The sequence below is a fragment of the Lissotriton helveticus genome, chromosome 6 (genome assembly GCF_964261635.1).
Source record: "Lissotriton helveticus chromosome 6, aLisHel1.1, whole genome shotgun sequence".
Classification (NCBI taxonomy): domain Eukaryota; kingdom Metazoa; phylum Chordata; class Amphibia; order Caudata; family Salamandridae; genus Lissotriton; species Lissotriton helveticus.
Genome location: NC_136067.1, coordinates 2,081,951,591 through 2,082,023,679, shown reverse-complemented (window position 1 = coordinate 2,082,023,679; position 72,089 = coordinate 2,081,951,591).

Here is a 72,089-nt window from a genome sequence, read left to right as displayed (position 1 = left end):
ATTTTTAGAGATATTCGGGGTCAACTAGCGACGTTGGAGGGGCCACTGAGGGACTTGGAGGTCCAATATGAACACGATCCCACTCTGGCAACGCTAGCTCAGCTCCGTGAGATGACAGAGGAATACAACACGCTGGCAAAAACGGAAATTAAATATCTGTCTAAACGCCATGTTCGCTCGCTTATGGAGAGGGCGGGAGACCAAGTAGGAATTTAGCTGATAGATTGCAACGTAGATCAGCGAATCCCCCTATTGATCACAGTGTGGATAACACCGGTATGTCACACCACACACATGATGCAATCATAGAGCATTTCCGACAGATCTATGCCTCAGTGTACTCCACTAGGGGAGATATGACTGAGGAGGCCATATCAGACTACCTCGAGGACACGTGGCTCTCTGATATCCACTGGAAATATCTGGGGTTGCCCATAGATGACAAGGACATTAGGGAGGCCATACTTTCTCTACCTAACAATAAGGCTCCGGGGCCTGATGGTCTAACCGCAGAATTCTATAAACACTTTGTGGATCTTCTCATCCCCCATCTGTTAGAGATGTATGCTGAAGCCCATGACACTGCCCATCTTTCCCCTTCCCTCAGACAGGCCCTCATAATTACTCTGTTGAAGAAAGGCAAGTTCCAGACGTGTTGTGACTCATACCGCCCCTCTCAATAATAAATTTGGACACAAAAATGTTGGCGAAAGTGTTGGCCACCCGATTGCAGCCCCTCATGCCCCTCTTAATACTCCCTGACCAGTTCGGTTTTATTCCTGAGCGCTCCACTTCCCTTAACCTCCGTACTATATTTGCTATGCTTCATGTGTTAAATCCTGATTTGCCTGCTGTTGCTGTATTACTGGATGCTGCAAAGGCATTTGATTCTGTGGAATGGTGGTGCCTTTTCGTCATGCTTCGTCGTATGGGCGTCCCCTCGGTCTTTATCAGATGGGTACAAGTCCTTTATACTGATATAACAGCTAGGGTGCGGGTTGGTGGGATCACTTCAGAACCATTTCCTGTGGAGACAGGTACTCGACAGGGCTGTCCCTTATCCCCTCTTCTCTTTGCCCTCATTGTAGAACCCCTAGCATGCAGAATTCGTCAGGGCATAGAGTAGCCGCACTGAACTTTCAGAATCGGCCTGTGGGCATTTCTCTCTATGAAGACGACATGGTGGTCTACGTTCGCAAGCCCCACACTTGCCTCTCCCCAGTGATATGGGAATATATAAATTTTGGCCTCTTCTCGGGGCTCCAAATTAATTGGGAAAAATCTATAATAATTCCCCTGACGCAAATCTCTACTCCGCCACAGTTAGAATATACGCTTGTATGGTCGGCAGACCCAGTGAAATACCTTGGGGTGTGGATCCATCGGGATCCGGAAGTGGTGGTTAGGGAAAATTATGGCCAGGCCTATACCGCACTGACAGAACAGATTGATAGATGGGTGGAAATGCCTTTTTCTTTGTCAGATCGCATCGCAATGATTAAGATATGCATCCTCCCGAAATGTTTATATTTATTCTGTGATGTTCCTATCTGCCTAACAAAACATTTCTTTAAACAACTCCAGTCTCAGTTGTTGCGACTAGTATGAGGGAATAAGCAGCCCAGGATCAGTTGACATACCCTTATGCAGATATTTGACAGAGGGGGTTTTCAAGCTCCGGATTTTTATGCCTATTATTTACGTAGCCAGGCACAATATGCTTATTTTTGGTTCAAACCGCATGATTTTCTGCCCCATGTGGCAGTGGAAGAGGATGAGGCATACCCAGTGCCACTAAGCGGTGTCCTCACTCATGTTAAGTGTCATACGCCCAAAAACGAGATCAACACTATCGACGTCACGGTGAGGGCGTGGTAAGAAATCGAGAGAAGGACTAACAGGCTTCCACGGTATGCACCTGCTCTGCTGCTAAAGGGGCATGCAGCCCTCTCGGTAGCTCAGGAACAAGGTCCAATGATGACACTGCGAGAGGTGGGAATAACTTGTGTGGGTGACCTCTACAGGGAGGGGACATATGTCACTGATTACAATTTAGGTTACATACAACATCCCACACCACTCTTTCAATTCACTTGCTTTCGGCTGCGTCAAGCAATGAAAGCCCATTACCCCCAGGTCCCTTATGTCCTCGGCCCATTCAGAACTTATGGAGATAACCATCTCCTGACAGAAAATAAAACAAGAGGAATGCTGGGATATCCCTACTGCCCCTCCCCCCGGGAGTACAAAGGTAGGATCTACCCAGCAGCCCTCCTGTTCTTTTTTTCTGTCTTCGACAGAATGGCTGATGGATGGATGCTGTTGGTGTTGGGGGCTGCACCGGCTCCTGCTGGGCTTGAGTGGCGTGCAGTCCTCTTCTGGCTCCTCCTGCCCGGCTGCCTGGCTTCTCGGGCAGGGGTGTGGTTCCTGTGTGTCTCCCCCCCGGCCTGCCGGGCTTGCTGGGGGGGATTGACTTCTTTGCGGCCGTTGTTCCGGTTTTCCGGCCCTTTGCGGCTGGTGCGCCGCCTCCCGGTTACTTCCGGGTCGCTGTGCGCGTCTCCCCGAGCCTGGCCGGGTGGGAGACGCGCTGCGCTGGATGGTCGATCCCGGATCCGGCTGTTGGTGTGTGGGGGCCTTGCTGTTGCTGCTCAGGCCCCCGCTCCGGGTAAGTCCCGCTTTTGCGGTGTTTTTGCTCCCTCTGTCAGTGTTGTGCTGTTTGTTCCGGAGCGTTGACTTCCTGGAGCGCTTGTGTTTGCACTCCTGCCTCGGATATCTCGAGGCTGCCGCTGCTGCTGAGCCTGAACCTGGGAGCATGGTGCTCGGTCTCCGGCTGCTGTTCCCTGGCTTCCCCCGGAGGGTGCTCGGATGCGGCATGGCTTGTTCCGGTGTGTTCCTTGTTGTGCCAGTGCAACATGGTTACGGCGGGTGCTGCCGGCTTGGGGCTGGTGTCCCATGTTCGGTCCTCGGCATTGGTTCTGCAGCCTGTGCTTTACTGTTTGCGATTTGATGTATTTTCCCTCCGTCATGCGTTTTGCATTTTTGACAGGGTTGAATGTTGAGCCACTCTTCCCGACGTCAGTGTGAAGGGGCCTGTGGTTTTTTGTCAGGGGTGCGCACTGTACATATGTCATGCTTTGCGCTGGCTGTCTTGTGTGGCTATTCACTGTTGGGAGCGTGTTTGCTGCAGATGTTGCGTGTCAGCTGGGCCGCTGCTCTGTCCCTTCCTCTCATGGACCCGGGTCTGGGGGGGGGGGGGTGCTACCTGCCTCTGTGGTGGGGCTGCTCTGTCCCTGACGCTCTGCCTGTCATGCCTTTCCGACTTGGACGGACGACTTAGCGGTGGGTGGTCCTGGTTCTAGTCTCGGCGGGGGCGCTCTTCCTCCGGTGTTTCTCGGCGGATCTCCTTTTCTCGCGGTTCCTTCCGACTTGGCAGGGTTTCTCGGTGTCTGGGAGTGGTTGTGTTCTGTAGGCTGCCTCTGCCGTCTTTGGTGCTGCCACCCTTGGTTCGTGCCTCCTGTCGACTCGCCACGCTTCTGAGTACAGCGCTGGGCTTTGGGTCTCGGTGTCTGGGCGCTGCGGCTGGGTGCCTTTCTCCTTGATGTGGGCTCCTCGCTGCCGTGCTGCTGCTCGTCCGCCTCCTGGGTTGCATTGGCTGGCACTTCCTTTTGCTGTGTTGGTTGGCTGGCGCTTTGCCCTCTGTCGGTCCTCCGGTCCCCTGTGCGGCGTTTGGTTGGCCTCCGCTCTGCGGTTTTGCGCCTCTGTTTGGTGTCGGGGCTTGCTTGTGGGCTCTGTGCTGCCTTCCCTTTTGGGGGTTTCCTGCTGCTGCTGTTTCTGGGGTCCGCGCTGCCTTCGGCTGGCCCCGGTTCTCCGGTGGTGGACGTTCCGTGGGTCTGTTCCCTTGGTTCTATTCTTCGGGGGTGCCCCTGCTCTTGGCGCCTCTGGGGTTGTTTGCCCTTTCTGTTTCTGGCTTGGGTTCCGGTCGCCTCTGTGGTGGCTGGTTCTTTTTGCTGCTCCTGCCTTTGCTTGCTCGTGGGTTCCCTGTGTGATTGGGGTTTCCCTGCCTGCTGGGTTGCACCGTGCCCTCTGGTGCTCTGGTGTCCGTGTCGCTTCTTTTCCTGCTTCGGCGGCCTGTTTGGGTTGCCTTCTGCTTCCGGCTCTCTGCACCGTCTGGTGGTGGGTCGTTGTTCCTGCTTCTTGGGCCGCTGCGCGGTGGATCCTTGGGCTCCCCTCGTTCAGGTTGGCCTGCCGTCCTGTTCTTCCTCGGTGGTCTTGCCTCCTCTGCGGGCTGGCTGTTGTGGCCTCTACCCTGCTTGGGGATCCTGGTTCTTCCCTTCCGGGTTCCTGGTTCTTTCCCTCCTTTGCAATGGCTGCGCCTGGTTCCTCTCGTGGGTGCCGATGGTTCTTTGGGGTGCTCTCTCCCCTCTGCCTCTGCTTGGGTGGCATATGCTGCCTTGGGTCCGGCTTTTCTGTTCCTCCCGGCCTGCGCCTGTTTTCGGGCATGGTGCGTGGAGGGGGCCTGCTTGAGTCCTTCTGGTGCTGTGGCCTTCCCTTTGCTGGGTTCTGCTGTTTCCTGGCATCCCCTCCTGTGTCTGCTGTGTGGTATGCCTGGGGCCTCCTGGCGGCTGCCGGGTCCTGTCTTGCCTCCTTTTCTCGGGGTTGGTGTGTTGTTCCCACGCCCCGCTGTCTGCTCGGTAGCTTGGTCTGGCCTGGTTGGTTTCTGCCTGGCCGCCTGGAGCTGCGGGGTGCGATTGGCTTCTTCCTTTGGTTTTCTTCCCTGCCTCTTCTGGTTTTGGTGGTGGTGCGGGGTGGCCGTTGTTGTTGCCTCTCCTGGGCCTGTGGGTTTTTGTCTCCACGGATGTCTGCTGGGTCTGCCTCCCGGCCTGCCGGGCTTGCTGGGCTGCGTGGCTTCCTCCTGGCCGGTGTTCCGGCTTCTCGGCCCTTTGGGGCGGGGGCGCCGCCTCCCCGTTTCTTCCGGGTCGCTCTGCGCGTCTCCCCGTTGCTTGGCCGTGTGGGTGGAGCGCTGCGCTGGTTGCTGTGGCCTACGTTTGCTTCTGCTTGGCTTCGGCCGTGGCTTTCTGTGGTGGCCTGTTGCCTTGGGCTTCCTCCCTGTTGGCTCCTGTTCTGGGCTGGTCTGCCTTCTGTTTGTGCGTCCTGCTCTGGGTTGCCTGGTTGTGCTCTTGCTGCGGTCCTGGGCTGCCTGGTTGAGTCTCTTCTGGGAGTTTCTTGGGTGGCTTGGCGCTTCTTTGCGGGTGCCCTGTCTGCCTTTGGGGTGGCTGGTCCCTGTGTCATGGGGTTCCGGTTGCTTGTGGGTGTGCTGTGTTCCGGTCTTCTTCTTGTTTCTGACCGTCACGCTGTTGCCTTCTTGTTTTCCCTTCTTGCCTCTTCTGGGGTTCGTTGGGGCGTCGGCGGGGCTGTTGGCTCTCGGGCCTGTGCTCTGTTGGGGTCTTTCCTTCTTTGTCCTTCCCTTGTTTTGGGTTGGTTCTGCGGGTTGCCTTTGGCTTCGGCTTTGGCTTCCTGTCTGTGTCCTAGGTTGCGGCTTCGCCGTACGGGGTTCGTCCCCTGTGCGTGCCCTGCCTTGGGTTTTGCCGGGCTGTGGGGTGTGGTTTGCTTGTGCTTTCCTCCCTGGCTGCGGTTGGTTCTGTGAGGTCCTCTGGGTTGGTTTTGCCTCGGTCTCTCTGGCCTCTGGGTTTCTGCCCCGGTCCTTTGCTTGGGCTGTTTGGGGTCTTTGTGCCTGGCCTGTCTCTGGTTTGGCTTGGCTGTGGTTGTTGTGTCCTTCACGGTTCCCTTGCTGTCGTCTTGGGTCCTCCGGGTGCTTGGCCCTTCCGGTTGCTCTCCTGCTTTGGTGTTCGGGTTTGCCTTCCTCGGGCTGGGGCTTCCTGCTCCTGTTCCTCCGCTTTGGCTGGTGTTCTGTTTCGGGGTTCCTGGGGTTCCTTCGGTCCCCTTTTTTTCTCTTTTCCGGGTCTCTTTGTCCTGGTTGGTTGCCCTTGTTGGTTGTTCCTGCTCGGGTTTCCTGGAGGTGCTGATTCCCTTTGCCTTGTGTCCTCGTCTTGCGGGACCTGGTGGCTTGGCTTCCTGGGGTTTGCTCTTCGTTCCCTGGTGTCTGGGGTTTCTCTCTTTCCCTGGCCTGGGGCTCAGTCTTGCCTTTCGGGTTGAGTTCTGGTGGGCTTCCGCTGTTCTTCTTTGTTGGGCCTTTGGTTCCTCTGGTCCGCTTGTCTCCTGCCTGTTCTTGCCTGGGTTGTCTTCTTCTGCCCGCTTCTGGCTTGTTGGCCTGGTGGATCTTGGCCTTTCTCTTGTTTGGCCTCTCTTCTGCGGTTTGTCCTCTTGCCTGTGGTGGCTTGGGTGTCTGTGCTCCCCCTGTCGCTGGTTGGCTGTGGGGTGTTCCTGCGGTGGTCTGGTTGGCCTCTCTGGTGGCCGGTCTGGTCTTCTGGCTGTGCGCCCTTGCTCTTGTTGGGTGTGTGCTGGTCTGGTGGGGTTCCTCTTGTCGGGGGCTCTGCCTGGGGTTTCCCCGGTTCTTCCTTTTTCCTTCTGCGGTTGCTGCCTTGGTGTGGTTTCCTGGGTTGGCTTCTGTTGGGTTGGGAAGGCCGGCTTTTTCTGCTTTGGTATTTCTCCATAAGTTCTGAATGGGCCGAGGACATTAGGGACCTGGGGGTAATGCTCTATTACTTACCGGTAATCTTCATTACTCCTGGTCCCGTTGTCCTCGGCCCATTCATACGCCCCTCCCTCCCTCCCGGGTGGCCGGCCTTCCTGTCTGGGCTTGTTTGTACAGGAGGGCTGCTGGGTAGATCCTACCTTTGTACTCCCGGGGGGAGGGGCAGTAGGGATATCCCAGCATTCCTCTTGTTTTATTTTCTGTCAGGAGATGGTTATCTCCATAAGTTCTGAATGGGCCGAGGACAACGGGACCAGGAGTAATGAAGATTACCGGTAAGTAATAGAGCATTACACTACCTTCCCTGACGAACCACCAGTGTCTCAGGCCTTACAGACGGTGATAGTCGACCCTAGCCGGAAAAAGCTGATAACGAAGCTCTATAAAGCATTACAAGGGGACATGGCTAAAGGGCATGACAAGAGCTTGGCCCATTTGAATTCAATACTGCTACCCCCCATTACAGATGCAGTGTGGGAACAAGTCTGCACACTGACGGGACGGCTAACGTCGAATAATAATTTACGCATCATACACCTTAAATTCATACATCAGGTTTACTACTCCCCCAGAAAGTTGCACAAACTGGGACTGCGCGATTCGGCTTGCTGTAGGAGATGTGGCCATGCTGAGGCCGACTTTCTGCATCTGGCATGGCAGTGTGTTGCGGTATTCAAGTACTGGGAGCACGTCATTGCGCTGCTACACAAGATGACGGGCCAGTTGCTATCCTGTACCCCTTTAGAGTGCTTGTTAAACTACATTCCTCAATGCAGATCGCTAGTGGGTCGCTTTGTGCGAGTGGCTCTGCTGCTCGCCAAAAGGCGCATACTGTTCACGTGGGATAGTAGACTGAAACCAAATGTGAGTCTATGGCTTAAAGATATGGCCTATTGCCAGCAACAGCTCGACTTATATGCAGAAGAATTTCCGACATCATCCAGACCCAAGGATATCTGGGTCCCCTTCAGGGAATACTTGTGGGCTCAAACGGAGCAATCCTCGAAATGACTTTCTGTCTTGTTCATGCTCCTGCCCTTTTGTATAAATCTCGGACTTGCTTACTATGCGACTACCTGAGAAGACAGAACTCATTTGTGTGGTACTGTAACCAATCACTGAATTCCTGGGTTTATATGCGGCTAAAGTTTGTTAAGTTGAGCAGACGGGTTATAGTTTATACCTCAAGCAAAACCATTGTTCTGTACTGATGTACTGTGATTATATTATATATTTTGTGCTCCATGTGCGCTGCTTCAATAAATAAAGTTAAAAAAAATAGAGGGCCTAAGGATTTTGGAAGATGGTTTCATGGTGTATGTTTAATTTTTCTTAACATTTTAGGGCTCTTATGGTCTTGCCCTTAGAGAGGCGTTTATGAATAGAATGGGAAGCACAACTTCCCTGTCACACATCCTTATTTTGTGAGAGTCACACCTGGTCACTCAGGAATGAATTCACATTGTCACAAGATGTTTTTTAAGACACAAGGTAGTGACATAACTGTGCATGTCTTTTATTGCCTTTGTTGTGTTTTCCTTTCTGTAATGGAAACTCATCATGTCAACTATGTATGGATGTTTGGACAAAATTGCCGATTTAGGGTTTCCACGTTAAGGTGACAGTCACTCATTTCAAAGCACTTAGCTTACTTAAGCGTATAAACTGGCACTGTCTTCCAAGGTTGAGAGTATTGTTTGTATCTTTCCCAGCCCTGAGGAAGTCGCGGGATAACTCCCATTGGCGATGAAACACATGTCGGCTGGTTTTCGTGTGCTGCTTTGAATAAACAACAAGAATATACTGGAGATTGAACTTTGAGACTTTTGTTTTTGGAACCTCTTATAACTTTCATTTGATTGATACCATGTTCACGTGTGCTCGGGGCATACTTGCTAATAACTTAACAAGGTGAAGGCATGTAGATATCGCCCCATGTCCCCAAAGAAAAGCCTCTAAATTTGGAACCTTATAAAAAGAAGAAACCCGCTACTATGAGTAGCACCACCCACCCACCCTTCCCAACAGTAGTGGCTGGCCAGCTGGAGAGGTGTGGGGGCTAGCCTCCAGCACCCTAACCAGGTACCTGCCTCTTTAGGGCAATCTTCAGTCTGTGTAGTAAAACTTCTGTGTATATATGTCCTCTATTTCTTCCTCCTGCCGCCACCTAGCATTTTAGTTCTTACCAACTATCTCAAATTTTCAGTCACCGCTGCTTTTGTCAATGTGTATCTCGATCCTCCGCCACATGCCACTGTTAGTTGTCCGTATCCTCGCTAGGATTACTGTTCATGAGTCATTCTGGTGATGTAGCCCTTGAGGCTGGCAGAACATCTGACACGTGTAGCGTTCCATCTAGACAGACCCAGATTCGACTAGGTCTCCGGTTTCTGTTGCTGTCCTGTGAAGGAGGTTGCTGGCTTTGATCTCTCGGTTGCCTGCCTGATCCCGCTTTCCAGGGCGTCACTGTGGAGGGCACCAAGCAAGCACCCGGGGAGCCTTTAGCATCAAGCCGGTCTCTTGCTTCTGCTGCTGAAAGGAAAAATAATGCTTTCCTTTGCTTCGACCCTCAATTTTGCCAGAAAGAGGAGACTATACTTAAGGTTTAGGTCTTGCATGAGCCTTTTTACTGCCAGAAAGATCAGCGTTGTTCCTGCACTTGCTGTGTGTAATCCAGGTAGATGGGAATCTGGTGGCCCTAATATGTCAGTGGGCCCCAGTTTTGGGTAAGTTGCAGGATGGCATCACAGTGGCGGAAATTAAGAAATCGAGAAATGAGAGCCCTGGGCGGAATCCCCGGTCTTGGAGGGGGGACCAAAGCTCTGTGTACTCTTTCTACTGTAAAAAAACGTGGGTTTTTTAGGCGCCAACACATCGACCAGCTAGTTTTCCAAAAAGAGGTCAGAAGCTGATCCTTCTGCTTTTTCAGGGAAGCCAACAAAACAATGGTTATTCCTACGTGACCTTCCTCCTGCGTCTTCTGTGTGGTCATTGAGGCATACAACCCACTTCTGAAGGGCAGTGACTGTCTCCCATAGGCTGTGTTGCTCCGTCTACTAAATGTCCACTCTGTGTTCAGTTGCGGTCATCCTATCTGAGACCTTCCTTAGATCAGATCGGAGCAGATTAACATCAATGGCAACATAGTCAATTTTATGAATTGTCTCTTCTCTCTTGGCATAAAAAGCAGTCAGGACATCTGCTATGGAGGGGGCCTAAACGTCAGTCACGTCATCTCATCCTCGCATGTGGTCAGGGCTGCTGCCTGTGCCCCCCTGGTCCAGTGGGAGTGGGAGCGCGTTGTTGGAGATTTTATTTGCCTGAGCAGCCCTGCCACCTTTCACTTTCACCATTCTTGTTCCATGGCCCTCCTGCGTCTTCTCTATAGCTTCCGTCACATCACCAGGCAGGAGCTCGGACCCAGTTACCACATGATGGGATTACTTTGCCACTTCCTTTGGGCCCAGGCAAGACCTCCCCTCCCGGCTTCAAATCACCAAAGTAGCCATCAGTTCTGTGCATCCCTGCAGTTCTCCCAGTCCTCCTGCCCCAGGCCAGGAATACAAGGCGAGGTCAGATCCACTATAGGGTACGGGATGCTTGTGCTGCTCTGTTAGTGCATGTATCACTGCACTGGCCTCTTCCAGAAGTTCACACGTTCACTTGCAGTGTTTCCCTCACCCTGCCAGATGTCCTCGCACCAGGGCTCAAATTATATACTCCTACTCCTTGTGGCCTTTACTCTGCAGTAGCCTTTACTTGTCTCTGCTTTGCAGTAGCTGTCCTGTTGCGGTGAGCCATTTCAACCATAGGGTGGTCTGCTTATGATGGCTGCCTACAAGGCCTTCACTCCCACATGCCGGTACTTTCAATTCAGGCACAGAACACCAGCAGTTTCAATTCCCATACTGGCGCACCACTTGCTTATATTCTGGCTACGTGGGGTGAGTTATGCTTACACAGGCACAGGGGGCCATGCCTGTCCATGCCGCACACTTCCGTTACCCTCGGACTCCTCACCTATATAACGTGGGAATCAGGCCGCCTCTGCCTACAGAGCGGCCAGGAAGAGTCTTCTTCTGTGTGCAGCTGGCCACCGTTTGTCGATCGACCCCGTCTCCATTCATTGGTGCAGTCACACTCCAGGTTGAACTGCCCTCTCCTTTACAAGCGGGTCTCATTCCGCGATGATAAGATGGCCACCCAACCTTGCAGGCCGTGCGCTCATTGTACCTTGTTTTTGCATGTTTTTGCATTTTTTTTTGCATTGTAACTTGTGGCGGTTCTACGGGTGGCTGGGATCATGCACCTTCTGCATATAGCTGGCTACCTTTCTTCAACTTGCCTTCCTTCACTTGTGCGGTCGCTCTCTGGATCAATCCATTATCTACCTCGCATGCCTTACTCAATGCCAGCAATATGCCTGTCCGTCCCGGTCAGCCGCCCCTCGCTTCTCTAGACAGACAATGCCTCAAAGCAGCAGTGCTTGGTTACTGGATGGTGTAAAGGGAGGTGAGGGACTCCCAGTGCCTTTGTTGTGCCTTAAGTCGTGGTTTTACACACTCAGGATGATTCCGGATCATGAGCTGGCGGGAACTCTAAGAAAGCACGTCTACTTCTCCATCTTACTTGGTCACGCTCCCTTCTGTGTAGTACAGTTGGCGATCACCAGGCTGACAAACATTTCCTACCACCCAGCATTCAACTAGTCTCCTGACAAAAATGGTATCTCACTTGTGTGCATGGGCCAAGTACCCACGACAGGCAAGAGCACAAAACATATTTTGTAAACATCAAAACTATATTACAAATGTACCTGGTTTTGCAAGAGGAGCACCTACAATTTTGGTCTCTGGCTAGGCGGCCATCTAGGAAAACCTACCAAACCAAGACATTTCTCAAAAGTAGACACCTGGGGAAATTCAGGGACGTGTAGATTGCGTCAATCCCCCAACAATTTTTTACCAAGAATCCTATGCAAACATCAAATCTAGTTAAAAATCACATTTTCCTTACATTTCTGTCTGGGATCACTGCACCAGCACAAATTTCTAACACCAAGTATTCCCCTTTGTCGCCGAATAAAATTGATACCTCTTGTTTGGGTGTCCAATGCAGAATGGCCCACCCACACAAATGAGGTATAATTTTACTCGAGAGATCAAGGGGAAACCTGGGTGGTAGCAAATTTGTGCTGGTGCAATGATCCCAGACAGAAATTAAAAGAAATAAAAGCGGGACAAAAGCAGCCAAAATGTATTCACAAACAATGGGATCAACCCTTGCTTAAGGGGCCACTCCCTGACATGCCCATAAACATATCTCTGGGGCCATTTTTTGGGGAGGGGTGGAGGTTTTATTGTGCCATTGGGTGACCCCCACACCTAAGTACTAAAAATATAAGCTCTTGTGTCTAGTAGGCTTTCTACCCCTGGGGGGCAGATCAGGGGTAATAAACTCCATCTGCCTCCCAGTGGGGCAGAAACCGTTTCCATATTTTGTTGGGAGTGGGGGCATTGGCAAGCTCATTGTGGGAAGCCCCCACATCTCTTATATAAAAAATCCTTGAAAGACTGTCCCATTTGTGTTGAGAGTGGGGGCTTTCTATGCCTATTGTGGTCAGCGACCACCTAGGAGACTTTCTACCCGGGGGGCAGATTGGGGGCTATTGCCTCATCTGCATCCCAGGGTAGTGAATGACTGAATATGGCCATAAAGTAATAGGAGGATCAAAGGCCCTTGCCGAAGGAGACACTCCCCAGTTCCTGATGTCTATTTGTGGATCCTAAATGAGAATTGTCCTCCTGCGGCAATTCCCAAACAGGGATCCACTAGGGAAGGTTATCATTGGAAAGGAGAGATTCCCCCCTTTCCAGTGTTAGTAGCACGACTGAGTTACTCTAATGCCTTGCGTTAGTTTTATTGCCTTACCAAACGTTGGGCGCCATGTAGTGTAGTTCCTATTATCCCAATAGGCTCTGCGCATTGGAATAATATCTTCAATAGTATAGACGTAGGACAGAGGTTAACTAGGTCTTCTACTGACGATATTAGACTTAAGTTTTGTGTGCCAGCTAGCTCAGAGTTCACTAGAAACTTTCTCGAATAGGCGAGGAGGAGTTTAACCTCCCTGGATAGACAAGAAGGGATATCGTTTCTGACAACCATAGAACATGACAACTTTGCTCTCCCTGATCAAGAGTATATCTCCAGAGTCGTGTGAAAACAAAAGACAACTATTTTACTCAGTCAGTACGTGCATACTTAGTTCCACCAGTTTGTAGAGAAAGAAGAGATGGGCGTGTTCAATAAAAGGTGTTATTTATTGATCAGTCTCTTTTTCTCATACAAGAGAAATGAATCGCTATAGTTGCAATACTTAATGTTAAGTAAAGTGCATACAGTAAAAGCAGGATTATAAAATAATACTGTAAAAGCATTGATATGGTTTCTTAGCCATATGATACTTTAAAATGGATAAAAGATATACATACATATATACATTGACTAATCGTACTCAACTGGTGCTACTAACTACGCCTACCCCGGTGTACCTGACCTAAGCCTAATACTTGGGAGGGAGTAAGTAAGTAGCAGTTTAAGTTAAGTTTGTTTGGCCAAGAATCTGACTCAAGAATTCTCTGTAAGGGGTTAGTCAGTTCAGTACCTGGGATTTAGAAGGCAGGAGGGCTGGTATCTCTCTCTCAGGACTCGATATTCCAGTCACCCGCGAAGGTGGGTTGGAAACGCTGGAAGCTGGATTTCTCGGCCGGAGAAAAGGCAGCGTCTCTCTCAGCGCGTCAAAAAAGGGAGGGGCAGCGTCCGTGGGCTTCCTGCATCAGCTGGGCTCTCCGGCAAGTAGTCACTGCTCCAAGCTCATCACCACCGTGTCCTTTCTTAGGGCAACGTCGGTATATTTATACCTGAAAGGTGCCGGGTTTGACGTAAGGATGGACATAATACGTCAGTCAGGATGTCATAAAAACTGGTCGTTCTTGCATTCTTTACTGGAGTTATCGAACAAAATCAAAACAATAGCTACGGGGGATTTCCCAGGTCTGCTGGAGGTTTGGTTTGTTTTGAGAACTCTGTGTGCTTTCTAGGGGGCTGGAGGAATAGGGCTTGCTTAATGTGACAGCATGTGCTATGACTTAATCTGAAAACGGGATTCTGTGCCATTGTATGGATATTAGTGAATTATAACCGGACAAGGGTCAGAAATAGGAGTATCGATACAGGTCCCTAGATAAACATACTACACCCACTCCACGAATTCATGTCCATATTTACTAACTAAGCAATAGTAAACATAACTAATAGTGCATGTGTATACCGAACCACCCCTAAAATACATTTTTTTGCATTTGAAAATAGGCATATTCGAAATACACGAAAAATGAGTATAGGTACTGTATGCAGTCAAGCAGTGTAATCATTCAAAAAAGGATGCACAATTTATCTCAGCATGAATGATTTGCGAAATTACACATGGAATGGCTCTTAATACAGAAAAAAGGTGCGAGGCCATCTCATCACATATAAATACAATTACTTGTACATAAGCTAGAGGTTGAGGTAACGTATTGTCCATAGAGTTCCTAAGAATAGAAGCTCTGTTCTCTAAGAATAATTCTACTTTAAGCAGAAGATAAGTGCCAAAAGGTAAATATTTTGGGTTTGGGAAAAAGTTTTCGTTTTTCAGTGAAGAAGGAAAAAAATTGTCAGTAGCTTTGTTTTTAAAGCCGAAGGCCAAATTCAGAGTTTAGGGAACGCTGTGTGCAATCTTGCTTAAAGTCATTCTCTCTGTTCTGGTGAAAACATCATTTCAGACAGACTCTCGAAAAAACAGTCTACCGCTTCTGGTGAAAGTTCGACCAAGTTGGAAAATAATCGCTACCATGCAGTCATGCGCATGTTCGCTTTCAGTGATGTTTAGACCAGTACTGCTTACAGAAGGTCGTACCTGGTTGATGCTGCTCTCATCCTGTACTTCACTACCCTTCAATCGTAGTGGTGAAGTCTCCACGAATGCCGTCATCAGGATAGGTAGCCGCTGGGGACAGCACAATGCATGAGCCTTTACTGGACCCAACAAAGTATCTGCATCCAATGGTACTTCTGATTGTAGTGTAAGACAGGTGTCCAACACGCATTCTTCCCCGCATAGCATGCATCTTAATACAGGTAAGACACAATTCTGCCATATGGGTCTGAACGAAAGAAACCAGGTCATATTTAGATCTCTTAGCCGGGCTAATCCAAGGACTTTAGTTATGCGGTCCCGGTAGCGCATAGCTAGGATCGTTTCTTCCATTGTTGCTGGAGTCTTGTCTGTGACATGGTTTGCCATAACGAAGCAAGAATAGCAAAAATAGGATGCCTGCTACGAGACCCAACAGGAGAGGAAGTCCGCCAAAGATGGAATGGACGAAATTTGAAAAAATACCCAGGACTGCTTTGAATGGGGTTAACAGTCCCGAAAAAATGGTCTTTAATACACTCGCGATACCATTTGTATCAGAAATATTTAAGATTTCGTTTAGCATTTCTGCGAAGTGTAGGGGGCAATTTGTTGATAACAAGGCATGTATCGCACCCGTTGTCCTTGCAACTTGGAGATCAACGTTTCTTTTGATGACGTCAAATGGGTTGGTGTCTGTAGGAGCACAGTCTTCATTCTGCTTAAAGTATAAATTCGAATAGAAGAGATATTCAAACTGGGCCAAATTTTTCCCTCCCTGTCTGGAGTGTCATTTGGAAACAATACTCGCTCACAGCAAATGACCATGGAAGTCACGCTTACTAGATAAGGTTTTCCTGGCAGCAAGCCACAACATCTGTGATCCACAATAATAATATAGCTCCCGTTAGAAAGCCGTCTAAAGAATGGTTCTATTCGTGCTGCAGGTGTGCCGAGCTGGTGGCATGAAAGGTTATTTGAAGTCCCCTCGCAGGCCCCATGTAAACTTATGCCCTGACACAGAAGTATACCACTTTGTGATTTTTCACAATTGTTACCACTAAGAAATACACTCTGTCCCTTATCACTGTAACATGTGTGTGTATAAGGTAAGTTCCATGTTGACTTAATGTATCCTTTACCAAACCTTTCATACTGGCCTGTCTGTATATATTTTGACAGTATCGAAATGGGAAAGTTGTTATCGGAATAGTTATTATCCCATGTATAATCCATTCAATGACAGGTCGCTCTGACATTGTCAATGGTAATCTCTCAAGTTTTTCAATGCTCAGAATTGTATACTCTGCACCCTTTTGTGCCAAGCTGATTTGTGTATCAGTAAGGTTAAAGATAGTGAATAGTGACGTTGTGTTGATTAAACGCCAAGGCACGTAGCCTGAACGCAGATTTTGTAACGTCCAGCCAAGCTGTACAATAGAACGCAATTGAGACTGACTGTGTTGTAACATCAGTAAGTCTTGTTCTATTATATCGATTGCAGATGATACAATACTGTCCAGTGAATATATTCTGGAAGACAGAGTCATTAACCCATTGTCCACAACAGAAAGTGATTTTTCCAAAGTAACACAGTCAATTTCCCGTATTTTCTCTGCTGTTTCAATTTGAGTTACTTTCCAAGCTTCATTGTAAGCTGCATATATAGAGGCCGCTATGAAACTTTTTTGAAGCTGTTTGCGTGGTCCCATAATGAAATCAAGCAAGTCAGCACCTTCTTTAAGTAAAGTCAAGTGTTGCTTAATTTCTGCCAGTGTGGATGTTTGTAGCCATTCGAGGCAGAGTTTCCCTACACGGTAAGTAGTTACAATCCCTGGATGTTGTCTCTGGGAGTATCTAGGGTCTGGCCTGGTAAATGTGAACCCCTGTTTTTTTTTTCAGGAATCTATCTTGACAGTTATTTGTGTCTGTGGGCCAGATCAACCATTTCTTTCAATCAGGATGTGTTCTGTTTTGGTTTAAAATATGTGATATGTCTATCTCAACATCTGTAGTGCTATTACTGTCGGGTGTTGGTTTTGCAATAGACGGTTTGTTTAAGTCTTTAATTTTGGCTAGGCCAAGACAGGTTGTCTGTTGAATTGTATCATTCAAAAATATAATTTGTTCTGGGATCATGCAGGCTCTAAATAATAATTCTATACCTTGCACTTGCCAATCTTTTGTACCCCAGATCGTTTTTGTTTCAATATTATTGTTCCAGAAATCAAAACCAAATGTTTTCATTTTTTCAAAAAATTTCTCTGAATAGATTAATTTTGTGTTTGTAAGCATGTTTTTCATTCCTGTCTTATTTAACAGTCTAAAATAAAACGTTTCTGCATCACTTGTGTTAAACCCTGAGAAGTATGAACATTTTTCATAAAATGTTTTTGAACTACCTTTTGGTGGAATTGCACAAAGTTCCCATTGGTTATAATTCAAAACATTTCTAGGTTGAGCTGATTTATGTAAATAATGGTTACCATAGTGGTTATATCAATACATCTGGTCATAATTAGATGAACCTTGTAAATAATCATGTCCTGTAATTTAGCTGACATCACTAGATCTGACATGATATCATTAATACTTTCAAAGTCCCAATCATCAGTGAATGTGCTTGGTTTTACAAAGTCACTCAATGAAATGTTGAATTGATGAGGATACTTCAGGAGCTCGACCGGACCATAGATTTCGTAATCAGTTTTGTCCCATGCTACCCCACCGGGTATAGGATTGGCTGTGAAGTTTACTGAAGAAAGTTCTCTTTTCTCGATGTGTGAAGACGTGTGTGGTTTCAGGACCAAGTTGATATTCTGACTTGCTGTGTCCATTGTAACATATTTTCCCTCAATGAAATGTCCCAAGCATAGTACCATGATGAGCCAAAGTATGAGGATGAATACTCCTAGTGCCACCCAAAGTTCAATCCATGGAGAAATCAGATAGGTTTCTTTTAGTTGATGAAAGAGTTCCTTTGTTTTGTTTTTAAAGGTTTTTGTTGTTGGTTCTTCCTCAGGTTCACTGGGATCCTCAGAAAAATCATCGAAGTTGATGAAGTAGCCTGATGCTGTTCTGTCAATTGTTTCAATTGCTTCTGTATATTTTTTTGCTTTTTGAATTTTCTTTGTTCCATTAGCATAGTCTGTGGTTACATCATTGTAGACTGGTGTTTCTTGATGTAAGTTTTGATTTGGGTTTCAAGAGGTTTAAGTTCCATGGCTTTGTTGCATAGTCCTTGTTGATTCACTGTAGGTTTATCAATTGTGATTAGTTCTCAGTTTGAACCTCTGTATTTGTAGCAAACTTTGGTGTTCTACTACTTCTTGGGAGTCCACTTGGCCTACTACTTGTTATCGGCCACATGATTGTGGTTTAACCAGGTCGATGGATACAACTCGGTTCTCCTTTTTACAAGCAAGGGGCGGTAATACTACTGATCTTGTCCCGTTGACAGACAAGACAGGTACTGCTTTTCTGTAAGAAGGCCCAAATTCCTTCTTTACCGCGATCTTTTCTCTGACCAGATCCCTGATTTTTGGAATCCAGACAGGCCTTGCTGGGACAGGTGTTTCTCTTCAGTGGCTGTTGGCTGTTGCTTCAACTTTATATTGCTCAGGTCTTTTCTCTTTTCGTTTAAGTCCTGTAAAATAGCCAAACGATCTTTGATATCAAAGCATTTTTCTTTAACCACTGAAGTTTGACTGTCGAGGTCCTGGATTAACATTCTAGTCCCAAACAATAGTTCGTACGGACTGAGACCTTTCAGAGAATTTCTTGGTAGATTGTTAAGACTACGTTGGACACTTATTAAATGTTTGACCCACCCAGCTCCCGAACCTAATACCTTTGCCGTTATAGATTGGTTTATGTCGCGGTTTTTTCTTTCCACAATTCCGTTTCCCTCAGGATGAAAGGGACAAGAGTACCGCAATGCCATGCCCATGCTGTTCATGGCCTCTTTGTAAGCTCGAGAGCTAAACGGAAGACCCTGGTCAGAATGTAGCATGCCAATTGCGTATGTGCCGATAAAGACTCGCAAATCTTTTATAACAGTTCTGGCGTCAGCCGAGCGCTGGGGCCACATCCAAATGAATCTCGTGCATGAATCCACTGCGACCATGATATATTTATAGTTACCGTCCCTTTGTAAGGGACCGCAGTGGTCCAGGTAAACACAGGCTAATGGTTTATCTGAGATTAGAAGGGGCGTCGGTGCTGGTCGTTTCACTGTTGATACTTTCATTTTTTGACATATTTCACATTCTAGAACATAGTTCCTAGTTTGTCTTCTCATTTGAGGCCACCAGTATCTCTGTTTTAATAACGATACTGTGGCTGAAACGCCAGCATGTACAGAAGCAAGCACTTTGTGTGCCGCTATAATCAGTCCTAACCTATATTCCATGTTTGGAATTGCCCTATCCCCCACTCCAGGGATTCGAGCAAATGGAACATTATTCGCATCAGTTATGTATGAGTACTTTACTGGAAAGCCTTTCGGGAGTGTTTTTATTGCATTTTTTCTGTAGCGCTGACAGCCTGCAATATTTTGCTGTCTATTTTTGTTTTTGACCGGGTGATGGCAGCTACGGAAGCCGTTAGGACAGCTGACTTTGCTGCCTCATCAGCCAATGAATTCCCTACAACGTGAACGCCATCACGTTGATGACTCAGTGTATGTATCATGTGAGTCTTTTGTAGTTCCTTTTGTGAAAGAACTACTTGTTCCCAAAGCGTTTTATGCTTGATTGTGCCACCTTTTGCATCTTTAAAACCGTTTTGAACCCAGATCTGCAAGTATTCATTGTAAGACTGAACGCAATAATATGAATCGCACACTATGAGTGTGGGGAATTCGCGATCCGTATTTTCAAGCGCCATCTTAAATGCTAGTAGATCAGCTCACTGAGCTGTACTGTCTCCTAGTGATTGCGTTTTAGTGACCAGTGGTTTAAATTTTCCTTCGTGCCAGCGACCTTTAACAATCGCGCACGCAGCACTGTAAGCTTGTTTACCCCCAACTGCGGGTTGTGCTGATCCGTCCGTATATATTATACAGCCGTAATGTTCTAGAGGCAGGATTTCTGTCGGCGTACATTCAAATTCATATTGGAGAAATTCTTGTGTTTTTAAATTAGGATCAAATTTGTATACCACATCTGTTGCAGCTAGAGAATTAACCCACTGTATCCATCTCGGATGTAATGCTTTAGCATTTGGAATGCTTGCCTTTGTTACCGCCTCTAGGGCTGGTATTGGTGTAACAATGATTATTCGTTTACCTTGTGCTAGGGATCTTTCTTTCGCTACAGCAGTCTGTACCGCGGTTAGAATTTTTTCCGTTGGGCTAAGTTTTATTTCAGATTTTGTGTACAAATGTGATTTGTAAGCTATTGGTACCGTTTCTCCCTCATTAGAGGTTAGGTATGTGAATCCGCATCTTCCTGGGATGACCCGAATCACAAGGTTGCGTGTGTTATCGCGTGTTTGTAGTTTTATTTTAACTAACATGTCTGTTTGTAAAGATCTCAAAAGAGTTCTGTGTGCTTTTGAGTCCAATTGATTCTTTTAAAATCTGGTCTTATTAAGTCATAGAGAGGTTTAACCCTCTCCGCGTAATTTATAATGTAAGTTCTTCTGAAATTCAGGAAACCTAGAATTGATTGTAAGTTTTTCAGCGTTCTTGGTGCTTGGATTACAGCACATTTCTCCAGGAAATTGTCAGCCAGGCTTTTGCCTTCACTTGATAATTCATACCCCAAAAATAGGACAGTCAGATGGGCAATTCTTGATTTTTTGAAGTTGAATTTGTAACCCTCTGCTGCGAACCCAAGTATTATGGTGTTCACTCTTTTCAAGTGAGTATCCAAGTCATCATCTGTTAGATAGATGTCATCGACATAAGATAATGCCTCATCATCATATTTTTGTAGTAACTCTGTTACTCTCACTGAGAATAATCCTGGGCTGTTCTTAAACCCCTGGGGCAAACTACAGAAATTTTTCTGTGAGCCATTTATTGAGAAAGTGGTCAAATATCTGCTTTCAGGTGCTATATTTTGACAAAAGAATCCATTAGAGATGTCTAATGTTGTTTTGTATTTTTTGCGCACTATGCTATTCATTAGTGCTGCACTGTGTGAGTTTTGTACTGCAAAGGTTTTGCAGCATGAGTTAAGGTGTCTGTAGTCCAAAACTAGACAATATGAATCATCTGGTTTGGAGACAGGAAACAAAGGATTGTTCATTTGTGAGGTGCATGTTTCAATCACCCCCTGGTATTCAAGTTGATCTAATATCTCCCCGACCTGTTTTTTAGCTTCTTGCTTAATTGGGTACTGCCTTTGTGCAGTTGGTTGAGATTTTAACTGGATTTTGTGAGGAGGTGAGTCCTCATCCCATCCTACGTGGTTTTTATATAATGCAGGAGCTTGGGCTACCGCCCACTTTCTTGCAAGTGTATATTTTCTATGTATTGGAATGTGATTTGAGAAGGCAGGCATAATCATTTCTTCGCCATGAGGGCACTCCCTGACAAACTCTGGTGGCCAGTCTTTTTCAGCTAAAAGGATGTCATAGCCTTTGGAGAGATTATCCCAAAATAGACCCCTTATTTTCCTAGTCTTATCTCCCTCTATACGTAATGTTATTTCATATATTTTATGAGGTTTGCTAACTCTGGTGTCTGCAGTTTCCACCTGAATGTACTCATTCGTGTCCACTGTCTCCAGATGATTCATCAGGATCTTGCGAGCTATGCTCACTTCTGCTGCGCTGTCTAGCATTGTCTGAGCCCACTCTCCGTTTTTCAGCTGTGTCCTCAGGATCCTCGGCATGTTTGATTACTTTAATACTGGCTACCTTCTTCTTTGGAAATTGGAAATTTTTATTTTGATGAGCAGGTTCCTTGTCTTTGGACTTGACGTTCTCTTCCCTGTGTGCTGACCGTCCTCTTCTTTCCGATTTCTGCGAGGAAGTCTGAAAAGATCGAGATGGACGTGTATCAATATCTTGATATCCATCAGGTTTCTTCAAATTATCCCTATTTCTAAGGTTGTATTTTTTCTCAGAGGGCTCCCTCTGGGGAGATTTGTGTCCTTGGTCTGGAGATCTTTCTCTCCGCCGAGGAGACCTTCCTCTGGACTGGAATTTCTTCTCTTTGGGAGTGGATTGTTTATTTCCATCCCAGCTCTTTTTTGGAGTGTTTAGATTATTTTTAATAAGTACCTTTTCAGTATTTTCAGTTAGTTGGGGTTTCACTGGTTTTCCACCCAAACTATCTCTTCCTAGTTCTTCATAGGATTTTTCTATGATTCTGGCAAGTTCAAATGGTTGTTCTGCTATATCTGTTTCTTTCAGTCTTTGGCGGATCGCCACAGTTGCTGCTTCCCCTTTTATGTTGGCTAGTAATATTGCCGAGACCTGCTTGAAGTCTTTCAGTAATTTCATACCCAGGGTTAAAGCAGGTTCTGGACCGTATTCATTTTGAATCTGTTTTAGCACCTCTGGTATTACCGCCATGGACAGAACACCATGTGTTTTTGTGTAAATGGAAGCAAAGACTGTACCCCAAGTGTCACAGTCCTCCACATGTGGTGCGATCCCCATTGGAAGACAGATAGTCAGAATTCTGTGTTTTCTCAGTAGGGGTAGTATCCAGAAATACTGCCTCTATTTGAGTGATTTTTTGTGCTAACCAGAATGGAATTTGTTCCCTTTTAATGGGTACTTTACCTAGACAGGACTGTATGTTCTGTGGTGTGATTTTATTTGTGTTCCCCTGATGAGGGGTCAGCTGTGGAATTTTAATAGCTGTTTGGACTGTTGAAGTCCGCATTACATGTTGGACTAATTGTCTGTGTATTTTAATCAGTTGTTTTAACTGTGCTAAAAGTTCTGGTACTGACATTTTTTCAATGTCTGGATGTGGTGTGTAGCTGGCTGGAACGTTGCTCCTGGTCTACCTAGTGGACCGAGCCTGGTGATGTGATCATTATGTTTTAGGGCGCCTTTAAACCAGAGCAGGTGCTCTTGGTATTTTAATGGGATTTCCACCTCCTCGAAAGGAGTGTACTCATCCGGTGGTTCCTCTATTTTGTCATAGTGGAACTCCTTTGTTACAGCATTTGCTGCTGGAAAGTTTATCCATGAATAGAATACCTCTGTCTGCCGATATTCATGTGCCTCAATTACAAATATGACTGTACCACCTCTTGATGTCAGTCCATTTTCTATAAGTTTTAAAGTTATAGTTTTTCTTATGCTGACCGGGATGAGTATTGCATCCGGGTCTTGCTGTAGGAGACTTGTGTCATCCGCTAGGAGTTGAGCTGCTATTCTAGCTGTCTCTCTTTCTTCTTCAGTTTCTGACATTTTTCCTGACAGAAAGGTTTTTGTTGCAGATCAGGTTTTCACGGAAACAAAGATTAGATGCACAATGTTTTGGAACAGTGTATCCTTCAACGTTGAAAATAAACCAAAAACAATACATAGGAGTCTCCTCCTACTAAGTTTGGCGGATTTAACCTTTGACCCACTCCAGACGTCTTTGGAGTTTTATGGGAGAAAGGGTCTGTGTGGAAAAGCACGACTGAGTTACTCTAATGCCTTGCGTTAGTTTTATTGCCTTACCAAACGTTGGGCGCCATGTAGTGTAGTTCCTATTATCCCAATAGGCTCTGCGCATTGGAATAATATCTTCAATAGTATAGACGTAGGACAGAGGTTAACTAGGTCTTCTACTGACGATATTAGACTTAAGTTTTGTGTGCCAGCTAGCTCAGAGTTCACTAGAAACTTTCTCGAATAGGCGAGGAGGAGTTTAACCTACCTGGACAGACAAGAAGGGATTTAGTTTCTGACAACCATAGAACATGACAACTTTGCTCTCCCTGATCAAGAGTATATCTCCAGAGTCGTGTGAAAACAAAAGACAACTATTTTACTCAGTCAGTACGTGCATACTTAGTTCCACCAGTTTGTAGAGAAAGAAGAGATGGGCGTGTTCAATAAAAGGTGTTATTTATTGATCAGTCTCTTTTTCTCATACAAGAGAAATGAATCGCTACAGTTGCAATACTTAAGGTTAAGTAAAGTGCATACAGTAAAAGCAGGATTATAAAATAATACTGTATAAGCATTGATATGGTTTCTTAGCCATATGATACTTTAAAACGGATAAAGGATATACATACATATATAGATTGAATAATCGTACTCAGCTGGTGCTTCTAACTACGCCTACCCCGGTGTACCTGACCTAAGCCTAATACGTGGGAGGGAGTAAGTAAGTAGCAGTTTAAGTTAAGTTTGTTTGGCCAAGAATCTGACTCAAGAATTCTCTGTAAGGGGTTAGTCAGTTCAGTACCTGGGATTTAGAAGGCAGGAGGGCTGGTATCTCTCTCTCAGGACTCGATATCCCAGTCACCCGCGAAGGTGGGCTGGAAACGCTGGAAGCTGGATTTCTCGGCAGGAGAAAAGGCAGCATCTCTCTCAGCGCGTCAAAAAAGGAGGGGCAGCGTCCGTGGGCTTCCTGCATCAGCTGGGCTCTCCGGCAAGTAGTCACTGCTCCAAGCTCATCACCACCGTGTCCTTGCTTAGGGCAACGTCGGTATATTTATACCTGAAAGGTGCCGGGTTTGACGTAAGGATGGACATAATACGTCAGTAAGGATGTCATAAGAACTTTTCGTTCTTGCATTCTTTACAGGAGTTCTCGAACAAAATCAAAACAATAGCTACGGGGGATTTCCCAGGTCTGCTGGAGGTTTGGTTTGTTTTGAGAACTCGGTGTGCTTTCTAGGGGGCTGGAGAAATAGGGCTTGCTTAATGTGACAGCATGCGCTATGACTTAATCTGAAAACGGGATTCTGTGCCGTTGTATGGATATTAGTGAATTATAACCGGACAAGGGTCAGAAATAGGAGTATCGATACAGGTCCCTAGATAAACATACTACAGAACTTTATTGCCCCCTTAGATAAAGAAAGCATTTCACGCATTATGGCAAGAAAGCAGGCCAAAGTTACTATGAGCGTAAAGTTAAAGATGGGTTAGAGTCATTTCCGGGTTTGATTTATCCTGAAATGTGCCCACTTTATATATTACATTCTGGTCAGGAAGATTCCCAACCAGTCTGTATCTGATGAAGTGTGGTAGTCTTGTAGAATGAAATGAACATTGCACAGAGAACACCAGTCAAAGCCTTTCAAAGGGAAATCTTTTTAGCGCTAAAACTACATTTATTAGTTAGGCCTGGGTTTAAAGAAGATTTAGTTGTATTAAATATGTAATTATCTTGCCTGTGTTCATATATATCCCATATGCCACTCTATTAATGACTGCTCCAATAATTCTACATTTGTAATAAATTAACCTGAATTCAAATAAAGGCTTTCATTGGAAATGTTTCTTGTGTGTGCTTTATTAGAGAAAGAAAAGTCAACTTAAAAGCACCTCTCTCTGGCACTAATACTGAACTTGCTCTTTGTAGCTTGAGTAGAGTCTTGTGACTGCCTGGATATTCTCCCTACCTAAGTAGATATGATTGCATGCCTGGGCCTGCCTCAGATCCAAGGAAGATCCTCTAGGGCTGGTCAGGATTGATGGCAGGCCTTTTGATGTTCTGTGGTGGTCAGTTGGAGGATGGGCTATTGATAAATGAGTAACGATGGTGGAGACTGCTGAGGCTCTGCCTTCAGCAGCCTGCATTTTACAGTTCTATACATGTGGTAGAGGAAGGTTGATGTATTGCCGAGTATGACATAAACATAAACAAATGCTGAGCTAAGCACATACAAAATATCTGTTCTGCATTTATTCCCAAATTGATACTCATTTTTTTCTTCTTTTATTTGAAAGGGTGCTCTATAGTTCCATTGTGTGTGGCACAATTGCAAATCATCCAGTCCAAAATGAGAGCCATACTTAAGTATGCCTACAGAATATTATTGACTTCATATCTTATCTTTATTAAAATGCAAAACTCCTTGTGATTTTCTGCAGAGCCATTTTCACATCCTTGTTTCTTAATCCATAGACTATGGGGTTCAGCACTGGTTGGATCACAGTATAAAACCAGAAATATATTTCTCATTAGCATCTGAATTATTGGATACTGATTGCAGGCACATCAGGCTACCTGAACAACACATATGGTAACAGCAATCAGTTATGATCAGTTGTGAGGCACAAGTGGAAAATGCTTTGTATGGCCTTCAGATAAGTGGATTCCAATTACAGTAATGTCAATACGAGTGTAGGAGAAGAAAAACATGATTAGTTGGACTAGGTCAGCATAAACTGCAGCATAGAAAATGACCACCTGCATTATAATAGTGTCTCCACACGATATCTTTATAAATGTACTGGGGTCACAAGAAAATGGTTAATGTCCCTGTGACTACAAAATGACAGCTGTAGAGTAAAAACATCTTCCAGAACTGCTGACAAACTGCTACTTAACCAGCAAAAAGTCACCATTGTGATGCAAACAGTCTTGCTCAAGATGACATTTTAACGTAAGGCAAGTGGCAATGATATGCCACGACTGCTAGTAGGAAACGTTCTGTATTTACTAAGAGGACACAAGAGTAGAGTTGAACTGCTCATTCTCTTCTGCTCAGTGAGTTGTGCCAGCATGTTAGGGACAACAAGTGTACCTAACATGAAGGAGAGGTTAGCCAGGACACAGTACATCAGACTATCAAGGCGAGGGTCACATGCCTTGGCTGTGAGATGTAAAATGTTGCTAAAGATGGTGAACAGGTATATTACTGAGAGAAAAAAAAGAGAAGCTTCTGCACTGTGGGGTTCTCAGACAGACCCTAACGCTGGCACTCTATTACAGTTCTTCCATTCCTCTGCTCCATTAACTCCTTTTGTTTTTCGTACAAGAAAGTGAGGGAAAACAGTAGTTAATGTAAAAAACTAGGGGCACATGAGAAATGTGTTGTGCCTGATAGAATTACTGAATGCACACTAGACAACTATGTGCACATCCGAGTCTCAGGCGGGGCCTATTAAGGCTGCCCAGAAATGTGAAATTTCCATCAACCAATAGCTGTTGTACAGGGCAGCTAACCTAGTTAGTTTACTCATGTATGTCCTCTTTCTCATGCTTGTTCTAGCACTACCTCATAATAACTCAAAAGTATTATGGCTATCGTTTTAGGGCATGTTCCATTACCCTCACTCACTTATTATATGTGAGAAGAAGAGGACAGATTGTAGTTTGTCCAAGGTTACAAAAGTGTCCGCATTAGTGCATATTTGAGTGCATTGGGTGGGTGTTTCCTCCCTGTTCCTCCACACTGGCACTAATTTCTATAGGTGTAAGCTTCTGTTCTGGCACTTGTTATTTGTCTGGCAAATCAGTTTCTTGTAAACTAAGGGTCTTATCTTGATTGTGTAGTGTAAAAATATCTGTTATGCAGCTGATGGAACGAGGTGAAGAAACAAAATGTTGCATACCCCTCGTGAATTCATTTCCTCATAACTGTAACCTTTATTAATTGCGTGGGTTTGGTAAACTAATCAATGTAGTATAAAATGCACACACAAATATCCATGGGAATATTAATCTGCTTGCATGGAAAACTATAACTGACTAATTTATTAATGTCGTCATAGTGTTTATTAATGCAAAGCTTTAAATTAATAATAATCAGCATAAATGTGCTTTCTGTTTATGTATTTTGTGGCAAAAACATGGAGTTAGGTGCATATATTATGCATATGTGTTGCTTATTTGCTAGGTAACAACTAACAGGGAAAACCTTAGTATGGGGGAGGTAAACAGAAGGGTTATATTTCAATACTTAACATTTATTTGTGTTTGTTTCTATGATAGTTCCCCTTCTGGCCCGTGAGGCCTAGTAGAAAATGGCTGCTTTATTAACTGTGAATGGAAGATACACTGAGCATGCGCAGCCCAAGACAAGACTGAATGTGAGCTGCTTGTGCCTGAGCAAGAGCGGTTCAAGGACGACTTGCCCTGAAAGTCCAGATGTCGGCCAACAGAATGGACATTTCAGTTACTGATCATGAGAAAGGAACTTGTAATAACCAGTTGAGGATGTGACTAGGCCAAACACTTTCTCAAACAAAAGACTCTTTAAATTCAGCTGATGCTACAGAAATTGAATATTAGAATGATGAGGTGATGCTCATCCACCCTCAAATTGTCCAATCAGGACTTGAGTTTGTACTGACAGTTACTTTTGTAGATAGATAAAGTTAGTGAAATAGGGTATAAAAAGGAGCGACTTTTCTTAAGAAAAAAACTCTATTTTGATTTCCTCCCGGGATGCTGTCAGTATGCTGATTTTCCTGAGATGTAAGATTCTTGAATAAATGTTTTATTTCTATGGGTGAGAACTGAGCTTTACATGAGGTTATTAGTTAGGGTAGTTAGGAGAAAATGAATTTTGGGAACTATCTGTCTTTTGCTAATACCTGTGTTCTGAAATCTAAATAATAATGTCTATTTCTGAATCTCTGAAATAAAATGAATATAACTGTTTGAGATAAAACTTTTACTCTTTTAGGTTATTTTTTTAATAATGAAAGAAATAAACAAATTTACTGTTAGACATGCTAAACTTTGCTTTGAATAAAAATTAGATAAATGGAGAAGTAAGCTGGCCGTGTATTTTCCTTAGGCTAATTTTTTACTAGCACATCTATTGACCATAATGCTGGTGTGTCTGAATAAAATGTCTCACTAATAAAAACCATGGTGAAAATCCTTTAAACTGCAGGTGTATATAGTATAAATATTTAGTTTTGATTTAGACACTCTGCTATGATCCAGCAGCTCTCCTTTGAATCACACCGATCCATGAAGTAGAATGAAAGTGTTTTGTGAGTAACTCGCAGTGTCATAGGCCCCACTGATGAGTAATGAATGATTTGGTACTTCAGGGAAAGGTGATATGGTTTTAGAAAACATTTCCGGAGTAGCACTACATCACAGCACAAACATACCCCTGGGGCCCAATTGCTGTGTTAAGCAATTCTTACCTATCACACTGACCATTGGCTGCAAGATATAAATCCACTCTTCATTCAGAAGGTAGAAACTCACAAAATGGTGTGGATTATGCATTTTTATAGAGTTAAATAAAGTTTAATAGAACCATAGTTATAGTTAGAGTGTCTAGCATGTGAGTTGGAATGTCCAGACAGAATTTAGATTGTGCTATTCAATGAATTCCATGTATGAGTCATTACTGTTGGGCAGCGTTGATAACTGGACTGCTGTGTTGGGGATACCTAATCAGAATAAATACTTCTGAATAGCACACTTGGATTGATGTAATTACTCAGAGGTTCATAATTGTGCCCAATACCTTAGACTTTGTCAAAACCTTGTGAGGTACGACGCTTTGTGAATTTATCTAATTATTTATCCGTGTTACCCTCGCCTCCCTCCCATTGATTTTTACAAACTAATTTGAAGGTAATATTAAAAAATAAATAAATAAAAAATAAAATAAAAAAATAAAAAGGAGAGGATATATATATATTGAAAAGATTACTATAAACATATACAAAAAAAAAAGGCTGTACATATACAGAAAGTTTATAGAGAAAGGTTAAGAATTCTATATAAGCTTCAGACATTCTTATATATTTATTCTTTCAATTCAAAATATGTCTGAGTCAGATTCTGATTCAATTCACAGTATTACTGTTGAATCTGATTTTAATAATGATGCCATAAAAAAACGTATCCACAAGGAGATGAGATCATGTATGTTTTCTACTCTCTCCCAAGTTATGCCATCTAAGAGATCCTCGATCCATGATAATGATGACCTATCTGACTTGGACATAGCAGAGATTAATGATCTCACCGAAAAAAGGGGTAAGAGGCATAAAAAAAGGTAATAATATTGATTATACCCTAGAGAACACGGGATGTCCTAGCACCTCAAATTTTACAGGAGGTCCTCACACCTCATTTGCCTCAGGTGTCCCTCGCGTCACAAATCTGAAAGGTATCCTTAGCGGCACAAATTTGATGGGTGTCCCTCGCGGCACAATTCACCAAAGTGCTCTAGATAATGATCCAAGTGATATTGAGGGCTCAGAATTTCCTGACGAATATATTCTTGACCTAGATGAGGACGATCAAGATATTGATTCCTTTCTCTTGAATGACGACAATGGTCCTTCATCTTCTAAAGATAGTATCTTGGACCGTTTAGGGGAAGAAATGTTCTCCCCTTTTAACATTAAACATCCTAGAAGCTCAGAGTGGACTCCACATGAGCACATTTCTAAATTCATATCTAAATGGATTAGGAACCCTTTAGAAAGGGAAACTCGCAATCTTTTGAGGGCAGAATGCACGAGACCTTCAATTGAAGGTAAAGTCTGTCAAACTCCTAACCTTGATCTTTAACTAATTACTTATCTTTTTAAATTAGGAAGAGACCCACGCAAAGGCTTGGAAAGGTCGCTTAAGCTCTGCCAAGATAAAGTTCTTGACATCCACGGTGAAGCCCAGGAACTCCAGAGATTTGGAGGGTAAGAGGATGGATTTTTCCCTGTTTATAATGAAGCCAAGGCTTTCTATGAGGTTCATGGAGGTTTGTAGATCTTCTAGGATCTGTGAGTGAGATTGGGACATTATCAGAATATCGTCTAAATAGATGATGAGGCGAATACCCCTGGCTCTCAGAATAGAGACTATCGTTCTCATCATTTTGGTGAAGCACCAGGGGGCGGATGATAGACCGAAGGGGAGGGCCTGAAATTGAAAAAGGCGATTGTCCCAGATGAACTGGAGGAAGGGCTGATGTTCCTTTGCCATTGGTATGGTAAAATAGGCATCTTTTAAGTCTAATTTGACTAGCCAATCTCCTTCAAGAAGAAGATCCCTGAGCATATGGATGCCTTCCATCTTGAAATGACGGTATACTAGATACTTGTTTACTTCCCGAAGGTTTATTACTGGGCGCCAACCTTTGTCCTTCTTTTCGACTAGAAAAAGGGTGCTCACAAAGGTCTTCTGAGACCAAGGAACTTCTATTATCGCGCCCTTCTTTAGCATGGACAAAACTTCTTCTTTGACGATGTTTTGATGATCTGCTGAAAGGGTTAGGGGTTTTAGAGTGGTAGTTTGGAAAGGAATCTCTGTGAAATCTATCTTGAAATCCCCAACAGTTTCTAGAACCCAAGGGTCTTGAGTCAAGGATTCCCAGGTGTGAATGAAGTGTCGGAATCTGCCACCGACCATTGGGGGAAAGGAAGGAAAGGCACTTACTTGAGGAGGTGTTGTTGGAGGCACCGCGAGTGGGGAAGCCTCTTCCGCGTGAGCCTCTGCCTCTCTGTGGGAAGTACTGTCTGGTGTTGGAGGGATAGAAACCTCTACCCCTTCCCGACGAACCTCTTCCTCTTCCATAAGTGAAGGGCCGGAAGTTACCTCGGCCGGAAGAACGGCCTCTTCCACCGGCCTGTCCAAAAACACGCTTCATGTTGTTTTGGGCTCTATCCAGAGCTGTAAATGTTGCCACATATTTCCCTACAGTTTTAATCATGTCCTCCCCAAAGAGGAGGCCATTAGGTTTAGAGGATGGCTCCTTTTCAGCCAGATCCCCGAGTTTCGGGTTGATCCTGATGAGTACAGATTTCCTCCTCTCGATATTTAGAGAAGAGTTAGCGTTTCCAAGGAGCACTATGGCTCTCTGGCTCCATCCCTTAATTAGGTTAGTGTCCAGGGGGGTATTGGAGATGTAAGATTCCTCAGCAAGGTCGAGGATCCTAGTGAGGGGGCCTAGAAGGTCAAGAAGACGATCTTGGCAAGCTTTAAGGGCTCTTTCCAGGCCCTTCCTAGGGTCCTTTCCTAGTTTAAAAAGGAACTTAATCAGGTCGGGGTCTAGATTAGGTGTTTGCAGACCTTTCCCTCAATAAAAGGGCGAGGGCACTCCGATCTCATGGTATTACGTGATTCTCTTTCAAGAGAATTCCTCAGCCATTTGGTGACAAATTTGGCTACATGTTCGTGGGGGTACCACCTTTTACTGTTAGGGTGGGAGATGTTCCTGGGTGAGAACATTTCTCCGCCGAGGGGATCAAGAATTGCATCCTTTGAGGACGGGGATGAGTGCGCCTCGGATATATTATCAATGTCCCAATCATTAGAGTCTTGTTCATCAAGGTCTAGAACAAATTCATCATCGGGTTCATGAAAGAATTCATCTTCCTCTGAGCTGGAATTTACACATGCACTGGTAATAGTTGCGTCGCTATGTACGCCCAACAAAACTGTGCCACTTGGGGCACCTAAGCAATGCGTGCCGCGAGGGGCAACCTTTCCTTTTGGGGCGCTTGGGCCTCCCGTGCCTTTTGAGGTGCTTTGACCTCCCATCTCATTTGAGGTAGTGCGACCTCTTTCAGTGCTTGAGCAATGCTTTGTTCTCAAGGACTCCTCCTAAACGCCAACGGAGAAGATCACCACCTGGTTCTTTCAGGGAACCTGAACCTTCTTGCCTGGAAAGTGTCAGGCAATCTAACCAATTGTCTGGACAACTGCTCTCACACTCCTCAGTGAATCTTGGGCTCCAGGTACACACTACGGATATAATAACATCTGGAAAAAATGGTCTAGTTGGTGCTTGGAGAGGGACTTGGATCCCGTGGAAGCTCCTATCGTTAATATTGTCAATTTCCTAGTGGAACTTTTCGACAGTGGCCTCTCCTATAGATCTATTAACTGCTATAGATCTGCAATTTCTGCAGGACACTCTATTGTCAACGGTAAGACGGTAGGTAAGAATGTTATTATTTGTAGAGTCCTTAAAAGTATCAGACTTAAAAGGCCCCCCAGGCCTAAATATCAATCTGTGTGGGATGTAAAACTGTTGCTTGACCTGTTTTGTTCCTGACCTGATAACTCTCTTCTTAACAGAAAATGTCTTTCTATTAAACTTGCCTCTCTCTTATGTCTCATTTCTTGCCGCAGAGTCTCCGACGTCAAAGTTCTAGATACATCTCACAGATGTTATGATATGTTTGGAGTTAATTTTGAAATACACAGAAGAACTAAGACTATGTCTGATTTTATTTTCTATCCTCGTTTTGATTTTTGCAAAAAAACTTTGTGTAGTAAATTGCATGAAAAGAATATGACTCTAGAATGAAAGACCTTCGCCCATCTGATACTAATCAACTTCTTGTCTCCTATGTCAAACCATTTAAACCCATTTCATCCTGCTCTATTGCTAGATGCGTCAAGTTGGCCATGAGCCTTGCTGGTATTGATCTTTCTAAATTCCAAGCTCACTCTCTAAGGAGTGCTATGTCCAGCAAATCCTTTTGGTCCGGTGGTAAGTTGAATGTAATTCTAAACTGTGCAGACTGGTCTAATGCTTCTACCTTTGCACATCATTACTGCAAACCCATAGAACATGTCTCAGATGCTGTTCTTCAGGGCTACCAACATGCAGAATGTAGCCTCCTGTCTTGTAATGAAATTGCGATTCTCCTATTAACATGACCAGAGAATCTGTATTTCATTAAAGACACGGAGGCTAAGTGTTGAAGTGTAAAGAAATCTCCTGAGACCGAAGCTGAGTAAATAGGTCTATTTATTAATCATCCACTCTCCTCACTGGAGAGCTTGTCAACATTCCATGGCAAGCTCTAGGCCGGCCATACCAACAGGGTAAATAGGGGAGGGGTGATGGAACATACCAATGAGGGGAATAAATTACAACACATCTCCCTTCCATAGGGTGACACAGGATAGAAATAGTCCTACCGCAGTGGGAAAGCATCTATCATATGCATAAAAAAAAGGAAAGGCAAAAAGGAACAGGATGAATTAAGTACATTTACAAATCTTATCAAAACTCCACCATTGACCATTTTCATGTTGAACTACATTCTTAAGCACCTTGGCAATTTTGCATGGCATGTAGTATTTACTTTGGGTGGCTCCCACCTTGGTGTTCTTTCTGACTTGTACCATGTCACCTATTTCCCACCTTGGATCCTTCACCCCATGCTTATTATCGTACCACAGCTTGTACTTGTCTTGGTGGAGACAAACCTTCTCTGCCCTGGCTTCCTGATCCACTACTCTAGGTTCGCCCCCACTCAACCAACTGGGATTTAACTTGGTGCATGGTTCACGACCCCGTAGTGCCACAAAAGGAGAGATGCCTGTGACCTTATTGGGAGAGGTGTGGTAGGCCCACAGACACTTCCTAATAAATTCTTCTACATCATGCCCATTGGTTGCAGCTAATTGGATGTGTTCCTTGATGATTCTGTTTGCTCGCTCCACCAACCCATTGGCCTTAGGGCAGTATAAAGCGGTGGCTTCATGTCTAATGTTCAAACTTTTGAGAAAAGCACACCTTTCATCCGAGCAAAACTGAACACCATTATCCGTGACCAGGGTAACTGGTATGCCTTCCTCCACAAATACTCCTTTAAAAATTCAATCACTGTCTTCGTGGTGACAGAGTGGACAAACTTTTGTTTGATCCAATGGGTTGTGTAGTCAATTAAAACCAGCATGAATTTTCTCTTTTCTCCTAATTCATGCATGGGGCCAATAATGTCCATAGCCAGTTTGCTCCATGGTTTACTTGGTACTTCTACTGGGGATAATGGAGCTTTTTGAATAGTTTTAGATTTATCACTTTTTGCACATGCCCCACAATCTTTAACAGCTTGTTCGGTCATGGCATCCATCCTGGGAAACCAGTAGCTGGACCTAACTCTGGCGTTGGTAAGGCTACGCCCAAGATGGCCTTCATGCGCCAATTCAATGACCTTCTTCCTGGTCTATTTATTAATCATCCACTCTCCTCACTGGAGAGCTTGTCAACATTCCATGGCAAGCTCTAGGCCGGCCATACCAACAGGGTAAATAGGGGAGGGGTGATGGAACATACCAATGAGGGGAATAAATTACAACACTAACATTATCCCCCCCTTCCCTCCCTTAGATGGAGGATATTCTGGTCAATTTTAATTATTAACTTTTGAGTTTTTTAATGTGTATTCTACTACGAAATCGAATTTTCTACTTCAAATGTAATTGCAAAGTTTATGATTCTCTCTGTTCCTCTACAGTTTCAGTTTTTTGATGTTCTTCCTTTTGTTTGCAGATAATTCAAATTAACGACTTCCTAAGCTTCCTTCTCCCTCTACGAAGGATTTCAAGCCATTCTTCATCTCCTTTCCAAGTTACGGCCTGTCTGGTCTTATCTTCGTTCATCTGCATTTAAAAGAGGCAGCTCTACTACAGCACACAGCTTATATTGTTGCCATGATGTCATCTTGTTCTTATTATTCCTTTGTGATGTAAGCGGCTGTTGTGAGTGGCATTAAAAGATTAATGCATAATGTTAGCCTCCGTGTCTTTAATGAAATCCAGATTCTCTGGTCATGTTAATAGGAGAATCGCAATTTATGGCGACGGGCTGTGTCTGCGCGAGGGGCAGACTCAGGATATCCTCACCCTTGGACTAACAAAAGGAAAGTGTTTGGACATTTGATCTACAAGCTGGTAAGATCGTTTTTATTTGATGAATATTGTGCACTTAGTGAAAATCTGCTGTTCTTGTTTGCGTGCCTGGATTGACTGGAAAAGAAAGTATTTACTCTTTAACATTCATCGCAATACAAATATTTATAATTCCGTTGTGGCCCGTGATTATTCAAAGAGCCTGCACGACATGCTTGAACGAGCTTGAGACTGCATGAGCGTGAAGAGCATTCGTAGACTTGCGTAATGGAAACAATTACTTCCTCAGCGTGAGGCATCAAGCGCGAGCGTGAGAAGCTTTCAGAGGCTTGCGCAATCAAGGTAATTATCCTCTCAGCTGGAAGGTGTCAAGCGCGAGCGTTGTAAAAGCACAAGAACTCTAATCCTTTAAGTGAACTGTGCGCAAGGACTATAATTCTTTAATTGGCTTGTAATCCTTTAAGTGCACTGTGCACAAGGATTATAATCCTTTAATTGCCCTGTAATCCTTTAATTGGCCTGTGATCTTATAAGTGCACTGTGCCTAAGGACTATAATCCTTTATACAATAATCCTTTAATTGCCCTAAGCTGGTGGTGTTTCTACAGAAAGGAAAACTTATCGTCATTAGAACATTGTGAGCAGTTGAGAAGTCAGGCAGTGAGCGCCACATATTGAAACGTAAGCTGCGGTACAAATGAAAGATAAGGAGTGACATATACAATTCCAGAAGGAGTGCAACAATATATTTCTTTAACAATAACCCAACTACAAAGGAATTCTTCTCTTCTACTGAAAACAACTAACTCAAAAAAATATAAGAAATTACCAATCTATGGAGACACTTTATTGTGTTAGCCTATTTTGTTAATTTTTTATATTAATTCTTTATTTTAAAATTATCTTAGTTTATTGTGTTCTTGGAAAAAGGAAAATGTCTGATCAGGCCATGGACTCCCCGCCTAAATTCTTGGTCACTCCAGGTTCGCCACCAATACCTTGGGAACAATGGAAAACTATTTTTCACAAATATGTTAGCTATAGGGGGAGATAAATATGGAGCTATATTACTACATCATTTAGGAGTTCAAGGGAGGAGATTGTATGAAGATCTACCAGAAATATCTCTTGGGGTAGGAGACGGACAATGTATTAATGTATAAGAAATGTCAATTAAAATACTTGATTTAAGATTTATTACAAAAGTTAGTATTGTAATGGAACAACATAAATGTTTACACAAACGCAATTGTCAGATGAAGATATAGATACATACGTAGCAGCTCTGGGTGAATTGTCTCTGATCTGTAAGTTTGAAAGCTTAAGTGATTCCCTCATTAGGGATCAAATTGTGTGATGTACTAACAACAAGAGGGTGAGGGAAAAGTTGTTAATGAACGACCTCGAACTTGAAGGTACAATCAGAGTTGTAAAAGGAATGGAACATGGGTCAAAATGATTGAAAGAGATTGAGGCGTCGTCAAAAGTTGAAACAAAGGTTAGAAGGGGTAATTTTTCCAAAATGTGTAGGTCAAGTTATATACTCAAAGGGGTATTAAATGTGTAGATGAGTCACCATGTACCGATGTGACAGAAATAGTTGTACCTGTCGATGGGGAAGAATACACTAATGTTTGCAAGATTGATGTAAAAGATGAAGGGAATACCAAAGGTGCTAAGATGGAAAGTAATGAGAAACTTGAGAAACCGCATTGCATTGTCAACTTAAATGATTTTCAAGTATAGGTGTTGGTTGATTCTGAGGGTATGCATGCTCTAGTATCCAAAGATACATTATCCAAAGAACAATACAATGATTGGTCTGATCCTGACATAAGGGCAGTTGGGTATAGTGGTAAAAAAATAGACAAACTAGCAATGAAATGGATGAACATCTCGTTCATGGGACAAGTAGTCTATGGACGAATATACTTGACCAATTATGACTCTAATCTTTTGGGTTGGCACCACCAAAAAGATCTTGGTATAAAATTAGATTCAAATGCAAAAAATCCTGTTATGCTATCATTGCCTGAAAATCAAGATGTGCATTCTGTGGATGCATTTGAGGAATGTATAGCAAAGAGATTTCCACAAGTCCTTAGTGATACATTTTGTTAAAAGGATTCTGTCACAAAATAATCCTTAAAAAAGGTGCTGTCCCAATTGTGCAAAAGGTGCGCAATGTGCCCCTTATGATGAAGCAACCTTTAAAAGGTGAGCTTGACAAGCTGTTGAGTCAAGGAATAATCGAACCAATTAATTCATCCGAATGGTTGGCTCCAATCGTCGTAGCTCCCAAGGAGGGGGGCAACATTAGGCTATGTATTGATTTGAGGGATTTGAATCGGAATATTTGGGTTGATAGACAACCACTCCCCAATATTTCAGAGATGTTGTAAGCCATATCAGGAGGAACGGTTTTCTCCGGTGTTGATATGACATCAGCATATCATCAAATCAATCTTTATAAAGATTCTATGCACTTGACTTCCTTCGTCTCCCCGCTGGGAGCATTTCGATATTTGAGAATGCCTTTCAGGCTAGCATCTGCAGTCGCAGTTTTTCAAAGGGTAATGACAAAAACATTCGAAGGTTTATAGAATGTCTGGTACTTCCAAGACGATATTATGATAGCAGGGAAGAATGATGTGCACCATGATGAGTTGTTAGAGAAGGTCATGAAGCGTTTGGAAGACTTTGGGTTGACAGTCAAATGTGAGAAATGTCAATTTAGAAAGGGATGCGTCACATATTTAGGACATACTATATCAGGTGATGGTAAACAACCCAAACAAAGCATTGTTCAGGGAATGAAAGAAGCACCACTTCCGGAAGGCAAAGATCAGTTGAAATCTTTCCTCGGGTTAGCTGAGTATTGCTCAACATTTGTAAGAAATTTTACTGAGATTGTGGAGCCTTTAAGGTTACAAATGCAGAAAGATGTGACATTTGCATGGAATGATGTGTGTGAAGATCATTCAAGAAGATCAAGGGTTGTATTATGAGAGCTCCTTTGTTGGGATATTTTGAGATAACTGGGAAAACATACCTCACCACAGATGCCAGTGGAGTTGGTTTAGGAGCAGTGTTAACCCAAATTGTTGAAAAAGAAGAAATAATATTGGATTTCCATCCAGAAGGTGGCAATGTGCTGAGAAAAGTTATTCAACAATAGAAAGAGAGGCCCTTGCATGCTGTTGGGGAATCAAGCATTTTAAACAGTTTCTTTGGGGTTTACCGTTTAAAGTTAGAACAGACCATAAACCACTGGTACATTTATTTAAGGGTGGAAGAGGATTGAAAAATGGTGTTACTCATAGGATATCTAGATGGATTTTATCTGTTTTTGAGTATAACTATGAAATCGAATATTTGAAAGGGCTAAAGATTGTAATAGCAGATTGCTTATCACGATTACCTACAAAGAATGAAATTATGGAAGTGAATGATTTTGCAACTGAGAAGAATGAGGAGAGTAAGATCCATGAATGTGTAGCATTGAGAAAAGAAGTGTGAGATGCTGTGATGGATAATTATCTTGTATTAAAAAGAATAAGTGACTACATCATGAATGGTTGGAAAACCAGTGTAAGTTCTGATGATCACATAAGAGAATATTGGAGTATCAGGGACAAGTTGAGTATATTGAACAACAAGGTAATGAGAAGAGAACACATTTTACCTCCTGTAGGTCTTTGGAGTCAAATTATTGAACTAGCACACGAAGGACATCTGGGCAGGAGCATGACGAAGAGAAGGATTAGACAAACATATTAGTGGCCAAAGTTAGACAACATAGTTGAAGAAGTGATTAAATCAATACCTTGTCACTGTTAGCATGGGCTAACAGTGACAAAGTAAAGATAGTGAGAGAACCACCACTCAAGTGTGTTGAGCTACCTGTTAGGTCATAGGAAAGATTAGCAATGGATTTCTTGGGCCCTATAAACAGATTAGGTAGTACAAACAGGTTTATTTTTGTGCTTGCTGATTATCACACAAAGTGGTTTGTATACAAAACAACGAGTGTGATTAACACAAAGACTGTAGTGGGATTTTTGGAGGAAGTTTTCATGGAGGAGGTGTACCAAAAACTATTGTATCAGATAATGGGGTACAATTTGTATCAAGAGAAATGAAAGCATTTAAGGAAAAATGGGGAGTTACTCATGAGAGGGTGGCTTTATGTAGACCACAAACCAATGGAATGGTTGAGAGAATTAATCATCTAATAATGGACAATATTCAATTGTCATTAGCTAATGGTTTATCTTGGAAAGAAAAGTTAAAAGGTTGGGGGCACACAGAACTACCCCTAATGCTTTTACTGGAATTTCTCCCTTTGTATCTATTAGGGGTAGGGAACCAGGTAGGAAAGATAATCCCAGTTGGTTGCTTAACAAAGATCGTTTGTGGATAGACCACCATGCTGTTAAAGCTAGTGTCACAGAAAAACAAACAATTGCTGAAGAATACTACAATACAAGAAAAGGAGTGAAAATGTATTGTGGTTGGAGATTGGGTTGTTATTAAGAAAACTGGCGTAGTCATAAAGGGGGACAGTAAATTCTCTGTTCCCTTAAGGGTAATCGAAGGAAGACACAATGTGGTGGTATTAGAAAATGGGACCGTATGGAGTGTTGGTAATGTTTGTAAAGTGCCTAATATTGCGAAGCAACCATCACTCGGAACGTAATAACCATCACTATGTGACATGTTTTACCATGGGATTTCTTATGGTGTATTTTTCAAGTAAAAGTTTACCTTGAGATTTCTTATGGTATATTCTTCAGAAAAAAACTTTTATTGTATTTCATTTTAATGTTCATACGGGAGGAGATATGTAGAGTTAAATAAAGTTTAATAGAACCATAGTTATAGTTAGAGTGTCTAGCATGTGAGCTGGAATGCCCAGATAGAATTTAGATTGTGCTATTCAACGAATTCCATGTTTGAGTCATTACTGTTGGGCAGTTTTGAAAACAGGACTGCTGTGCTGGGGATACCTAATCAGAATAAATACTTCTGAATCACACACTTGGATTGATGTAATTAATGCAATTTTATTAAACAGACATGTCGGATGGCCTCATTAATGGAAAAAATAAACAAGGAGAGTATCGCAAAAAGCAAATCTTCTGACAGATAAGTAACCATTGTAAAATATTCATTTCTATAGTCCTTCTATAATATATAGACAGATTCATATCAGTTTTGCAGGTCCTACATTCTTCGGCCTTATGCACCAGATACCTTTCTTCCTTTTGTACTCAGCAGGTATACAGTCATATAAAGCCAGATTAACTTGAATATTGGTCACAAAAGGTGGTCCCAAATTGTACACCTGCTTTTGGTGACCTGCATTTAATCTTGTGAACTGATCAATGAGCTAACAGATTAAGTCATAAATATACTGAAATCGGAGGTGGGTCACAGAACGACCAACCATCCTTTTGGCTACATTCCAAAACTTTAAAATCAGCCTGGGTTTCTTTAAGGAGTACTTTAGTAAGGGCAATTAGTGGTCTCTGGGATCAATGCCTACTCTCCTAAAAGCTGGCACAAGATTCTGGGGGTCAAAGGGGATCTACCGCCTCAACTTGAGAGTCTTAGCACACACATGCACCAAGTGATTTTGGAGTCGCAAACGGTGCGATTCGGAAAAATCGGCCGTTTGCGATTCCAAAATCACATTTTGGGATGCATTAAACATTTTCACAAAATTCGCAATTTTTTGCCATTCCTAAAAATGCGATTGCATTTAAGGAATCGCATTTGTGCGATTCCTTAAATGCAATGCATGATTTTTTTTTAAATAGCGAATTTGGAAATAGGAGGTGCAAATTAACACGAGGTTGACCCTCGTGTTAATTTGCGAAATATTTCAAAAATGCTCCAAAATGCATTTTTGAAAGTGTCATGTTACACACACATGTCCTTTGGACATGTGTGTGTGACACTTGCACTTAAAAAAACATTTCAAGGGTGCAGGGGGGGTCCTTTGGACCCCCCTCAGCACCCTTGCAATGCATCAACAAATTGCGAATCGCAAACAAAAAAAATGCAAAACGGCATTGATTCCTATGGGCCTCTAGGCCTCTAGGCCTCTAGGCATTACATTGATTCCTATGGGCCACTAGGCCCATAGGAATCAATGTAATGCCATTCCTTAATTGCGATTCGCAATTAAGGAATCGCAAATTCCGAAAATTAAGAAATCCTAAAAACTTGTAAGATTTCTTGATACATAGGATTTTGCAATTCGTAAATTGCCCATTCCTTAATTTTCGCAATTTAGGAATTGCAAAATCCTACAATGATGCATGTGGCCGCAAGTTACCACTTATTGATATGTATGTTACCAAATTGAAATTTGGAGCAGTATCCCTAACATGGCCCTTTCAAATTGTGATCATGTAATTATTTATAAACCCATTTTGCACTACTGAAAAGTTTTCTGAATTGTAACATTTGTAATACATTTTCTGCAGCTGCAAACTTTGTATTTTACCAACCTGAATAGTTTGCAGGATAAAAAAACTCTTTCCATCTTGTCTATAACCTCTTCATACAATGTAGCAAATCTCTACTGCCTAGTTCTCAATTTGCATGCAAGAACAAAACATAGATCCTTGAGTGGCACCTATACTGTGGTGCTAATTTGGCTCTACACAAACCATAAAACGGTACAGTTCCTTGTACTTTTGTAAAATGTTCTGTAGGGACATATAACTTCATACATAAATAGACAAAGTCCCTCATCCTGAGGTAGCCAGTAAACCGGTAAATCGGGAAAACAAGGAAAAGAGGTATTTAATTTTAATTTGACCTTCTGTCCATGTGATAGGTGGCGTTCCTAACCACCCGATAAGATGCACTGGGCAGACGCTGAGCAGATTCATTCGTGGAAACGTTGTTTTCCAATGTTTAGGTACTTACTTTTTGAGAGCCTCAGATTTGGCTCTGGCCAGTTTTAGACTTAGCACCTTGAGCTTTTCATTTAAGGCACTAATGTTGACTCTATATCTCTATATTTGGCTTTAGGGTATCACACCCCTGATGTCCCTGTTAATATAGCAGACTCTCAGGACCTCCACCATTCAGGCCATTGCAATTTAGGTCCACGAGGATCATTAAGTAAGTCATTTCGTCCTTCGCATTCATGCAGCTATATAGACTCTGTGTATATTTCTTGGATTATTGTTAGCTATTATTATTTTCAGTTTTTTGCTTAACATAATATTCATTAGTCATTCATATCTTATATTTGGCCTCTTCTCTTTATCAGGATATTACTTGCCTGATATTTTTAATTATTAAATCGCCAGTGGGAGACCTTAAACTATCTATGATGGCATCACCTCGCATTTAGAGGAGTAAGTTATCCTTATTGTTTGCATTCTTTTGAGTGTAAGTCGCTGTCTTTTATACAGAACATTTCACAACATTACATACTGAGGGCAATTTGCAAATGTGTATGCCTTTGAGCTACCTATTCCTCCTGGTGGCTCACATCCTCTAGTTTGCCTACAATTGTTGCCGAACTAGGACATCTCCCTTGGATTAGTTGTATCCCTCAACAGGTAACATAGGTTTCTATATCTATCTCACATTCAGTATAGCTACCGTATTAGGCTATGCATTTTGGATTAGATATCCAAGACCCAATCTGTGCCCATCTGTGTTTCCCCATTTTATTTATCTCTTTGCCAGGTTGGCATGTATAATCTAAGCCACCCTTTGAGCAATCTGTAATCTGTAATTTAATCTGGCCTAGCTATTCATCTATAGTGGGCTGTTTATATATTAGTCTGCCTCTCCTTGATAATCAGTCACTGTAATTGCAAGTATTAATATTACAGAATCATATACATATAAATTTTTTTTTTTTTTTTTTTTAGTTTTGTTTTAATAGTTCAACCTTCCATGGTGGCAATTACCTGTGCTTGCTACCAACCCATAGTTTGGATCTATATCTTAAAGTGCATTATACAAGTATATCAGTAAGTGACCCCTTTTTATATTGTTAATCTCTCATTCTACTATGGCTGCTTAGTTTCTTATGCTCGAATCTAATGAATTATAATGATATATATATATATATATATGTTTTGTCCCCGGATACATATACACTAGGCCCACCAGCTCTTCCCATCTATAACCATTCCCTTTATGGCACCACATGAGGGAGTATGTATGCCTATACTTTTTGACAGATGAATGAATTGTATACATAAGTGATCGTATTTATGATGTATCCTGATATACTTTGTTTGCTACATGTTCTTCTTGATTTATTGAGAATATTGACTTGGACTTCATTAGTAATTTTGTCTTACCTTACTGGAGATGATGAAAATCTTTATTTTGTATATATGTGGTTACAGTAACTAATTATGTTTCAGTAGTGTTAAGATGTTCTAGGATCTTATGCTTGTAATATAAATATATGTACCCTGCACCTGTATGATAACAGTCATGCCATATGTTTTATTCAGTTTCAGTGCAATAGACGGTTTCCTGATGAAGGCCACAATGCTGAAACGCGCGTAATTTACATCTACTGCATTGCCCCCATCAATTCTTGTCTATGGTTGTTTCTGTTGTTTTAAACAAATTTCTTAATGTATATATGAATGTTCCAATGGATACTATTTTTTGATATCAACAGTGAATTGAAATGTAATCTGTTTGTTTGAAATAGAAATACATGAAACAATAAACAAACATTATAATTCAAAATATCATAGATTAATAAAATGAAAATAATTTCTAATATTTATGTGTGATAACTTTGGTCTATTCGTGACGGTCTAATTAAACCTGGAGGGTGGGTACATGCAAAAATTAGACCTAAAATTGATTATGTCAATTGTTTGACTGAACTGGCTATAGACCTTTACTTAAAGTGGCACATATAACTTCATACATAAATAGACAACGTCCCTCATCCTGAGGAAGCCAGAAAACCGGTAAATGGGGAAACAAGGAAAAGAGGTGTTTAATTGTAATTTGACCTACTGTTCATGTACAAATAGCTATTGCACCAGTTTTCTCCCCATGCCAATTTCCCTGATGATACTTTATACAATATTTTTGGGGATGTAAGTTCTGGTTCTCATTAAAAAATAAACTCCATGTTACCATTCCTTCCGATTTGTAGGACTGACAATTGGCTGGTACAATTACCCTAAGGAATAATTTGAATGTGTTATACTGGGTTTTCCCAAGCAATTTTACGTCTCTATAAATCTAAAACGTCTAAACAAGTCATAGTTTCCTGGATACCAGTTCAGAACACACTTCTTCATGGCTTACCCAAATAACAAGCACCCTAACAAAGCAGCCTGGGGTGCATAATCTGAGGGTTCTATAGGGTCCAATTTGATGATACGTTTGCATGACAATGTTTCTGAAAGTGATATTCTGGTGTACAGAAGACTCTTGAACATGTATTTGTAAATTCTAACACAGCAGGATAAAGTCGAATGAGAACATTACCAGGCATATGGAAAGCCTTCCAGCAACTCAGCCTCAAAGACCTAGTTGCTCACAAACACTACAACCTGCCCTTTGGCCACATCACAATCATGTAACCTGTCCTTTAGAGTCCATACCTACTAACTAAAATTGATGAGGAACAATCACTACCATGAAAGCAGGTATGAGGATTATTTATCCTATGCCCCTCTCAAATCCACTTGTATGTTGAGTTGCTGAAATGTGCTGTGTGGAAGGGAGATATCGGAAACCCAGCATATTTACACGACAAAATTGGCATTCTTTCTATCTTCTTGCTCTGGCACAGTTTGTGCTGCCAAGAGCCAATGCAGGCAGCCTTGCACCATGGTGCAAGAGTGCATGCATTACAAGCAGGATCCCCTACCTGCACAAAAACGACCCGAAAAAGGCATTTGTTTCATTTTTTATGTGCAATGCAGAATTCACAAAGAAAACTGAAGTGACAAGGAGAAATAAAGATATTTCTCGTTTTTACTTCTGGGTCTGAGAGAAGTACCATGTTGATGAATTCTAAGGTTTACAACATTTTGTAAATCTGGGATGTACCAGAATCAATGGTTGGATGTGTGGGTGTGCCTGCAGTCCACCGATAGAATGCCTCCCAGCCGCAAGGCGTACAAGGCAGAGATATGTGCTGTCTTGCGTTACTGTGCTTGTACTAAATCATACATAGCCATGCAAAGTGGTCTTGCATGGCTTAATGAATTCGGTTTAGGGCTTGAATTATCTTGTGCTGACTAGTGTCACAGAAGGGCAACACAAGTCCTTAGTAAATCTGGCCCAGCAGTCCTATTTTTGGGCCTTGTGCATTTGATGCAGGAACAGTGTGGACTGTGCACTGCACCTGGGAGAGTAATTTGTTCCAGCCATTGCTCATTGCATCTCAACAAAGTTTAAACATTTTTTTTGGGTGGGGGGGTTAATTTGATCAATTTATATTTTTGTCCCTAATTTGTCTCCTGTTGAAATTAGTTGTTGCTCCCCAATAGACCTCTACCTCCTCAGCTCTAGGTCATAATGAGATCACTGCCTCGAGGCTGCATTGTGAGGGGTGTCCAATGTTTAGCCACAGTTGGTCATCAACATTTAAACCTTCATCCTTGGATAGGAGTTTTTTTTGCCATAGGGTTTCTTCTCCTTCCGTAAGTGACCCATGCTCTACCACACTTGTTTTCGCATATATGTATTACAGTGAAGAGATCAAGCAGCTGCATATGAGAGTCACCCTTTCCTTGGGAAAGCAAAGCCATAACTTCACTAATTGCTCTGCTTTCCCGCTACTGATACTCATGTGCTGCACTGATCTCACTGTAAAAGTAGCCTTTAGTGGTAATCTTTCATGTTGCTCATTTATTGACTCTTCATGAAGTTGTCAGAACTGGTCATGTAACACTTCTCTGTCATTTGTGCCAAAGTGTGTCCTATGTGCAAGGAATGACTGATGAAATCCTCATCTCTAGAGGCTCAGTTAGAGCTAGTAAAATACATACGTGTGTATGTGTTGAAGTACCACTAAATAAAGGTACTTAGACTGTGTGGTAGTTACATAAATACAAAACAGAGCATGGTGATTGTGCCATCCTAGTATCTGCCTTTTTGGAATTTAAGCCATATTCTTCCCTGTTGTGGGAGATACTGGCACAACACAAAGAGGTTCTACAAGTAGCATCTGATCAATCCCTTCATGCACCACTTCCAGAAATGATTAGACCACAAAGAGTAACATGTTGTTTATTAGAACATGCATCTCTGTACTCTGAAAAAGTATGTTGTTAAGGACAGAAACTGCCCCCACCATTAGATGGCATGCTTTGTCACTGGGTTGGCTTCTAGGAATGAAAATGAAGAGCCAGATCTTATCCCTAGAGTCAGTGTCTTTTACAATTAAGAATGTATGGGTGCAAGAAATATGACTAACCCATATTGGTCCACTGTTGTCCTCTGCTAGGTAAGCCTGGTGAGGAAGCAATACATACTGTAGTAGCCGGCCATTTGTGGCATGTCAATAGCTTGAGATGTGTCAGGTGCACATGTGGCATGCATGGCATTTCTGGGTGTTGTACTCCCAACTGGAAGAAAATATATGCCATGATGAAAAGTTCAAAGAAAAAGAATGCAGCTGGCTTTACATTCTTGTTGGCAGGCATAGCTAATCCATTTACTGTTTACACTTTGCTGGCATTTTCTTGATATCTAAGCATATCTCCAGGGGAGATTCTGATTTCTTTAAACATACATGCTTTACTGTGTTTTCGATTTAATGATTGCAGGGCTATGAAAGCATGTTTTTTAAAACTTTCTACTCTGTAAACTTGCTGTTTGAATGACAAAACTACCTTTTCTGTTGCTTATAAATAGCCCAGTGCAATAGGTTTAGGCCATTTTAAGGCTAGAGTCAACTATTGTTGGTAAGAACGAATGCCAACTTTATGATGATGAACTACACTTCTTAGTTGAGTGTCACACCAGTGGTGTGCAATAGCCCGTATGCATCAGGTATGCAAGTGTGCAAGATGATGGTGTTTTTTAACTGTGATTCTCTATACTCTTATTCCTAGATGACAATTAGGGTGGATACTTCTTAAAACTATTAAGGGTCGTCATTGATGGTTTATACCAAATTTCACATTTTTTACTTCCTCCACAGTTCTTTGTAGGGTGAAAATATACTGGTCCTGAAGAATGCTGAAAATCTATGAAACACCATGAGCCAGGGAGAAACATGATACCACTCTCAGATTGAGTTAAAGTTTCACTCTTTGATTTACTTTTTACTCTATCCTTGGAGGCACAAGAATTCAATTTTGTTATATCTGACCGAGAGGTAGCTATAATCAACTTCCCTCACTCCTAGCACTCTGCACACCTCACGTATTCCAACAGTGACTGATGCCAATATCCATTACAGTGATACTGCTTGAATCATCCTTCCTTCCTATCTTTATGGAAGATGCATAATATTAGCTTCTCCAAGGTCTCCTACTTTGTGCTCTTACAAAAGTCCAGTTTTCATCTTACACATAGCTGTAGAGAAGTCAAACTTGTAATTGAATCTCTTTCTTGAACCAGTGTCATCCTTGATCACATTGCACTGTGACATATTTGCTATGTTCTCTGTTGATTTCCACATGTGTGCAGATGACTGCCACATATACCTCAAACTCTAGAAGCACTAAGGAGGAGTAATTCAAAGTACAGTATGAACAACCACCTCTAAATGAGACACTGTGTTTTTATGTCCCAGTGTCACCCCTCACTCCCATTCAAAGAGCTCACCTCTGTTTGGGCTCTGGCTATATAAGTCTCAAAATATGTTGAACGTTGGTGTTATTTTCCATGGCAAACTGTTAATGTTCCTGTAAGTGGACATTTTCACAAACACTATTGTATATCTATGTGGCTTTTGAAGAATCGTTTCCATGTAGTTTCAACCCCAAAGGATCAACTTTGTGCTAGTTAATGTTAGTTCAGGGATTGACTTTTGTGATGAATTATATGTGCACCTACTATTACTAAGGTAAGGACCCACTTCCTTAATGACTAGGTGTGCACTATAGAAATATACATACCTACTCCAAAAGTGATTGAACAACCTCTGAAAGTCAAAGTTGTTCATCTCAGTTCATAGTGGGCCTTACAAATACTGACTGCATTTGTATTGCACTGCTGTATCCCCATGGTCGATGAACCTATGGGTAAATCTAAGCCCTTTTGTCTTGCATGATAGAGTACTCTTTTCTAAGATCCAAACAATTTTCTTTATTTGTATCAAAACAATATTTTACATTAGAAAATACCATGACAAATGTGCAAAATGACAATGAAACATATTTTGGCATTAGGTTGGTAAAAAACATTTCCAGCCAACACAGTTTCAATCCTATGGTTCAAATTACATTTAAAACCAAACCTGCTAATGAGGTTATCCCATATAAAAGAATGTAATGCATTTATTTCATATTATTTCATAATAAGCAAAGTCAAAAGAGACCTAGATACAACAACAGAGGACAAGAGAACATTTCCAACTTGAGGTCCTCCTGAGCTAAAATCAGTATTAAACTGTCCAACCTAACCCTGGGCGTGGTTCGTGTAGTAGCACCATGCATAGCTACGCGAAGTGCACTTCGCACTACGTGAGCTACTTGTAGCACTATGCATACTGCGTAGTGCGGTAGGGAAATGCTCTTCGCAATGATTGCACAGTGCCGGATGCTTGTCCGCACTGTGCAATCATTGCAAACGGCATCTTGAACAGTGCAAGCAGTCGTTTTCTGCCACTTGAGTAGATTTTTACTCGAGCGGCAGCTTTCTCAACGCGGACTGGGAGTTTCTCATCGCGACCACTCGCATTGAGAATTGCTTTGAGAATCTTGCTGGGAGGTTTATTTTCCATGCTTGCAGTTGCGAACGAGGACAAAATCTCGCCGTGATGTGATTTTGCTCGCTTGCAGTCGCCAACTTGACTTTGAGGACTGCGAGCGAGCAAAAAATGCCAACTACTCTACGCTACGCGTTTTTGCACTGTGCTATGTGCAATTCGCGTAGCACGTAGTTGTGCAAACTATGCCCAGGCCTAGTCTAACCTTAGTGTCCAAAGAAGCACAGCTATGTGCAAGATAGTGGTGTGCGCCTTAGAAAGTATAAGGAAAGGTCAAATATAGTTATTCTATTGAAAAAAACAACTTTTGCCCTGATAACATGAACTGGATTTGGCCATAACAATTGGAGAATCATTTCTCCTTTTTAAACTTAGGCTTTTTCAATTTCACCTAGTACATGTATTGCTGTCAGTACAGACAGTGTCTATCTTTGAGAATTGTGTATGAGACCATAACACCGAAGTATCCCTGTCCAGGGCATGTTGTGAAGTTCTTTTTACCTCTAGGATCCTTCAGTCAACCTTCATGAAACTCACAGCCTACATATCTTAATGAGAAACAGCAGCACATACCTTCAAAAGCAGCTGGGAATGTGGAAGGTATTAAGGATGATCTATATTCACGGTTATGCGAATGGAACTTGAACTGATCTGTTGTCGGATCAGCATACCTCTACTACTTCTGGCTACCCGGAACTCTCTGCTTTGATGCTGTCTGAGCCCGTAGATCCTCTTCTGCTTTCCTCTAAATAGACTTCCCAGACCACTGACATTCACAGCCTATGAAAGTGAAAGGTCAATGGTCATCACTCCCTAATCTTATGAAGGATTCATGTCTCCTCTAGGTGCAGTGTTCTGAGGCCCCACAGTAACTGGCAATATATAATCCTACGTAACTCCTTCATTTGAAAACTTGGAGCTGCTTTGTCATTTGAGGGGAAGTTCAGGCTCAAAAAGCATCTTCATCCTACAATGGTGTAGTACTGCACAGGCAGACAGTGGATAAATTAATGTAGAAAGGAACATTTATATATAACTCTAGTGCTTACCAATCAATCAATCAATCAATCAATCATTGACACTTATAAAGCGCGCTACATACCCGTAGGGTCTCAAGGCGCTGGGGGGGGGGGGGTGCCGCTACTGCTCGAACAGCCAGGTCTTCAGCTTCTTCCTGAAGGAGAGGTGGTCATGGGTCAGGCGCAGGTCGGGAGGGAGGGAGTTCCAGGTCTTGGCGGCCAGGTAGGAGAAGGACCTTCCTCCTGTAGTCGCTCTTCGGATGCGGGGGACGGCGGCGAGGGCGTGGTTGGCTGAACGGAGGTGGCGTTTGGGAGCGTAGAAGTTGACTCGGCTGTTGAGGTAGCTCGGGCCTTGGTCGTGTAGGGCTTTGTGTGCGTGGGTGAGGAGGCGGAAGGTGATTCTTTTGTTGACGGGGAGCCAGTGAAGGTCTCTCAGATGTCCGGAGATGTGGCTGGTTCGTGGGATGTCGAGGATGAGTCTGGCTGAGGCGTTCTGGATCCGCTGGAGTCTCTTCTGGAGCTTGGCGGTGGTACCGGCGTAGAGGGCGTTGCCGTAGTCCAGTCGGCTGGTGACGAGGGCCTGGGTGACGGTCTTCCTGGTCTCGGTGGGGATCCACCAGAAGATCTTCCGTAGCATGCGTAGGATGTTGAAGCACGCCGAGGTGACGTTGTTGACTTGCCTGGTCATGGAGAGGGAGGAGTCCAGGATGAAGCCCAGGTTGCGTGCATGGTCTGTTGGTTTGGGAGCGGTGCCCAGGGCGGGAGGCCACCAGGAGTCGTCCCAGGCGGAGGGTGAGGAGCCCAGGATGAGGACCTCCGTCTTGTCCGAGTTCAGTTTCAGGCGGCTGGTCGTCATCCACTCGGCTACCTCTTTCATCCCTTCGTGCAGGTTGGCTCTGGCGGCGGCGGGGTTGTTGGTCAGGGAGAGGATCAGCTGGGTGTCGTCGGCGTAGGAGATGATGCTGAGGTTGTGTTTGCGTACGATGGCCGCGAGGGGGCTCATGTAGACGTTGAAGAGGGTGGGGCTCAGAGATGATCCTTGGGGGACGCCGCAGATGACTTCGGAGGCCTCTGACTTGTACGGTGGTAGGCGGACTCTCTGTGTTCTTCCGTCGAGGAAGGAGATGATCCATTCCAGCGCCTTGTCCTGGATTCCGGTGTTGCTGAGGCGCCGTACTAGGGTGCGGTGGCAGACCGTGTCGAATGCCGCGGAGAGGTCTAGGAGGATGAGGGCCGCTGTTTCTCCATTGTCCATCAGGGCTCGGATGTCATCGGTGGCGGCGATGAGGGCGGTCTCGGTGCTGTGGTTGGCTCGGAAGCCGGACTGTGAGGGGTCGAGGGATCCGTTCGTCTCGAGGAAGGCGGCCATCTGCTTGTTGACGGTCTTCTCGATGACTTTGGCTGGAAACGGGAGGAGCGAGATGGGGCGGTAGTTCTTGAGGTCGGTGGGGTCCGCTGTTGGTTTCTTGAGTAGAGCGCTGAGTTCGGCGTGTTTCCAGCTCTCAGGGAAGGTGGCGGTGTCGAAGGAGGTGTTGATGATGTCCCGCAGGTGAGGTGCGATGACAGTGTCGGCCTTGTTGAAGACGTGGTGAGGACAGGGGTCGGTCGGTGATCCGGAGTGGATGGTGTTCATCGTGCGGATGGTGTCTTCGGTGCTGATCGGGGTCCAGGCGTGGAGGGTGGTGGTGGGGGGTGGTTGTTCGGTCATGGTGTGCGTTGGTTGGTTGTTGAAGCTGCTGTGTATGTCCGTGATCTTGTTGTGGAAGTATGAAGCGAGGGAGTTGCAGAGGTCTTGCGATGGGGTGATGTCGTTGTTTCCTGCGCTGGGGTTGGAAAGCTCTTTCACGATGTTGAAGAGTTCCTTGCAGTTGTGTGCGTTGTTGTCCAACCGGTCCTTGAATGCTGTTTTCTTGGCGGCGCGGATCAGCTGTGTACCAATAACACTGTTTAAGTATCCTAATGTCTCAAAGGAGTTGATCACAGCTCAGAAGATGTTCCTAATGCTGACTCACTCATGCATTCAAACTCAAAGTCAAAAAGTGCTTTCTTTGGGTCAAAGACCGTAAAAGAAACATATTTGTAAAAACATTGTCAAAAGTACACTATTCATGCTTTCTTTCATAACGTCACAATTTAAGCTTCATTTCATAATTCATGTTCAGCCAAAAACAGTTCTATTATCATGGTTAATATATAATTACATTAGAATTGTGCATAAGATATAGTCTAAAATAGAATCAAATATTAATGGTTATAAATTCTTTACAAAAGAGCTATGGAATTTTGAAATCAGTAAGTATAGCAATCCCCTCAGGATGGATAACTAGTGTTATATCACTGCAATAAATCTTCAATAGCACATTTCTTCCATCTTGGGCTAGTTATTAATATACCCAACAACAATCTGTTAGACAATGATACTTCTAGGGTGAATAAGTATTAGATGACATTTTTATTATAATCTTGGTTCTGATAAGCCATTTAGACTCAAGGTATTTCCTTAACTGCGAAGCCTATTCACAGTCTAGTGTCAGATTTGCAGATTATCAAACCTGTCTGGGGAACACCCTCATTTATTAGTGTATTAGTGAAAATTAGTATCAGTAAAGTCCCTAGCCTAAATTTTATATAAAGGGACCAAGAAATGGGGGATTTATTTCACCAAGAAACAGCTGAAACATAGGGTTTGACTTGATTTCTCAGACCTGATCAGTCAAACTACACTGATGTGTTGATTGAGTTCTCCTCCCCTTTAATTTTCCCATAAAGTCAGTTTCACTAATTCAATAGAGGAGTTGCTAATAGTTGCAGTGTGTTCCCACACGTCTAGGAGACCCAGACTAAATAGGATCTGCTTGATATATTTTTATCAGGAAAGAGCCATAGTGCTTCAATTATCCAGGATGTCTCTTAGCCCTACCCTGTATGGTTCTAGTTCCTCAATTAACCAAATGTACAGCCAGTATCAACTAGGATTGAGCATGCTTTTGGCAATTATCTGTTCCTTTCCAAGGTCCATTCTTAAAAGGACTCGTGGGTTCCTTTGTGGAGTCTCAGGGCAGACCTCAAGAATGTATTCTCAGCAACCCCCAACGGCTTTAGGTTGCTATGACCCCACATTTCAGAGCTATGTATGGCAACATCCACTCCTTGTGGTCTCCACATCTCCAGGAGAGGGGGTACTGGGTGGGATGTAATGTTCTTTGCAAACCTTAACGTGGCTGCCGCCCTATGATTGCTCAAGAGGGTCATCTTTGAAATGTGAATAGCTCAATAGTTACTGCTTGAAAAATAAACTACCATGTAGTCAAATTCTAAAACTCCCTCCTGTCTTAGTCCATCCAGTTTAAGAGAACCTCTGAAGTTCTTGAAGAGGTTTTTTATCATGATTTTAGCTTCATTAGAAATCACAACTAAGTCATGATTGGTTCACAAGAGATTGAACCCAGCAAAAAAATAATTCACTTCACTTTGGGGGTTTTGATACCAATAGAGTGTCCACCAAAACCAATAATGCTGGTGTTTTTGAACCACCCAATTCAGGGGAATACAAATTCTAAATTCCAAATGTATTGATAGATCAAAATACAATTTCATCATCAATGTCATAAAAAGAGTGCAGAGTAAAAACTTTCCAAAAATATTATTGAAAAACATCAATGTCATTTATATTTACAGACAGCAATGGAAAATCTGAAAAAAAAAACTTACAATATAAAGTGCATCAGAAAGAAGACCCATGAAATGCTATTTCATCATAGCACATAATAAATGTTGCCTAATTTGCCAAGCTGCATTCGGAAACTTTAACACAGCTACTTCAACTTTTTGTAGGTTGTCACTTTTACAAATCCTAAACGTTTGTCCTCTTTCAAACGAGCTCATGGTATGGCAGGGGAGGACTATCCACTTGCTTCTGGCTTTGACATGCAAAGATCAAAAGAACAATCAATGTTCCTCAGTTTCTACAACAGAAAGAATGTTGCATTTCAGATCTGGCAGACTCCCAAGATGAAGTGAAAGCTGAAACAGGGAGGCTCTTATAACTAAACTGTAAAAGCAATGTACCTTCATGGGGCAGACAAATACAATCTAAAAATTCCTGTGGTTTGTTGATAGATGTATGCGATTGGAAAGGTCTTGTTAACCCCTTCACTGCTAAGACTTTTTTGGGCTATTTGGCATAGTTTGCGATTATGCTCCCCTAAACTTTTGTCCACATAAAGTATCCATTGCATTGTGCGTCCTTTTCTTCCAACAACATGGGGATTCTAAAGGTACCCAGAGATTGTGGATTTCCCTGGAGGAGAATGAGAAATTCGCCAAAATACAGGTCATCTTTGCTTTTTGGTGGAAACATTTTGAAATAGTGTTGCAGAAGAAAACGTTTGTTTTTCCCTTGCAAATTATATCAACAAAGGCTTTGCGGCGCTAAAATCACAATGTTCACAGCTTTTGGGAACAGGCGGGCTTTTGTCAGTACACTAAAATTGTCTGCACAGTTTTGGCATTTTAGACGGATATGACATATTTTAGCAATTTTTTTGGTCTTTCAACTGCCTTTCAGTTCGTGGCAGAAATTGGTGTGAAACCAATAGTGGATCATGGAAAGTGATATATTTCTGTAAATTAGACAAACTTCTGAATGCAGAAGTAGGTCATTTGCATAGATCAGTCAAGGTTTTCCTATAGGAATTAACAGTTACAATAAAATATTATTGAAATTGAGTTGAAAAAAACTGCCATGTGTGCCTCATTTTTCACCTGCAACTCGATCTAAGTATGGCAGATATTTAAAAGCAACATGCAGTTATGTCCGCTGGACCCTTTTGGTTTTGGGAATAGATAGGACTTGTAAGTTCACCAAGAACCTGAGGTACCCAGAGCCACTAGCTGAACTGCGCTTTTCAATTGTTTGTCATTGTGTACCGGGTATACAGTAGGTATCGAGGAGACCTATACATTTCTGAAATCAAAACAAAATATGGAATGTATAAACAGTGGCTATTTGCACATCTCTAAATATATGCATACCCATGCTATGATGAGAATTAGAGGGCATATTCTAGTGTAGTTCCTATATTCCCAATAGGTTCTGCACATTGGAATAATATATCCTATAGATTAGACGTAGGACTGAGGTCGACTAGGTCTCTATCGAATATACTAAACTTAATTGTGTATGTGCCAGCTAACTTAGAGGTCACTAGAAACTTTCTCGAATACACAACAAGGGAGTAGTTTCTGACAACCGCATAAACATGTCAACTTTGTTTCCCAAGAGTAAGAAATATCTCTCTCTGAGTCGCTGAAACAATAGATAAGTATTTCACTTAGTCAATCGTGCATGCTTCGTTTCTACAGAGTTGCAGAGAAATAGAGAGACAGGCATTTTCAATAAAAGGGTTTATTGATCAGTCGTCTTTCTCATGCAAGAGAAGGGAACGGCTACAATCGTTAGGCAGACTGCAAAGTATAATACGTACAGCGTAAATAGTATTATGAAATAATACATTAAAGCTCTTGTATGGCTGCTAAGCCATATAAAAATACATACATAAATAACATTGACTAAAATATTTCACTGGTGCTTCTAAAATACGCCTACCGCAATGTACCCATCATAAGTCTAGTACGAGGGAAGAAGTAAGTGTTGTGTAGCATAGGTTTAGTTGTTTTTGCCAAGAATCTACCAAAGGTTTCTCTAGGTTGTAATCAGCTCCATACCTTGGTCTAGAATGAAGGAGGTCTGGTATCTCGGTCTCGGGACTCGATTTCCTAACACCCCGCAAGGGGAGCTTAGAAACACTGGAGCTGGATTCTCAGAAGGAGAAAGGCAGCCTCTTGATCAGTGCATCAGCTGGAGTGTCGGCTTCCTTCGGCACTTGCTGTAGCGAGCTGCGTCTGGCAAGTAGGTCTTCGAAATGCTCTGAACCACTGTATGTTGCTAGAGCAAGTGAAGGTATATTTATACCTTGAAGGTGTTTAGGAATGCCACAGTTTGACGACGTAAAGTCGGGCCTATGAACGTCAGGAAAGAATCCCTTGGGAATAGTTGTTCTTTGAGTTCTTGGACAAATCAATATTCAAGCAAGGGGAAGTTCCCTAACTGCTTAAGCTGATTTTCCAAGAAATCGTTGTGACGTTTGGTACGGGTGGAAGTAGCCATGCCTGTACTTGGGTAGCATGGGCTATGCCTAAAAAAGGGTTTGATTTCTATGCCTATATATGGGCAATATGAATTGTACCTATATAAGGGCATGAATCGAGAAAATTCACTCAGAGCTTATTTTAAAACAACATCTTTTTTACACATTGTCTTGCATTTGGAAGGAGTCAGAAATGTATACAAATTAAATTGGTATTAACACTTGTTCTACTATTCTGTGTTCCCCGTATATCTCCTGATAAAAATTATACCTCACTTATAAGGGTAGGCATAGTGACCCAAAATGCAAAGTGGACAAATCATATTTTTCCATTGAAAAATGATCCTTATTTTGCAATGTGTCTAGTTGTGGAATTTGGGGCATAACTCACACAGAATCTAGAGAAACCCAGCACGGCTGTACATTTTTGAAAAGCAGACACCTAGGGAAATAGAGAATGGGGTGACTTGTGTGTCTTTCACCAGGTTCTGTTACACAGAATCCCTTGCACACCGCACATTTTGTCAAATAAACAAATTATCCTTACATTTTTGTATTAGAATGTTCTGGAATCTGTGGGAAGCCAACACATTTCCACCAATCCAGCATTCCCAAAGTCTCTAGATAAAAATGGTATCTCACTTGTGTGGGTAGGCCTCCTGCCCACTACAGGAAAGACCCCAAAAAAACAACGTGGAACAATCACATTTTCTCAGTGAAAATTTTCCCTGTTTTGCAATCTGCCAAGCTGTTGATTTTGGACCCTCACTCAGCTGGCACCTAGGGAAACCTAACAAACCTGCATATTTATAAATATTAGACACTTGTTTTTTTTTGGATGGTTTGACTTGTGTGGCTCTTTCCAGGTTCTGTAACGCAGAATCCCTTGCAAACCTCAGACATTGCGCAAAAAAGATAAATATCCTCACATTTCTGAGATGGAAAGTTATGGAATAAGTGAGGAGCCACAAACCTCCATGCAACTAGCTTTCCTACAAGTTGCTCAATAAAAATGTAACTTTACTTGTATGAGCAGGTGTAGAAATACTCCAGTCAAAGCTTATTAAAAATAAGTGTAGTTTATTGGCAGCACGAATGACATCCTTCTGAGTCCCAGCCAAGTCTTCTCTGAGCTGGTACAGTTAACCACCTTCAATAACAATTCTGGAACACAGAGGACACTTGAAGGAAAGCATGTCTCATGCCATGTCTCATGCACTGGCATGCGACCCAAAGATACATTTAAAGTGACAGGCAAGAATATAACACATCTCCCTTTTTTATAAAATAAAAGTAAACAAACAAACAATAACATTTATGATCATAACATTGTGTAAGCATGAACTAATAAACAAACATAGCAGAGAATAAAGCACAACCTTGAGCATGAGCAAAAATCAATTGACATATCTTTTAGGAATGTTGATAACACGTTTAGTATCCTTCACTCTTCGAGCAATAGAATTATCTGCTAACAAAACATTTGGTTTATTAGACAAAATTCCCTTATCACTCATGACAGTACACTTAGCTAATTTCCTTACATTCCAATATTTGCCATCCTGAGTCATGACACTATTGGCAAATATATTTTTAATCTGAATGGGGTCACTAAACTTGTTGGAACCTTTGGACATTCTCCCACCTTTTTGTCATACCATTCTTTAGTTTTGAACTGCTTATTCTCTACACGTCTGGCAACCTCTTCTATATTAACCTGGTCAAAAGAAAACTGATTGCATTTCTCTTTTAGCCACCACGGTAACATTCTTGAGGCTGGATTTCGACCTTTAAACAACTTAAAAGGACTTACCTCAGTAATTGTGTGAGGTGTAATACGGTATGTCCATAGCTTTTCCCTTAAAGCACTTACCCAAGAAACTCCAGATTTGACAGATTCCACCACAAAATTCTTCAGCACCCGATTGAATCTCTCAACTTGACCATTCTCATGAGGTTCGTATAATGAAGTAAATCTGTGAACAATGTTACAATTCTTGAGAAAATGTGCCATTTCACCAGATGTCAATTGAACCCCATTATCAGATACCAAAACAGAGGGACACCCTTCTCTAGTAAATACCTCTTTGAAAAAACAAATGACAGCTTCAGTAGAAGCCTTAGGGACAAACTTCACCTCTGGCCACTTGGAGTGGTAATCCACTATAACTAAAGCATAACGCGAAGATTCAGGTAACATGTTAAAAGGACCTGATATGTCAAAAGCAATCTTTTGCCACGGTTCTGAAGGCCATTTAACAACTTTGAGGGGTGGAGTATGTACTTTTAACATTCTTTCTTTGCACACACACTCTTGACACTCTCTAACTGTCCTGTCAACAAATCTGTCAACACCTGGCCACCAAAATACAGAGCGAACCAACCTTTTCATGGATGAGATAACAGGATGTGTATCATGGGCAATTTGTAAAATGATGTCTTGCATGCCCTCTGGAGGTATACATTTCCCAGATTTAAAAATGAAACCAGAATCCAGTTCCAATTTATCCAAAACATTGTAAAATGGCATCAATTCTGAACTAACAGTGTTCTTATTCGGCCAACCATTATGAATGTAATTCACTAAATCTTTCCATCTGGAATCTTTTTTTATACAGTCTTGCCAATAAGACTCGGACACACTCTTGAACTTCCCTTGTAAGACATCTTCAATAGCTAGAACAAAATCACTATCCACAAACTTTTCCTTAATAACACAAACATTCTCACTTTTGCATGGCAAACGTGATAAACAATCTGCCGTAACATTTTTTTTTCCTGGAACGTAGACTGTAACAAAATTATACTCTTGTAACCTCGAAGTCAGCCTCGCAATTCTGGCTGTGGAGTTTCATCCCCCACCCACCGATAAAATATTAACTAAAGGCTTGTGATCCGTTCTTAAGGTGAATTTTGATCCCCAAACATAAAGTCTAAAATGCTCAATGGCCCAAACGCACGCTAATAACTCCTTTTCTATCACAGAATATCTACGCTCACAGTCATTTAAAGCTCTCGAAGCAAATGCCACATTCCATTCCTCACTACCCTCCCTTTGAGATAATACTCCACCCAAACCATATAGACTGGCATCAACTGTAATGATACATTCCTTGTTGATTCTGAAAGGTTTGAGATTTGGAGCTTTAACTATATCATTTTTGATTTCGTCAAAAGCTTGTTGCTGAGCATCAGACCAAACGTATTCTGCTCCATGTCTCAACAACCTTCTTAAAGGTTCCATATTACTGGGAAATTTCTCTACAAATTTGCTGTAGTACTCACACATTCCAGCAAAGGATAGTAATTGATCCTTATTTTCTGGTACCGGAGCTTTGACAATAGCTTTTACATTGGATTTTTTTGGAAATACACCTTTACCAGACAAAGTATGTCCTAAATACTCTACTGACTCTTGAAACAATTTGCACTTGTGTGCTTTTACAGTTAAACCATTGTTCTGTAACCTCTTACATACTTCTTGCAAATGACTTTCATGTTCATGAGTGTTTTTTGAGAACACTAAAATATCATCCTGAAAGCACTTTACGTACCTATCTATATCCCTGAAAATGTGAAACATCACCCTTTGAAAGACCGATGCAGCGGACGCAAGTCCAAAAGGCATTCGGATGTATTGAAACAAGCCCTGAGGTGTTATAAATGCCGTGAGTTTCCTAGACTCTTCAGTTAATTCGATCTGATGGTAGGCAGATCTTAAATCTAATGTAGAGAAGATCTTTGCACCATCAAATAATGAAACTAATTCATTTATATTTGGCAAAGGGTGGCAATCAATTACAATGTTAGAGTTCAATGCCCTTAGGTGCACACATAATCTCAATTTTTGGTCAGGTTTTCTGACCAAAACTATGGGCGAAACCCATTCTGATGATTCTATGGGTTCGATGATTTTCTCCTTTAATAAATCATCTAACATGGATTTGAGTTCTTCTCTAATTTTTATGGGAACACCTCTAGGTTTTTGGACAATAGCCGTATGAGCCTTTTTTAACACTATATTGTGTGAAATTTTTTTAAGTTTGCCTAACTTTTCACAAAACACTGTATCAAAATGTTTAATAAGATCATCTCCTTTGGTATTAAGTATAGGGTCATTGGATAACTCAACCACAGAAATGGTATTCATAAGACTATCATCACACAATGATACTGGTTCTTTTGCCCTAGGATTCAAAACAATGCCTAACTTCCATTGGTCAAACCAACCCAAAACGTTGATACCCTTAATAGATATATATAACTTGATGGAAGCTTTTCTGTACTTAAATTGAATTTCAACATTGAAGAATCCAATCATCTCAATTTTTGTACCAGAGAAATTTACAGCAGCAACATCTGATTCATTCATATTTCCTAACTTAGTAGAATGAGATAACATACTCTGAAAATACTCTTGCGTGATTATGGTCCATGGCGAACCAGAATCTACCATAAGAAACAAATCAACATCACAAATAGTAAAAACACATTTTGGAGAATTACGCTGTATCTCTGAATGGTTGTTAACAATAGAAACTACAAAACCAGACTCCACGTTAGAATCAATAACATTTTCATCATCCCTAACATTGCTTACAAATTCCTCAGATACAATAGATACAGGTCGTTTATATTGTGTAGATGAGCGCTTATCCCTACACATATTACTGAAATGACCTATACGTTTGCAAAAATTGCATTCTCTCTTTATAGCTGGACAACCTGAAAAAGAAGCAATGTGAAATTTACTCCCACATCTAAAACATATTCCCTGAAAATTTTGATTAAAAGACTTTTGAGGAGGAAGTTGTTTGCCCTTATTGAAAGAGGAAAAGTCTTGTTTAGATCCCTGTTTGTGTTTTATGGCACAGACTTCTTCATCAACTTGTTTCTTTTCAACATTTCCTTTGACTGTATTCATCCACAAATCCGATTGTTCTTGTGCTTTGGCTATAGCAATAGTTTCTGTTAAATTCGGATCTCCCATAACCCATAGTTTATCCTGAGTTTTCTTACACTTTGTATGAACAATGATTTGGTCTCGAATCATTTCATCTGCAATAGTACCAAAATTACAGTGTAAGCTTAGAGACCTTAAAGAAGTTAGAAAATCTTCAAAGGATTCATCTTCTTTCTGCTTTCTGGTATAGAATTTAAAACGTTTAAGTGCAATGCTCACATTGGGTTTGAATCTCTTTTCAAGTCTAGCCAGAGCCTCAGTATACGGATTTAAATTATCTCCACCACCTTCATTTAAAGAAGGAACTTGAGGTAATGATCTAAAAATTTCTTGGCCTTCTGAGCCAAGACAATGGAGGAGAATACTTTTCTTTCTTTCTGCACCCATTCTTTCACCGTCAATAGCTTTCATGTAATTTATGAATTCTTCCTTCCAACGTGTCCATGGCATGGGTGGATCACCCTTTGTTTGAAGGAATTTGTTGGGAGGATCAAATTGCATGTTGCTTGTAAATAGGATTAAATGTAATGAAGATAATGAGGAAATACTATTCTATTAGAGATTGAATGTAAAAACAAAACTAAATTAAAATATAGTCATAGTATAATAACGTATATAACAGTCCATAGGCAAGAGAATTTTTTTTTTTAAGTTATATCAACAAAAACAGTATAGGTTGATGATGTATATATTTCTGCTTAAAATATGTTTATTTTAAACAGGCTTACTTCTGCTCCGTTTATAGTATTTGTTGTCCAAAGCGATGTGTCACAGAATCGGAAATCTGTAAAATATTCCACATAAAACGAGGTTAATATGCAGTTGCTTGCGATTTAACTATCGGCGCAGGGTTGCTATGACAACTAACATCCACAAAATCTACAAAATGGCTGCTACGCAGTGCGCAATGACGTATTTGCGCATGCGCGTTGAAAATGATAATATTCCAATGCGTGTTGACGTTACTTGTACATGCGCATTGGAATTGTAGACGGAGAAGGATTCCAAGCAGGTATGATGCAGGTAGATTTTGTTTTTAAACAAAAACACGATGGTAATTTGTATCCAAATAACAAATGCAGAGCAACATTTGTAAAGGTTATCGGAGATAGACAGTCAAAGTCTTAGAACAAGCGGTAGAATATCGAGAAAAGACACGGAAAACGGAGCGTTCGTGTAAATCTTAAAATGTAAATAATCCTTGTAAATCCTTGTAGAAGAAGTAATATACGGTTGAAAATATTAGTGAAAACAGCCGCAGGTGCAATCAAAGCACAGGATTAGACAAACAGCCGCTGGCAAAATCAAATTTGCATAAGTTAAATGTTGTACATACCATCTGAAGATGATGAAGTAAATATTGGTAAATTGGGTTCAAAACACCACTTTGAATCCGTGCTGCAAGTGGTGATTTTCCTTGTCGCCAAAATTGTAGAAATACTCCAGTCAAAGCTTATAAAAAATAAGTGTAGTTTATTGGCAGCACGAATGACATCCTTCTGAGTCCCAGCCAAGTCTTTTCCGAGCTGGTACAGTTAACCACCTTCAATAACAATTCTGGAACACAGAGGACACTTGAAGGAAAGCATGTCTCATGCCATGTCTCATGCACTGGCATGCGACCCAAAGATACATTTAAAGTGACAGGCAAGAATATAACAGCAGGCCTAATGCCCATGACAGAAATGTCCAAAACGTGGACATATCAACTTTTTCAGTGAATACTGACCCTTTTTTCTCAATGTGCCTAGCTGTGGATTTGGGACCCTAGCTCAGCCGGCACATAGGGAAACCTAGCAAACTTGTACATTTCTGAAAACTAGATACTCAGGAGAATCCAGGATGGGGTGACTTGTGTGGCTCTCACCAGTTTCTGTTACCCAGAATCCCTCGCAAACCACAAACTTGGTAAAAAAAAAATCTGGCTTTGGTAGGTTTCCCTAGATGGCCTTCGAGCCCGGGACCAAAGACGCAGGTGCCCCTTTGCAAAGCCAGGTCATTCTGTGGTAGATCATTTTTATTGGGAAAACTGGGGGAACTATGGGTGGTTGGACATGTGTGTCCACCTGGGGATCCCACAAGTTTCCCACGCAGAAATGTAGTGTAAATGTAGTGTAAATGTAAAGATTTTAGCTACATTTGATGCTTACACGGAATTGTGGGGAATCCACACAAGTCACACCTCTCTGGATACTCCCAGGCTGTCTATTTTTCAGAAATGTCTGAGTTGGTAGGTTTCCCTAGATAGCTGCTGAGACCGGAACTAAAATGCAGGAGCCTCCTTTGCAAATTCAATTTGTTTTGTGATAGATAGGCAGGCACCTGGGCTTTTGTTCCTGGGCTTGGCGTCCTTCTAGGTAAACTCACAAAACCCAGACATTCCTGAAAAATAGACATTCAGGGCTTTAATGGATCCCTAACGTTTTTTTATCCAGAATCCCCTTCAACATTTAAATTTAGCTACAAAATCACATTTACCTCAATTTTTTGTGTGGGTTCAACGTGCTGGCACAATTTCCCTTCCACTCAGTGGTCCCCTCTGTTTCCCAATACAAATGATACATCACTTGTGGCGGTGCCTGAAGCAGAGTCAGCCTAAAATCATATCAAATAGAAAACTAAGGAGGAACCAAATTGTGTCAATAAGTGCAATTTTGTTTATGCTACCTCAGCTATGGGCAACCACACACGTGAAGAATCATTTTTATCAGGAGATCAAGGGGAATGCTGGGTAGTAGGAAGTTTGTGCCGGTGCGATTATCCTTCACCTTTGCCACTCAGACATGTGAGTAAAATCTGACTTTTCAGCTACGTTTGAGGTTTTCAGTAGATTCTGGGCAAGAAAACCCACCCAAGCCAAACAGTCAACCAAGTCTGGACACACCGCCAACCAATTGCCAGTCCAAGCACACAGTCAGCCAAGCGCCATCCACGAGCACTGCCAGACAAGAACCATCCAAGTCTATGCACATACCACCAAGCAAATGCAAGTCCACATACACCACTACCAAGCACTAGCCCACACCTACCACCAGCTAAGCCTAGGTCTAGGGGTGCAAGAATACTGAATGTACCATAATATACAGGGAGAACAAAAGCTCTTCCCAAGGGACAACTCCCCACTCCCTAGTATCTAGGGGTGGATCCCTGCTTGGGGATTAGCCTCTTTTGCTGAGCCCCAAATAGTGATCTACTAGCTTTTCTAAGACAATACTTGGCTTGAGCCAACTGTCAAACCCATACCTGATTTGGTCTAACTTTGCCAAGTAACAAATCTACCTCTTCATAGCATCTCAAATTATGCATTTGGCTTTAGGCAGCCGGGAATACTAGCTGTACAGACCTAGTTAGCTTTTTAAAATCATCCATTCTTTTCCCTAACTCCCACTGTCTGTTCAGCATGATCTGAAAGATATCTGATCTGATCTCAAAAGATAACCCCTTCCCTGTTAATGCCCTGCTTTTAGCGTGGTTCTGTTCTGTTTGCATTTTTCCTGAAGGGATCCTGATGGTCCCTCTGAATCATCCAAGTCAAAGTTTATGCTGAACCTTCACAAGTACCACTAGATTGAAGCAGGTTCACTATAAATGTTTTCATTTTCTCCATTTCACTCCCTTGTGGTACATTCAGCACTCTGATGTAATTTGGCCTTGAGTTATTCTCTAGAGATTCCAGTTTGTCTTGATTTTCCTTTTCTTTCGCCTTCGACTTCTTCAATTCTTTGAGATAGAGATTTGAACTTCTCAGCAAACCCCTCACAAACTTCCTGGATAGCCTTCTGATTAGCTAAAGATGTAGCAAACCCACTTTTAACTTCTGTCGCAAGTGATTTCATTAGATGTTTCAGGGAGTTGGGCTGGGGTTCCCCTTCTGTGTAGTTTTGTGAGGTTAGCGCATGTATGGATTTCCCCACCAAGTTGTGTTATTGTTCTTGTTCTTGTCCTGACCCTCCAGCATCTACAGACACCTGATTGACAATGTTATTTTCTACCTCTCTCCCAGTTTAGTACTAGTCAGTCAGTCAAGTTCACTTTATTCGATTTGTTAAAAATCATAAAAGACTTTAAATCATTTATATACAAATTTACAAAATGCATAAATTTACAACGACCAGGCAAAAACATTATGTACACATTATGTACAACACTAGAACGCATGACAATTCAGATAAATAATGATTCAGATACAGTTTAAATTTTAAAGAGCTAGGTAAGGTCCCCTGCTACCACCAGATTTGTTTTCGTTCTGTGAGCCGCCACCAAAAAGCTGGCTACTCCAAATATGGTGGTAGTGCTGCCCAAGGACATTAAGTAAACTAGAGCTGGCCTAACTTGAACAAAGCCCGCATCTCTTAGAATTGGGGGCAAGTATTTTTTCCTAGCATCCGAAAATAAACTGCAAAACATAACAAAATGCATAGTGTCCTGGTCGGAAAAATCATCACATTTACACCGGGGGCCCTCAACTGGTTTACTCCAGGACGGGCAGCAGCCTAGGAAATATTGGATTAAGTTAAATCTAAATTTTATTAACAGGTGTCTATGGAAGGGCTTTGTTACAATTCTGAGATAAGGCTCAAGGGAAGGGGAACTCAGCAACAAATAATGTGATCTAACAGCGGGTTTATTCAGTTCTTGCTCCTCCCGAGCCAATCTGGCCCTATCCATGAAGGTTGCTTTGTTCAGTTCAGTACTATCTTCTTCTGCTAAGCATTGGAACCGATTAGGACTAGTCTAGATTTGAGGTACTTCCAATATACATCATAAATAACCCTGGGCGTAGTGTGCGGAGTGGGGCTCCGCGGAGCTACGCGAAGTGGGCGCAAAACTACGCCCACCCGCGCACTCCGCGTAGCCCCACTACGCGCCGCCCGCCTCCCTCCCGCCCTCCCTAAATATTTAAATAAAAGGATTGAAAGGTTTCAAAAACACTTACCTGTCCGCCGCGTCCCCGGGGCTCCCTCTCCCGTCCCTGGATTCGCGCCGCCGCCATTTCGGATACTAATGCGCATGCGCGGTTGCCCTTTCTCATGAGAAATGCGCATGCGCGGGTGCCCGCGCATGCGCATTAGTATCCGAAATGGCGGCGGCGCAAATCCAGGGACGGGAGAGGGAGCCCCGGGGACGCGGCGGACAGGTAAGTGTTTTTAAAACCTTTCAATCCTTTTATTTAAATATTTAGGGAGGGCGGGAGGGAGGCGGGTGGCGGCCGGCTACGCACCGTCTGCGGAGCGCGCGTAGTGCCGCCTGGCTACGCCCGCTACGCAAAATGCGTAGGAGACGGCACTACGCGCACTCCGTGCACGGAGCGTAGCTGGCCGCCCACCGTTAATCATAAATGGTCTTGATATCGACCTCAATGTACATCTGTTTTTTGTACCTTCTCCCTCATTAGCCACACTTCTGTTGTTTTCATACCTAAATGTAATCCAGGTGTGGTCACTCCTCCTCTCTCAGCCAGTACGCCTCGGTCTGCATTACCAGGATTTCTGAATTTCACCTCTTCTCTTTTTTCAGAGAGGCAACAAGCAGTGGAATTATCATGTGAAGCAAGATCAGAGAGGGCACTCCTGATGTAGCCACCTCACCCGGTCCAAATGACTCGGGAGGTGAGCCGGCGTGCTCTCCCTATTTGATGGGCCGCTCTCCTCTAATGATCAACCTCCAGGGCATCACTGAGGTTCCCAGCTGCCCCTTTGCTGCCACTGGACACACCACCACAGTCACACACCAGGCGCATTGACTACTGTCAAAACACAGAGCCAAGTCAGAACTGCACACCACCATTGCAAGCATCTTCAAACTGGTATGTTCCTATTCCGGTATGCTACAAACTTCTATTAATTGAACTTCATGGTTTCAACACCTTAGTGCCGCATTCCTTAATGAAGGCGACAGGGTATTCTTTTTTCTTCGCAGCGAGTGCAAGGGCAGCCACCAGCTGTCCACGATGTTCGCCCCTCTGTAACCCCTCCCTAGCTGCCCGGGTGTGACGTTAACCCGGGGTGATCAATACTTTTTATGGAAGAGAGATGGTCAGCCTTGATGGAGGTTTATTTTTCAGAGCACAAAGCAGTGGTTGTCCTCAGTCGCTGGTGTATATTTGTCTGGATTTGTATGATATTTGATCATAGTAATGGTTTACAGCCCGCCAGATTTATATGTGTCCATTATCTTGGGTGTGTTGCAGGGGTCTTGAGATAGACCAATTTAGTAGTTCATCTGTTTTAGGTTGATATACCCTAATGTTTTAATGACAGATATGTTAGTCAAGCACACATGTGCTTGATGTCTGCATTAAACACACCTGGAAACCACATTATAAACCATACAGCTGTCTAACCAGCAATCCTTAGCCTCGCATATTTTCAAGCAGCATGAGATACACAAATATTTGGCCCTGAGCTATATTCTTAACTTTGCTTGTTTCTTTTAATAATATTGTTTTATCAGGCGAGTGTCAAGGGACCCTAGCTTTTCAGAGAGGGAATTAGCAGTAATGGTTGATAATATATTAGAGTAGATTATTAGAGTTGAGCCAGAGTTGTTTGGTGCCCTTTTTTTAGAATACCACTATGACCCAGAAAAGAAGAATTGGGATAGGATTGTCACAAACAGAATGCAGTATCTTAAACATGCCCCCGACTGGAGGAAATTAGAAAGAGTTGAAGTGATCTGTGGAGAAGAATGTGCTTCCTGGCCTTAAAAGCACATATAGAGGCCCACAGAGAGACCCGTGATACTCTCTAGTTCATGAATCTCTTTCTCTGGGAGGAGAAGGTCAACAGAATCCCACACATTGAAAGGTGGAGTGGATACTCATAGGTAAAATCACTGTATTTCATCACAAAATGTAACCTATTCCTAATTATAGTGTTTTTCTAGAAGTTGTACTTCATTATTTAACCAATATTATTTCATTTTAATAAAAGGTTTTGTTTACCTAGCACATTGAGGTCTACATTGTATAAAATAAAGGTTCATTTTCTAATTTAATGTTCATTTAACCTTAAGTTGAAATATGAAATGTACGATGACTGTCATATTAGCTTTAGCTTCAACAATAATGATATAAGGATGCTTAGAAATACCTTGTCAGTCTAACTCTGATTAGGATCTAATCAGAGGAACCCCGTAGATGTAGGAGAATTTGTTTTTTGATCAACTGCTTCATTATTGATTGACTTTATATGATTACAATTAGTAACACTTTTGTTTTACCACACTGCTATTTATTTTTTCTTTTTGATTTCTTCTCAGGATCTAAGCCTTTGAGAACACTGTTTGGGAACAAAGGCTGCATCACTCATCATACCCCATGGCTAGCCATGTTTCCAACATATGTTTTTTTATTCATCCTGCCTTATGTTGTCCCAATAACTGTTTCAGTGATGTCTAACTCCTGCCATTTTTATATATTATAGTTGGTAAATGTCAACTGTGTGCCACTTTTTAATTGGTTGAATACAGTCTTCAATGTTTTTCTAGAATTTATGAGTTCACTACTTACCTTTATTGCTGGATGTCACTATTCTGCCTATACTTTTTTAATTTAATCAATTTCTGTGCCAATTATGGATTATTATATTGGACATTTGGATTCAGTTCCAGGGTACTTGGCCAGGACATTAGTGAGGAGTAAATTGTGGTCCACAAATGCAAGCACATTAATTGCCACAAGGGCATCACAAGTTCTTGACATTCCTGGACCTCAATCATTATTGAGAAAGTCACCTCACATGTAGGAGTTTAATATGTCCTACTCTCAGCAAAACATAAGAAAATAGGAACATGTGCTGATCTGAACTAGACTTGTGTCAGGTAAATCCCAAGCAGAGCAACATGTCTCCGCTCACTGGCTGTGTTGCTAGGCAATGGTATGCATCTGCTTTAGGCAGATGCATACACATCAATCATGGAGCAGGCCATACCTAGAACATGCTGCACTATGGTTTGAATGCAACTTTGCATTCCACTCACTGTTGAATGCACATGGAGAGTCGGAGCAAGGGCCGAATGTGAACTCTTCGCAAACCTTTCTGCACTTGTCTTTTGTGGACAACACCACAGGTTACAGCATCCACTGGTGTAAATACACCCTCTGGCCACCTAAAAACACCACACCAAAAATGGGAGAGAACAACAGGAAGTAGAGATACCAGCATTCCAGCCTCACTGGTCATATTGATGTTCAGACAAATCACATCCCATCCTCTTCTTCACTAGTGTGAAAAAACATTGATAGAGCACTTTGCGCTGCGCTGCATTGGCTGCAATCAAGGAAAATGTGACAACTGAATGTTAACATTTGGATAGAAACTTCCTTCTAAAAAAGAGATAATTGTAATTGTATAGAAACAGGTGCAAAGTAACTCTAAAGTGCTTTAGTGTTTACAGTTCGGTAAGAAATCAAGAAGCTGATATGTTGCGATAGTTGGTGCAGTAGTACAGTCAAAAGTAAGATAATACGCTGAGGCTCAAGGTTGCTTGTTTCACACTGCGCTGCCGCTGTTTAGTGTGGATTTTAAGTATGGGCGAAATTTGCGAATTCGCGGTCCGCGAATTCGCCCGAAAGCGGATTCGCCTTTATTTTGCGTCTTTGCGGGTCTTTTTGCATGTTGGCGGGATTTTTTAATCGCGTTGTGCAATTGCGTGTTTGCGTCCATTTTTGCGTGCTCGCGGGCAAAAAGTCTCGCGACCAAGCAAAAAAATCTGAAAGCTTGCGAATTACAAATTTTTTGACAAATTCGCACAATTCGCGGAACGCAAATTTGTCAAAAATTCACAAATTCAGCAAGCGGAACGGATTTTACGCCCATGGTTGGTGGATTTCAGGGTTACAGAGATCTATATCACACAGTGGACATTATTTATTTCCACTCAGTCCCTCTTGGAATCTCAGCAGGACTACCATCTCCTGCATAATAACTATGTTCAAGGTTCATTCCCAACGTCACCCTAAGTCTGACAAGTGGCACAGTAATGCTTCTGGAATACACATGGAATTTCTGATAGCAAATCCTCTGGAGGAAATAGAGGTGTCCATAAAACCTGTTCGAATTCAGAAACTAGCCAATATAAACATGTGGCTGTGGAACGTGGCTGGTGGTTGGTATACGCTCCAAGCTTGGTGACCCTGACTGGGGTCAGTTTATTAACCAGTTTAATATTTGCTTGTTTCAGGACACTTGGGCCCTGGAACCTGTATATAGAGTAGGCTATTTAATTGTCTTTGTACCTGCAACCGCTACTAGAAGAGGATGTACCTCTGGTGGCCTCTTGTCATGGATTCGTACCTCCCTAAACATAACACCCTGTTCTTTAAAGATAGCATTCATAGGCATACAAATGATTACATGCATTGGGAGAATAAAGATGTGTTATATGTGTACAATGTATATAATAGTGGATCAGAGGGGGCAGGAAAACACTAGTTTTGAAACAACTGAGGGCACATCTGTATTTGAACCTCTGATCAACTATGGCCACTCATTAACTGAGGTGAAAGATGAGGAAAGGGCGGTCCCCTCTCTTGAGATTCAACCTGTGAAAATATGTACAGCAGTAGCATGCCAGATGCTCTCATTAACATTAATCAAAGGGGTAATTGGTGGTGCACAGCAATGGTTAGATAAGTTCAGTTAAGGTAAATGGTGTAGTGGGTGCACTGGTGGGCGGTGTCTCCGGCTGAAACACTATAGACATAAACGAAGTTGTGTATGCATGAATTCACTCCGATGCATCGAACCACAACACTCCTTGAGAAAGGGCTCCGCCCGAAATGCATCGGAGTGAATTCATGCATTTTGAATGTTCCTCATTTTGACAATGTTCAACAACATTGAACCGATATGAATTGAATATCGACTGTTCTACGATAAAATATGCTGTTCCAATAAACTTCCTACACTTGGAATTGAAAAGCATTTCGCCTAATTGGTGTGCCTGAGAGGGGATGTATCTGCATATCTTTATGCATACACAACCTCATTAACATTAACACATGGAGGGCTTGTAATGGATGGACAACATCTGTTTGACATGGCTCACATACATACATGCATACATACATACAATTGGATTAACCATACTAGTAGGATAGATTACATTTTATTATCTCTACCACTGTCAATATTTGTTGCTAGATAGTGATCACAATGATGTCATCTGCGAATTGTCTGGAAACTTGATTTCACAGAATAAGTATACTACAATATCCCACTCAAAAACCTAAATCCATCAAATGATAAACCTAGGCTTAAATTGTCTAATGTGGTATCTAGGATGGAATCTGTAGGGGTCATACATGGGGCATTGCAGGAGGCTACATAGAGTCTAGAAAGAAATTTACACTTTGCAGCTTCTACCCCAGGAAGTTGAGGTAACTCATACAAAACTTTAATCCTGGGGGATTGTTTTACACAGAGCCAACATATAACCATTAAAAAAGGGAGAAGCCTTCAGTGGATGGTATAACAAGGACTGTAAATAAGCCAAATAACTGCTGTGTCTGGCTCTAATGGGAAGGGACCCATCACAAGTAAGGATAAAAAGGAACCTGTACATATGGGCAGAAGTTAAAGCCTGTGCATGCTGGGAAAATAGGATCGGGGATGAGTTATACGAAGCCAGGACCTCTAGGGATTGTAAGATACGTTGGTCCTTCGTAGCTAACGGGGGAAGCCTCCCAAAGACCATTTAGCTGATAATATCTGACTGGAATCTTGGTATATTCACTCCTCCAAGCTATCTGGCTTAACCACCGAGGGGCTTGTTCCTGAAGTACATGGATCAGAAGTATGTCCACCATGTCTACAATCACACCTCTTACCTCTATTGACATTAACTTTAACACATGATGAAACCTTAGCAGCAATAAGTGGTGTGCTATGGGAAAAGCAGCGGGTCGTAGCAGAGTCCCTGGCAACTTGTTTCATTTGGACCCA